The sequence below is a fragment of the Onychostoma macrolepis genome, chromosome 06 (assembly GCF_012432095.1).
Source record: "Onychostoma macrolepis isolate SWU-2019 chromosome 06, ASM1243209v1, whole genome shotgun sequence".
Lineage (NCBI taxonomy): Eukaryota > Metazoa > Chordata > Actinopteri > Cypriniformes > Cyprinidae > Onychostoma > Onychostoma macrolepis.
Window position 1 is genome coordinate 26,981,226 of NC_081160.1, and position 52,522 is coordinate 27,033,747.

Consider the following 52,522-nt stretch of genomic DNA (forward strand, 5'->3'; position numbering starts at 1 on the left):
CAGTAAAATACTCCAAATATAACAAGGACAGCATGTTCAGACTTTACTTATAAGTGAGTCTTCGTGGTGTCATCTGTTTGCATTTATATGGCACTTCTGTATAGTATTTCTCTCGTTTTTTCCTCTTTATGAATGGATGTGTTCAGAAAAAACATCTCTTGAGAATTTCAGGAGCTTAGGATCATGGATTAATAATCGGATCATTGTGCTTTGTGAATTCATATGCAGAATAATGGATTTGTAATGATAAAATACAATAACGGTCAATACACAAGTGCACTGTTCAAAGAACCTGAATATTTTATTTACACCAAACCATTTTTGTTGATAAAGCATATCTGAAGAAGCAAAGCGTCTTTTACACTTTAGCATTTCCAGACAAGCAAAAAGAAAAAAATGGATGCAAGAAATCAGCACTTTACACTTTTTTAACCGTACTTCAGTGTAATTGAATTTGTGAAAGTGTGAAAGAGCAGCGTACGTACACAAAAGCCAAGAATAAATAAATTAATAAATTAAATACAATACACAATAAACAATAAAACCCCCCAAACCTGAACTAAGCTGAAGTAAAATCATTGCCAAACAGGATTAGGTAAGCATGGCGTATTAAGCATCAGCCACCCAAGCGGCACAACACAGAGTTTTTTTCTTTATGTTTTCAGGTTTTTGTGCTATTAAACACAGTAAGACGATATGTAGTTTTTCGCATGCATTTGATTCTAACATTTTTGTCTCATAAGGCCACACTGTGGAGCTTTTTCATGATTCAATGCTGTAGCTCTACAAAGGGCCTAAAATCCAAAAAACAACAACAATTTGACATCCTCCCCACGTCAAGGTTTTATTCTGAAAAACAAAGAAAGAAAAGAAAATATGGTTAAGGTGTTAGATTAAATTTATTTGCAGTGTAATGTATGAAAATGTTTTAAACATTTTGAATTTACTTTGAGTAACTTTTATGACTTTTTGACATAAAAATGTTTGAAACCAAGTTATTCGAAGGATGTCTGAAGCTGCATTTTGAAATATATTTAGAAACATTATACATCATGTAGCTAGTTAGTGGTGCATTGGTAGAAAGTCTTGTAAAAATAGATTCAGAAGCATTAAGATGTTTTCATTCAGTCCCATTATTAGCTGATGCATTAACAAACAATTAACAGTACATTTGTTACAATAATCAGTAAGTTCAGGTCCATTAAATAATATTAAGATCCAACGTTTGACTTCAATAATGTATTTATAAATGTTGAAATTAAAATGAAATGAGTTATTTTTTATTGTTAGTTCACGTTAATTAATGTAGTTTTGAAATATTCTTAGATATCTGTTTGTGTTTACCAAGTTATTCTTAGAATTTCTGAAGATATTTTTAGGAATATATTTAGAAACATTATATTGCACATAGCTAGTTAGTGGTGCATTGGTAGGATGCCTTGTAAAATTGGATTGAGAAGCATTTAGATGTTTCCATTTTTGTCATTTAATAACTTTTCTGAGTGGCATTTGCTGGGATTCCCAACAGTGTTGCGGATCATGGAAGATCATCCCGTACATGGATAAATCAATAGGCACTGGAAGTTATTAAACATTACTGAATATAGTAATAAAAAATAAAAAAAATACTGGCACTTTGGTAAGGCAGAGTTTCATAAAAGATACGGGTTTTAACACTAAAAAAGGTCGGAGGATTTATTTATGGTTTTACATAGTACTTAAGCAGATGATGATGCTTTTGGGAAGCTTGCCTAGAGTTAAAGTACGACTTTTAAAATTGTACTTAGAGCTTTGGGAAACCCCACCGTCATCAGGTGCTTAATGGTGCAACTTTCATCCAGTGAGGTGAGTTCTTCATGTAGACCCTTACCTCTCACTGTGAGATTGGTGGTGCACTCTGCTCTTCCCAGCGGGCTCTCAGCTATGACTTTATACTCTCCCATGTCTTTGGCTCCAACCCTGAGAATGAGCATGGAGCACACTCCACAGGTGTTAGTGATGTAGTAGTTGGTGTCAGTGTTGAGGCTGACGTTGTTGCGGTACCAGGTGACGTGGGGTGTGGGGTTGCCCCTCACGGCACAGCTCATGTAGCACTCGTAGCCTTGCGGGGCTGTGTGGATTTTCAGGGGGACCATAAACCTCGGAGGATTCTCCAAGTTGCAGGTCTTTGACTCTGGGATGTTCAGTGTGAATTTTTCTGCAAGAATTGAAAGAGTTTGGTTAAAAAACAATTCATTAAGGCTGTGTACTTGACGTGTCAGTGGGTCCCTGAAGGGTCACCGTGTAGTAGTGCATGAGCAAGCAGACACCCCCTAGTGGCAGGACGTGCATGAGATCAGAGTATGCATATTCTCTAAATCAGTGGGTTGTGATCCAAAATTGGATTACAGGTCTGGTTATGATAGCAAGGGAAAAACAATGTTAAATGCAAATAATATGCAACTAACCATATGTTACCATATGTCTAACATATTATCATGAAACTATGGTAACACTTCATTTTAGTTAATGCATTTTTATTTTTGGTATATAATTATAATAAAATGCAGCTGTTCATTGTTAGTTTGTGTTAGTTTAGGTCCATTAAACAATATTAACAGATACTTTTGATTTAATTAATGTATTAATAAATGTTGAAATTAGCATTAAGATGATTTAGATTTTTTTATTATTGTTAGTTGACTTTAACATTGGTACCTAATTGTGAAGTGTTACAAATATTAGTGGTATAATAATTGGCCCAGTATTTTAGGCTTAGCACATTGCAGTTCATGGTAATAGTAATATATTTTGTTTGATTTTCAGGGCTTTTTTTGTTACATTTATATATAAACATAATACAAAATACATAACAGTTTTGGTTTTGGGTCACCAGTTGATGCACACATCTGGGTATTGAAGCAAAGCCCAGTTGAAAACCACTGTTTTAATTCATGCCCTGAATAGCTAATTCAATTTTCTAAATAGCTAACTCCACCCATCACTGCTCAGATTTTTTTTTTTTTCCTCTAGTACAAATAGGATTCTACTTAGACTTCGTGTGAATAACATCTGTCACAATTTGCACAATCTGTCACACAACGCTATATATCACTATTTATACTTAATGCAAACAGTGTCCACCGTTATACCATGTAGTATAAATAGCATCCACCATTCTTACACCACCACACCCCAGTATTACAAACCTTTCTTGCATGTGATAAGCCATTTTGGTGACTCTGAAGGGGCAGACAGGCCAATGTCATTTTTGGAGTACACACGGAACTGGTACTCTCTCCCTGGCATGATGTTACAGGCTGTGAAACGGTTGTTGAAGATACGGTCTGCTACAGTGTGCCAGGTCCTCTTGCTGGAGTCTCTCTTGGTCACCATGTAATGCAGGCGATCATCGCGTTTCTCGTCTGGGGATGGTTCCCAGGAAACTGTCACCGTGCCCGGAACGTTCTCATCCAGCTCAATGTAGCCTGGGGGCTTTGGCTCGTCTACACCAAAACAATCAGTCGTAGTTCATCAGAACTGGCAGATCAAGCCTATTACACGTACATTCCTCTACATAGCAAGCTTGGTTGGGTATATCCATCTATAAATCTACACTACCATTCAAAAACATTTTTTGAAAGAAAGTAGTACTTTTAATCAGCAAGGATGCATCCACTTAATCAAAACTGACAGTAAAGATTTTTAGTGTTTCAAAATTTTCCTATTATTTTAAACTTTCTATTCATCAAAGAATCATAATAAAAATGCATCACAGTGTCTGCAAAAATATTAAGCGGCACAACTGTTTTTAGCATTGATGATAATAACAGTTTTTTTTTCCCCCCGTGACAAATCTGCATATTAGAGTGATTTCTGAAGGAACATGTGATGCTGAAGACTGCTTTGCCATCACTAGAATAAATTACATTATTAATTATATTAAAATAGGAATATGTTAACAGAAGCTTAGTATACATTTCTCGTTGTGTTTTTTCAAAACACAAAATTTCTGAAAATACTTTCTACTGTCCCAGCTTAACACGTAGAGCCTATAAGTTATTCATAAGATGATTTCACGAAACAGTACAAGCACTTTGGCTCTGTGGTAATACTAACAAAGCATTGCATTCTTATGCCAACATAGCAACATGGCTTAACCAATAGTTGGGGGCATGGCTATCCATTTTTCAAACAGTGACACACTGGGACTATTTAGGAAAACATATTTGAATAAATTTTTTCAATTTTATTTGGTGATGCCATTTAAGATGGCACACTGGTTCCCTCATTTTACCTGTAACTCTAATCTCAATACTGAAGGTCTCTTGTCCCACAATGTTCTTGACTATGATGGTATAGATTCCTGTATCGGAGCGATCTGCAGATGGGATCAGGATCTGAGAACCTCCCTCAGCATTGCTTATAGTGGCACGTTTGGACACATGGACACCATCTTTAAGCCAGATGACATCAGGACAAGGGGAAGCCTGTAAAAAGGTAATATAGGACAAGTATCGGACATGTGGCCAATACAAAATATAGTTTAAATGAGGGGAGTAGGAATGATCTGAATAGTGAATGGGAAGGGAGCATGATATAGCCTGGCTCATGGATATTAATTAGGGGACATAATATTCAGCAAGTAGCCCCAAATTCTTAATATTATTATACATTTTATTTATAGGTACCTTACGCAACACTGTGCATCAGTAAAACAACCAATCATCAAACAATAGGGCAACACAGCCTACCTACAACTAAACATTACATAAAAGCCTGCCTAAACAGACAAGTTTTAATTCTAAATTTAAAAACCACAAGACTTTGACTATTACGAATATCCACCGGTAGTGAATTCCATAGGTACGGAGCAGCATAACCAAAAGCTTGTGAACCCACAGAAGTTGTCCGAGTGCTGGAAGTACAAGAGTGAGCGCAGAGGCAGATTGTAAGATACATGTAGAAGTATTTATACGCAGGAGATCGGATAAGTATGAGGGAGCCAAATATTAAGTGCCTTGTAAGTTAAAAGCAAGATTTTAAAATTTATGCGATATTTAACAGGGAGCTAATGCAGATTTTGTAGCACAGGACAGATGTGCTTGGATATAGAAGTTTTGGAAATAACTCGTGCAGCTGCATTATGTACTAGCTGAAGTTTGTGTAAAGATTTAGACGGGAGTCCATAAAACAAGGATTTACAGTAATCAATTTGTGATGTTACCTAAAGCGTGTACAAGGACAGCAGTACTCTTTGTTGAGAGTACAGGATGCAGACGATTAATATTTTGTAGATGGAAAAATGGAGAATGAGTAACGTCGTTAATACGAGCTTCAAATGATTAAGTACTGTCCACGATGACACCCATACTTTTAACCTGTTTATGTTTTGCTGATGCAAGTCAGCACTATATTTTTGATAAAGGAATCGAGGAGTGGGGACAGGATTCTGGATGACAGCAGTTATATTTCATCCCTTCACACCGCAGGCGGAATATAATGATTGTCTCCCAAAAAGTGACAAACTTTATGTGATAAAAGTTCTAAACCCCTGGTTTGGTCTCTAAAAGTACTGTATGGTTTTAGTATTGCCCATTACCTCAAAGTTGATGTTGAATCGTGCAGAATTTCCAGCTCTGACCACCATGAAGCTCTTGATCTTAGAATCTGTGAATCTCGGTCTCACTAAGAAAAACAACACATTGAGTTAATGATGTGGCATATCTAGTACAGTTTTCGAAAATGAGAGGCAGACCGTAGATAAGCTGATTCACCTGGAGGAGGCATAGCCAAGATGTAGTTGTCCAGCTCCTGTGGCTCACCCTCTCCACCTTCATTGACGGAGATCACTCTAACCCAATACATGGCCATTGATTTCAGTCCCTTTACAGTGTAGGAGGTCATGATGATGGCATTTGTGTTGCATCGATCCCATTCTGTGTTCTCAGCAGGCCTGACATCAACAAAGTATCCCTTGGCCTCATCCTGAACACCAGGATCTTCTTTTGGTTTAGTCCAAGACAAGGACAAGGTAGTGTAGGTGGAGTCTGTCACTTTAAAGTCAATGACTTTACCAGGGGGTTCTGATAGGAAATTGAGACGAAAGCATTCGCATAAGAATTGTGCATTGAAAGAGAAATAGGGAGAAGTGCAAGAGGAGTTCAAATTAGCTTGTTGTTTTGAAGCCCAGAAAATTCTGACCTAAATCTGCTATTTTTGCATATCTTTGAGGGGAGGACACGGTTCGTTTCTCGAAATGTACAGCCTTGAGAATACTTATGCTGAATTCCTCTTCTCTTTTTGAAGGTAATGAGCAACCTGAGAAATTACTCACTTTTGGGATCTCTCGCAAACACAAATTCTGAGGGGATGCTTGGTTCACCAGCTCCAGATATGTTGATGGCGGACACACGGAACTCGTACTCCATTCCTTCAACTACATCTTTTACAGCATATTTCTTTGCTGTGGATGGTAATTGAGAGGTAAACATTACTAGCAGGCAGTACTTTAAAGTAACTCATGTAAAAATATGAGATACACACCCTGGATTGGCTGATCTGATGGATTGACTTGGCCCCACAAGTTACTGCCCTTCTTGCGTTTCTCTAAGTTATAACCCAAAATACCGGTTCCTCCAGTATTGGTCGGAGGAGTCCATGTCAGGTTAATGCAGTTTTTAAAGGCACTGGCTACTTTAGGAACAGATGGCTGACCAGGATATGCTGGAAAGTAAGACAATCCAGAAGTTTATATTAAGACGAGTTTGTATAGCGACTGACTAGCACAAGGCTACTCTTGAGAGATTTTTTTGTTTAGTAAGTCACCTTTAGTGCCAGCTTGCACATCCTCAGTCTCCATCAGTTCACTGATGCCCTCATCAGTCTCGGCTCTGATACGGTAACAGTATCTTCTGCCATGGTCAACATCAGTGTCTCTGTAGTGGGCTTCACCTGGGATCTGGCCAATCTTTTTCCATGTGTTGCGTCCAATTTGGTTACGCTCAAGTATGTAATGTTTAATAGGGCAACCACCGTTGTCTTTTGGTGGTCTCCACTTGATCTCAATGCAGTTGGCAGATGCTTCAACGATCTCCAGTGGTCCAAGTGGTTGGGTAGGTTTATCTAAATAAAAAAAATTAAAAATTGTCAGGCAAAATGGAGAGTAATTTTGTTACCAAACTGTACTGCCTTCATATTAAAAATACAACCTGTTTAATTAGTTCACTTTTTGTACTCACCAAGTACAACTAGATTAGAAATGGTTTCAACTGTGCCAAACTCATTTTTGACTTTGATTTTTATTTCCCCGGTGTCTTTACGCTGTAATTTGGTGAGAACCAGGCGGCTTTCAGTCTCTGAAATCTCAATCTTGCAGTGAGAGTCTGGCATGAGCTCTTCACCATCTTTGTACCACTGGACTTTGAATGGCTCACGGCCAATAAATGGAATTTTGAAGGTGGCTTTATGATTGCGTTTGATCACAATCGGTTTTGCAAATTCTTCAATTTCCTTGGCACTGAATCTTGGTGGATCTTATCACACACACAAACAGAATAAATAAATAAAAAAAGTATAAACATGAAATTTGGAACATTTGCATATGTATTGGCACAAATGAGCAGATATTAAAAAACAAACCTTCAACAGCAATCACACATTCGGTTTTACGCCCATCAGCCTCAAACCGATATTTTCCAGCAAATTCTTCTGTTACTTTAGCAATTTTCAGTTTATGAACCGCTCCCTCTTTACTAATAGTCAAACCCTCAGTGGAGGCAGTAATCTACAGAGAAATTTGAAGAACAGTTTACACATATACCATATATACCATTTAGCATATTATTGTGGCTTCTTTATACCTCATCGCCATCTTTGGACCAGACACCTTTACAGTCAGCACTGCTAAGTTTGCAGACCAGTTCAGCTGCTTCTCCCACAATAGCTTTGCAGTCTTCCAGCCCAGCAGAAAAGTGAACACCAGGATCTGCAGGTGATTTGTGGACAAAATTAGTAATTAATAATTCAAGCACGGTTATCATTTTGCTGCATGATGTTTGAGTTGTAGTCCACACACATTAATTGAGGCCTACTGTAGCAATTCTACACTTGTACACTTAGTAAGTATGGACATACATATTTTATAGCATGTGTTAAAATGCATTAACTTTCATTTAAATGTAAATGAAAGTCAACAGAAATGTGTGAGAAAAAATATCAGGTGTATGATATCTTGCCATTGTCTTCAGTGCTGACTTCCTACAATCCGAATCTTCTTAGAATATTCTTAAAAGACCAGTTATGAAGCATCTCTGAATGCCCGGTACACATTTAACCTGACTTATTTTAGAAATGCATTGTACAGAAATTATTTCCGTTCTAATAGTACATAGTTATCACTCTTGGTTGAGGTTGTTCAGTTGAGATAATTCTCTGAATTAGTAGTTACTCTAAATAAGCTTCACCACTAATGGGTAAATGATGGAAACCTTCTTGTTTTGGTGGTATTACCAAATAACGTTGCTGTTCTATTAGATTAATATGAATATTTCCCCCCTTTTCCCATTTCGTGCTGTCTCTGGATACCATCCAAATGCAATTTGGTTCTTGTGCAGAATTTGCTTTAAAATCTCCAGGTAAATGCTGATTGAGTCACTTTCTTGCAACCCCAAGTGTTTTGACAATTGAAGATCTTGCTGGAATGACTTCTGCAGGAATTTTCACGTCTTCCAAGGCATATAAAATCTTTCATTTGTCTTCTCGTAATTAAAGTTTGTGAAGTCCTATTTGGCTGCATTTATTAAGATCTTATCATGTCCTGCTTCCTCTGATTAGTGAGCGAGGTGATTGGCCTTTAGCAAGACAAGCAAGCTTGGTGAAGACAATACAAGCGCATACTGATCTACACAAACAGCAGACACACAATGCATAAGAAATATCTGGCACATTAAAGACTGGGTGGATACTATTTTTTTAAATACATTTATTATTGTATCTTACAATAAAACAAACTCTTTTCCACAAAGAATTGGTCCTCACTCCAATTACTTACTGAGTTTTTTCTTTATTTTATTTAAAGGAATAGTTTACTCAGAGATGTCCCTCCAAACCTGTATATTGTTGTTGTTTGGTAAATACTGAAATTGAATTTATAAAGGTTTTTACATAGATCTTCCATGACAAAAGCAGCATAAGTAAACCATATGATTTAAAAAAATAAAAAAATAAAAATTATATATATATATATATATATATATATATATATACAAACAAACAAACAAATAAATAACTAAAATCTACAATATACTATAAAATAATTAACAAAAATATAAAAACAAAAAATAAAATAAAATGAAATTATTATTATTATTATCCATAGAAAAAATAACAACATACAGGTTTGGAATGGGATGAGGATAAATACATATAAAGACAGAATTTTTAATTTTGACTGAATTATTACTTTAATAAACAAAGTTATCCAACGCCCACTAGCATCGTGTGAAATAAATTTTTCTGCCTACTCAAATCAACCTAATTAAAGAGGTTATTAAAGTTACTGATTACAACCCGCCTTGCTCAATATATCCCTCACTTATTTTTAACTTGCTCATCAAATATGCCTTCACAATGTTTCAACAAGCACATTATGTCCAATAACTGCTGATAGGAATATGCATACGCTTACAAAGCCTGTTCTATAGCTGTTGGACCCAAGGGTATAATCTTTAAATAAGCGCTTAGGACAATGAAACTGACAAAGTTTCTCAGTGGAAAGTTATCCAGCAAGTCCTAAAGTATGTTGTGAGATGTTTGGTCCTGCGCAAATAAGCTCCAAAACATGTCCAGAATGGTTCAAATAAAACTAAATTAAGTAATAAAAAAAAAAAGATAACAATTAAATGCCACTCAAGTCCAATTAAAGAAGTTTTCTGATTAACAATGTACTTAATCGGAATAGGATATGTTTGGATAACTTTGTTTATTGTTCAGATGATGTGACTGAATTAGACCCAGAACTCCTACAAGGGACTGTACAGTTATTCCTGAGTATTCTGAATGACTTTGACATTTGCATTGGAGCAATGTCAGTGTTCAGTGCAACTTCAAATATCTCTTACCAACAACTGTCTCTGGAACCTGTGGGCCTTGTTTTTTACGGCCTGAACGCTTGCCAGCTTTATCTGACTCGTCCTTTTCATCTTCAGCTCCTTTTTCTTCCTCTGTAGCTTCAGTGCTGCCCTCTGATGGGCCTCCTGGACCTGGTGGCTTCCCGGGGCCTGGTGGGTCCCCAGAACCTGAAGCGCTGCCAGAACCTGAAGCGCTACCGGACCCAGACAGGTTCCCGGAACCTGAAGGGTTGTCAGAACCTGACGGGTTTCCTGAACCTGATGCGTTACCGGAACCTGATGGATTACCCGAACCTGATGGTTTGTCAGACCCTGCTGGTTTTTCTTTATCAGATGGGTTACCTCCACCTTCATTCATGCCGTTTGGTCAGTGGGTGAAGCATTTTGAAGATTGACATTAATATGATAAAGGGGTTAGAAAGAAGATGTAGAATAAAAAGAAAAACACAAAACAAACAAGAACATTTAAGAAAACGGTGACAAAAATGCAAACAATGAACATTTTCCGAGGTCATGCCTCTAAACATGCTGAATCTGCAGTTTTGTTGCTTTTGTGCCATGCTGGGTAATTCCACCCAAAATAAAATCTCATTGGTCGAAAAATCCTGCTCCACAAAGCTCTGTATTAAACATCAAATATTCTGATTCGCGTACATTGTTATTTTGTGCTCTATTTTAGTTTTTTATTTATTTACAAGACAATGGAAAATGCATATAATATGTTAAGCACAACGATAATGTTTCTGGTGGGTTTTTTTTCTTCTTTTCTTCCTATTATAAATGATTTTTTATGGCTATGTGTATTATAAAAAATAAATAAAATTAAAATAAAATTATCCAGAGCAAAAATTGTATGCTATAGTACGATTAATGATTTTTTATTTTTTAAAGAAAGTTGCAGCATGACTGCACTAGCACAACCATTCAGAACATACTGTTAATATAAAACTTTGTAGAACACAATATAGCCAATGAGATTTCACAGTGGGAGGGGCTACCCAGCATAGCACTACAAACATAGAAACCAAATAATCATATAATAATCATATAACCAAATAATTTTTTGAAACGTTACACACTGACACTGAAAAACTCTTGAGAAACAAACAGCACACAAAACAGGTACTTGAACAACAAATAAATGACACAAACAAACAATTAAGACAGACAGAAGTGCACATTTAGCTGAAAAAATGTATGGATTTTATGGAACATTCAACGATAGAGAAAATAAAAAAAGATTGATTATTTGATGTATTTTTTTTTTTTTTTTCAGTTTGATGACCTCATATTATTGGAAATTACATTAGTTGTGATAATACTTTTCAGCACTCCTATGTTTCCCCCCATGTTAAAAGTATTATTATTTAAATATATATATTATATATATATATATAATATTCACTCTTAATCACTGAAAATTAATAATCATGCTTAAACAATCAGTTTATAAAGAAAAAGAAAAAAAATTGGTTGTAAATGTTACTTGAAATCTCTTTCTCATGATCAATATTTTATCAATCATTCAAGTAAAAGCTATTTGTGTTACAGTTGACAAACACTTTTTAGTTTAGTAAACTATTTAGTTTCTGTAATCACAGCACATGATTTTAATATAGATGAGCCGGATTTAGTGTATTCATCCCACACTCTTACCAGTCACTGAGTCTGGTATCAGTGGGCCTTGTCTTACACGAGTACGGCCCTCGGCTTCCCCTTCCATGCACACATCTGGAACTGTGCTGGGTGTGTTTGAGTTTCCTATCATGATTTTTGATGTAAACGGTGAATTAATCAGCACAGGATGTGCAATGCTTTGATTGTGTTGTGAGTGTTTCCCACTTGAGCTACAGTAAAACACCTCTAGGATGTAGGGGTGTTGTGATGATTGCATATGTATGTGCAGAGTAACATCAGCTTATAAGTAAACAGAAAGTTGTGTGAGGATGTTGTGAATAATTTCGGAAGAATCATATGATCACAGTAATGGCTGCTGAAAATTCAGTTTTGCCATCACAGGAATAAGTTAAATAAATAGAAAACATTTATTTGAAATTATAAACATATTTTGTAATATTACTGTTTTTAATTTTACTGTATTTTTTATCAAATAAATGCAGCCTTAGTCAGCATAAGATAATTATTTTTGAACAGCATTGTACATAAACAATACTGTATGTATGTATATGTGCTGTATGAAAGTTTGGCCTGCTTTGCCAGACTGTATATTTTCTGTAAGAACCAATCATTGCTGAAATGGTACACTACATATTTTTAAAATGAGAAATAAAAGCAAGAAGGAATTTGTGTAGTGTAGATATATTTAATGTCTTGTATAATTCCTTACCTACGACAGTCTCTGGTACAAGAGGTCCTGCTCTTTGACGCTTCTTGTCTCCTCCCTCTCCTCCCTCACCACCGCTTCCTCCAGAACCATCAGCTCCTCCAGCCCCACCAGCAGCTCCAGCTCCTCCAGCCCCGCCGGCTCCTCCAGCTCCACCAGCACCTCCGGCTCCATCAGCCCCTCCAGCTCCTCCAGCTCCATCAGCTCCTCCAGCTCCACCAGCACCTCCGGCTCCATCAGCCCCTCCGGCTCCTCCAGCTCCTCCGGCTACACCGGCTACTCCAGCTCCTCCAGCTCCACCAGCACCTCCGGCTCCATCAGCCCCTCCAGCTCTTCTAGCTCCACCGGCTCCACCAGCACCTCCGGCTCCTCCAGCTCCCCCAGCTTGTCCAGTACCTGTAGCTCCTGCAGCCCATACAGCTCCTACCACCGCTGCAGCAGCACCTCCATCTCCACCTGCAGCTCCAGCCTTCCCAAGACTTGCTGCTGCAGCAGCTGCCTGTGCAGCCATCGCAGCAGCTGCCGCAGCAGCTGCCGCAGCCCCTGCTGCAGCAGCTTGCTCAGCACTCAGACCTTCACTTAAGGCCTTGAGTTCAGCCTGCTTTCTGGCCTCCTCCTCAGCACTGGCTTTGGCTTTAGCTGCTGCAGCCCGAGCAGCTGCTTCTGCTGCAGCTTTAGCTTCAGCCTCAGATTTACCTTTGGCTTTAGCTGCGGCAAGAGCATCCTGTGCAGCTTTAGCCGCAGCTGTGGCTGCGGCAGCTGCTGCCGCTTGTGCTGCCGCTTTTGCTGCTTCTGCTTCAGCTGCAGCTCTGGCTTTAGCTTCAGCTTCTGCTGCCTCTCTTTCAGCCTGGATTTTCTTAGCAGCCTCCAAAGCTTCTGCTATCTCCTTCTTGTTCCTCTCTGCCTGCTCAGCCGCAATCTTCAGCAAGTCTTCACCACTACCACCTGCCTGAGTGGTTTTCCGGGCTTTCTTCTTTCCCTTTGTTGCAGGATCTTTGTCAGCTGGTGTGGAAACAATAATACAAACAGATTCATATTGAATTTAAGCAAGTTAATAAAATTACAGGATGTAGTACAAATACATATAATAAAAATAAGGCATTACAGAAATAAAACAATATACTGACTTTAAAGACATATTTTGTAATGTCTTTATTTGTGGGCTTTTTTAAAAAATAGATTGTATTTAGGGAGTCTTTTATTTGTGGACAGTATATTGCTATAATTTGTTATTAATCTGAATACAAATCAAGAAATTATAATTAATTTGACTTTTTAAATTAATTGACAGCCTTATTTTCTAATAAAAGGGCTGCGATTATTTGTAATTGATTATTTAATAAGTGTATCATGCAATTAAATTATTTTTAGCCACTGAATTTAGTACAACTAATTGTAATAAAAATAATGCAATGTGGAAATAAAAACAGTGCATTGACTTAAAGGAATAGTTCACTGACAAATGAAAATTATTCATCATTTGCTCCTCTCTCAAGTTGTTCCAAACCTGTATGAGTTTCTGTCTTCTGTTAAACATAAAATAATATATTTTGAAGAATGTGGGTAACAAGCAACCTGGACCAGTATTCTTAAAGATTCTAAGAATCCTCTCAGAGAGCTCCTAATTTAGCTTAAACATTTCTAACTAGGAGTCTTAGCTTAAAAGTGATTCAGGACCAGTCTGAGGTCTTCAGCCCTGTTCCTGGGGACCCACTATCCTGAAGAGTTTCGCTACAACCCTAATCAAACACACCTGAAGCGGCCAATCAAGCTCCTCAAGACTGCTTGAAAATTGCAGGCAGGTGTGCTGAAGCAGGTTGGAAATAAACTTTCCAGGAGAGTGGGTCCCCACGAGCAGAGTTGAAGACCTCTGCTCTATTGTCTTGGAAATATCCCCTACACCAATCCAAAAATTAGGCTTTATTAATCAAAACTGTGGACCTGCAAATCATACTTTGTGTGAAAAGGAATAAAATTTGTCAGAGTTTTACTGCCTCTAGTGTTCATTTCAACTGGAAACTGCAGTGATTCGTACTTATAGGTACATTTTTTCAGTTTTGCAGAAATTTACTTGGAGGCACGTATTTCCTATGAGACCAGGTAGGTAACAAAACAGTTGCTGTTCCCCACTGACTTTCATAGTATGGAAAAAAACCTGTTTAATTACCAACATTTTTCAAAATATCTTCTTTTGTGTTCAGGAGAAAATGGAAATGCATACAGGTATTGTATATGTTATGTGCAAATCTATGTTCAGTGAATTTAATTAATCAGCACGATGCATTTAATTTGATTACTTTTTTTTCATTGATAGGACCTATTTCTACTAAGTGAAAAAAGTTGTACTTACCTTCTACAATCAGCCAAGCACTGCTAGACTTAATGCCAGCTATAGCTGCATAGATTCCAGCATCCAAAGGCATACAATCAATAATTTTCAGACGGTGGACCAGTTTATCTTCAGAACAAGTAATCTCATATTTTTCGTTGTTAGAGAGAGGTGTATTTTTTAGGGTCCAAGAAATCTTACTAACGGGCTGAGTTAAAACACACTCAAACAAGGCATCCTCTCTCTCTTGGGCTGTCACCTCCTTAATCTTCAGGGCAAAGTCCACAGGGGGAACTGTTTTAAATATGGATAAACACACCTCAGTCAATCCATGGCATTATACATTCTGTAAAAGCACTACTGAAAAGACCAGCAAAGCTGGTTTTAAATTCGGGTGTCTCCACTAGGCTTCTTAACCAGCTTAAACAGCACAATTTGCTTGATTTTCAATGGAAATACATTGGTTAAAAACAGACTTAGCAAATAAATATTATTATAATGTTAGTGTTGCTACAACTGTGTATACATGTTTAGAAGCAAAAGACAATTTATATTAGCAGACCAGAAACATCACATGCTGACTTTGATGTAACTGTCCAGTGTGCAACCTAACAGATGCTTCCAGTGTAGACAGCTTTATTGATTATTATGGGATCAATTTAGTTTTGGGGCATAACGGTGCATAGCTTACATCCAGTGTAGATGTGTTTTTATGTTTTAACCAGCCAGAGAAACACCAAGGCAGCTTAGACAAGCGTGGGAAATCGTGCTGGTCTTTTCAGCAGGAGGCTAACTGACAAATAGACAAATGTGCGGCAAAAAAACGTACTCTTGAAATCCGTTGAAAAGATATTGACACCCTCAACATCCACTTGATAGATTCCAGCATCTTCTGGATTGAGGCTTTTAACAGTGAAGATGTACTTCTTGCCAATTTGTTTTAGACCATGTTTCATTTCACCTTCAATGTCTTTGCTGAATGGAATCATGATGCCATCCTGAACAAAAGGTAAAGAGTAACTGTGATGAATGTTCATGATGCATATAGAAAAATAAGACAAAGAAAAATATCTCCAAATTATGCTGGCTGAATAGGTAGCATTAGTGCAGTATCTTTTGTGTAGCCTTAAACAGGCTTTTCATTTGAAAAATATGCAATGTCACAGTCAAGTACAGTAATGATAAAATCAACCTTCATACCCATATGCAAATGCATGTTAACATATCGTCTTTGTTTTTCATTATAGTAAATTATTTGGGTATTATGGCCTAATATGTAATTATCCAGCCAAGTAATTGAAAACAAAGTCATAATAATTTAATAGTACGCCACCTACTGGACTGAAGTGTGAAGTGCTGGATGGAGTGCAATTATGTCCGCCACGATTTTACTGTTAAAATTTGCTTAAATATCGGGGGTTCTTTTTCAGATATTATAGTATACAATATGAACCAAGGTTATTATAGTTAACTAAAGCAAAAATCTTTAAAAAACTAAAATAAACACAAACTGAAATAAAATAAAATAGAAAAAACTTTAAACCTTTACAAATGACAACTAAATTGCTAAAGCTATAACTAAAATGAAAATGAAAATTACAAAAATAAAAACTATAAAAGTACTTCAACGATACTGAAATAATACTGACATGAACCATTTGTGGCTGTTTGTTGATTATCACAGATGATGAGAGCTCAGTGAGAGGCATTGCTTTGTAACTAGCATTGATCTACTGTACCAGTTCCACCTTTTTTTTCACTGGTATTTCACATCCTCTGATTCACGGTTCTCACCTTATACAGAAAAATGCGGCTGTTGGGGTCTTTGAGCTCCATTTCCAGCTCAAAGGTTGCAGCATCCTCAGATTTCACCTCAATGGGCTTGAGATTACTGATATGTTGGATGAACTAAATCAGTGAAACAAACAGAACATAATAATTGGTCTCCAGATTTGTGCATCCAGTCATGAAAATGTGAGAAACCTTCTGTCATTTCAGCAGCTCTTTACCTGTGCCTGCTCCGCTTCTCTTTCCTTCTTCATCTCGTTCAGTTTCTTCAGCATGCCACGGAAATCAGTGATGCCATACTCGATGCAAATGCACTCATAGTCTTTCTTCTCAGCACTCAGCAGCAATTCCCATACAGAGTCGTCAATGTCACCATCCTTTTTCTCCTCAACTTTTTTGCCAGCACTTTAAGAAGATTGTAATGACAAATATGAACTTCAGGCCAAATCCTAGCACTTAACTGGGTTAACGTGACTGATGTTTTAATATGAGATGGGCTAATTAACTATGGCAAGAATCAGACATATAAATAGAGCCTAAAGAGAAACTGCACTGCTGATGACATGGCATTAATGTGTAATGTAATGGAAACAAATGTCTCACCCTCTCCTGAGCATCTTTCTAAACTCTGTTGGGTCACCTGCTGGAGCTTCAAAATGCAATCAACAAACAGAAGAAAGTGAATGCTTACGTGCGCCATATTCAATGTCAAAGTATTCAAAGTATCCAATTAAATCTTTTACCTTTATGATCAACTGCCATGCTAAGCTGAAGAAAATTAGCTACCAAAAGGTTACAATTATCTTACCTGCTTCAGCCTTTTGCAATTCCCTGTCCTTTTTGAATCCAACTGAAAAGGAAAAGAAAAAGAAAACATTGTGTTTGCTGCTATTTTCATGTATGAGTCCTGCTTTCTGTGTGGATAGAATAAGAACTTAGAAATGAAAGTAACAAACAAGTAGGGCTTTTACGATGTGTGTGCCCTACCTTCAATTACATTTAGGACAACAGTGCAAACAGCTTTTCCATATTCGTTTGAGGCATAGCATTTGTAAGTGTCGGCTTGATCACTGCTCACTTTAGGCATCTGCAAAAGTAAATGAAAAAGAGGTTGTGTTGATGAATCGTGGGCAATAATTGAATGACAAAGATAATGAAATGAACATTTAAAGGTGAAGTGTTAAATGTCTGAGCTGCTAAAGAGAACAGTAAGGACTGTTTCCAAACAGGTTTCTTGACCACTCCCCCCACCCTCTGCCATTTGGCCAGCAAACAGGATGTCCCGCCCCAAAATTGTGCTGGTTGTGAAGATGATGCTATGTTGGGCTGCTCAAACAACTGACGCAAGCAATGCTTTGGTGGCACAGGGCAAAAGAATTTACACTTTCCGCGGGAATCATCTTACTTACAGTCTCTTCACATTAAGCTGGGATATGGGAAGGTATTTTAAAAAGAAACCATTACACACTTCACCTTAAATGTTAAGTAGAGGATTTAAAGTGAAGCTAAAAGCCTGTGCTTACCTCCAAAGTGTGTTCACCAGTTGTTGAGTCATATTTGTTCTGAAACCTTTGGGGATCATTAATTTCTCCTTTTGCTCTACGCCACGATACTGTGGGTGTTGGGTTTCCAGTCACTTTGGCTTTAAGAATGGCTAGTTTTCCTGCATTATGAAAATTAAAGTTGTTATAGACTTGAGAAATACATTTTTATTAAGTAGAACTTTCCAAAAAGGAATTATTGTGCCTTGAAATCGTTGTTCTTGTTGTTTAATTTACAGTAATCTTACATTTGTTTTCAATTCTCTGAACATTTACCAGAGAATGTGTGCCAGTGCACTACTACTTAAAAGTCTGGACACACTTAACTGAATTTATGCATGTCGATTATGAAAAATGGTTGATGGTACAGTATATGCTTAAATGCTTTAAATTGTATAGATTTATTCTACAAAACTAATATAAACTGTATAAATTGAGCCAATTTGTGAATTTCTTTACAAAACGAACATGCTAATAAAAATTCAACAAGTGCCCAGCATACTGTATATCTACAGTATATAATATTGAATTTAAAATGCATCCCAGGATGCACCTTGTGAAGTTGTTTGAGTGAATATCCAGAGTGTGCAGAGCTTTTGTTTTTTGCTATTGTTAAGAAAAGGGAAAATAGTAATAATACTGAATAAGTAGGTGCGTCCAGTCTTTAGACTTGTAGAGAATGTATTTTAGGTAACAAAACATATTTATAATTAGGTTCCATTTTTAACATTAGTTAACTGCATCAGTGAAATTGATCAATTAAATTACTTCTAAAGCATTTATTTAATGTAACATTTACTAATATATTGTTAAAAACAAAAGTTTTATCCGGTAGCATTATTTAAAGGACCTAGGTTATCATGAACCAACAATGCACAGTTTAACATTAACAACTATTACTATTACTGCTCATTGTTAGTTTATGTTACTTAATGTATTAACTAATGGGACCTTATTGTAAAATCATACCATATTTTATTTAATGCTTATTAGAAATGTACAGGTGCTGGTCATATAATTAGAATATCATCAAAAAGTTGATTTATTTCACTAATTCCATTCAAAAAGTGAAACTTGTATATTATATTCATTCATTACACAGACTGATATATTTCAAATGTTTATTTCTTTTAATTTTGATGATTAGAGCTTACAGCTCATGAAAGTCAAAAATCAGTATCTCAAAATATTAGAATATTACTTAAGACCAATACAAAGAAAGGATTTTTAGAAATCTTGGCCAACTGAAAAGTATGAAAATGAAAAGTATGAGCATGTACAGCACTCAATACTTAGCTGGGGCTCCTTTTGCCTGAATTACTGCAGCAATGCGGCGTGGCATGGAGTCGATCAGTCTGTGGCACTGCTCAGGTGTTATGAGAGCCCAGGTTGCTCTGATAGTGGCCTTCATTGCTGGGTCTGGTGTCTCTCATCTTCCTCTTGACAATACCTCATAGATTCTCTATGGGGTTCAGGTCAGGCGAGTTTGCTGGCCAATCAAGCACAGTAATACTATGGTCATTGAACCAGCTTTTGGTACCTTTGGCAGTGTGGGCAGGTGCCAAGTCCTGCTGGAAAATGAAATCAGCATTGTCAACAGAAGGAAGCATGAAGTGCTCTAAAATTTCCTGGTAGATGGCTGCGTTGACTGTGGACTTCAGAAAACACAGTGGACCAACACCAGCAGATGACATGGCAGCCCAAATCATCACTGACTGTGGAAACTTCACACTGGACTTCAAGCAACGTGGATTCTGTGCCTCTCCACTCTTCCTTCAGATTCTGGGACCTTGATTTCCAAATGAAATGTAAAATTTACTTTCATCTGAAAAGAGGACTTTGGACCACTGAGCAACAGTCCAGTTCTTTTTCTCCACAGCCCAGGTAAGACGCTTCTGACGTTGTCTCTGGTTCAGAAGTGGCTTGGTTGCCCTTTTCCTGAAGATGTCTGAGCGTGGTGACTCTTGATGCACTGACTCCAGCTTCAGTTCTCTCCTTGAGAAGCTCTCCCAAGTGTTTGAATCGGCTTTGCTTGACTGTATTCTCAAGCTTGCGGTCATCCCTGTTGCTTGTGCACCTTTTCCAACCCAAATTCTTCCTTCCAGTCAACTTTGCATTTAATATGCTTTGATACAGCACTCTGTAAACAGCCACACCTTTCAGTAATGACTAGGGGTGTAACGATATTCAAACCGAACCGAAAAAACGCGATACCACAGCCACGGTTCGAACCGTGATACTCGCATGTCGAACCGAACGCGCCCCGCCCCCTGTTGGCCCGGCCCAACTTTCACTTCATTTTGTCACAAAACTATTTTTTTCTTCCTTGACATTTGATTAAATAGTAATTGAGTACACTTTTAACAACTAATAAGAGCTGTAGTTTTAATAAATATTATTTTAATATTATTTACTAAATAAAGTGCATGTCACCACGTGATATGGGTGATCGATCACGCACGGGAGTTTACATACGCTATGCACTTCAGGATGGCAACTCCGCGGCATATTGAGATTGAAGACCCACCGGTCACATTTACGTCTCCTGTGTGGGCAAATTTTGGTTTTCCAGTGCAACAACTACAACAATGGAAATCGTGTCATAGACAAAACGCGCGTCGTCTGTCGTAAGTGTTTCACAAAAGTTGCTCATACGACGGGAAACACTTCTAACATGCAAGCGCATCTCCGGAGACATCATCCCGACATTGATATCAGCAGCACACGTAAGAGACCTCAAAAACAGGAAACTCTTCCTACTGCCTTTAGAATTAAACTACAGGCGGACTCAGACCGTGCTCAAGCAATTACCAAGGCGATTGCTGTTTTCATGGCGCTGGATATGCGCCCATTTTCAGTTGTTGAGAACGACGGATTCGCGCATTTGCTACGTGTGTTAGAGCCCAGATATCAACTACCGAGCCGACCGCATTTTAGCCAGAATGTTTTGCCTCAACTTTACAACAAAGTGAGAGCCAAACTGGTGGAGGACCTGAGCAATGCAAAATTCATTGCTTTAACTACAGATGGGTGGACCTCCCGTGCAACTCAGTCCTTCATCACGATCACGGCGCACTATATTACCGACAACTGGGTAATTGCAAATCCGTTCTCCAGACACGCGGTCTATGAAAGCCATACAAGTGATCATCTGTCGGAAATACTACAGGAGCTGTAGCTGAGTGGAAAATTGACAGAGAAAACGCGACTGTTCCGTCACAACAGACAACGCCAAAAATATAGTGAATGCAGTTAAAGCAGCGGATTTTCACCAAACATTCGATGTTTTGCACACACTGTTAACCTGGCTTCACAACGGGGATGGGCGTTAACCAGATGTCACGGCTTTTAGGCAGAGTGAGAAAAGTTGTCACTTTTTCCATCGAAGCACTACTGCTGCAGCAGTGCTCAAGGACAAACAAGAGATGCTCCAACTGCCTACACACAAGCTGATCCAGGATGTCCCCACCAGGTGGAACTCAAGCTATGACATGCTTGAGCGCTACCTTGAACAGCAGGCTGCTGTTTTCTCAGCACTTACAGACAAGAATATTAAGAGGAACATTAAGGACATTGTTACTCTGTCTGATGAAGATGTAAAAGTAGCTGAGAACATTGTTCAGGTTCTCGAACCACTGAAAACGGTAACAGCTCTGTTGAGCACTGAACAGCTGCCAACCGTTTCAATGATAATGCCACTGAAACACACCATCCTGGAATCTATGAACGTGAGTTGCACAGATACAGCAGTTGTGAAAGATGTCAAATCTGCCATTGTGTCCGACTTCACCAACAGATACCCAGACTCTGACTCAACACTTGTGCAGTTTCTTCATATGAGTACTGCACTTGACCCACGTTTTAAATCTCTGCCGTTTCTTGAAGAGACCACATGCAGCATCGTCTTCAACAGCCTGATAGAGAAGATTCTGGAATGCCATCCCTCACAGGTATTTTTTTTAATTGTTTTAATTCCAAAATGAGTTAATTTAATAATTTGATTAAGTTAAATTAATTAATACATTTTAAAAAATACATTTTATAAATGTCATTGTTTTGTAAATACCACAGACCTGCAACATATCTTACTAGTAGTGAATATGTCCTGTGAAAAGCACTTTACATATATAATTTTTGAAACTCTAAAATCTAAACAGAAACTTAGATCATCAGAAATGATGAGCATCACTATGTTTTTGGTAGTTTTATTTGTCAGATATGAATTGCAATTAGCAATAGTAACTTAACTATTTTGTGGCTTTGTCCTTGTTAGGCCCAAGCCTCAGAGGAGCAGTCAGAAGTGGCATCCAGCAGTGATTGTGATCCTCCAGCCAAAAGAGCACCAATCGCGGAACTGTTTGTAAAGTTATTTCCAGTGGAGACGAGCACACCTGCATCCAAGTCTCTGTCTCAAATGGTGAAAGAGGAGGTGCAGCGTTACAAGGAAGTGCCGACTCTTCAAGTGGAGTCAAATCCACTTGCATGGTGGAAGGACAAAGAGAGCCAGTTTCCCCATTTAGCCAGGATGGCTAAATGCTTCCTTGGAGTCCCTGCAACATCAGTCCCCAGTGAGCGGGTGTTCTCTACAGCAGGGGACATTGTTACAGCACAGAGAGCAAGCCTCTCACCTGAGAATGTGGACATGATGGTATTTTTGAAGAAAAACTTTAATTTAACATTTTAGATGTTTTATACATTTTATTTTATTAGACCAGTTTATTTCTGACTAGTGGAGGCATTTATTTAATTATAGTTGACTCAGGTGTGCAGTTTATTTCTGACTAGTCAGCGGAGGCATTTATTTAATTTTAGTTAACTCAGGTGTGCTAACTGCTCTAAAGAAAACGTGAAGCCAATGTATAAAGTTAAGTTAATAAATATAAAGTTAATAAGTTAAATTATTGTTGTTGTTGTTTTTATTAAGTTAAAGTGAATCTAGTGTTATTATTGCTGGTGCCCTGCCATGAACCCTGCCCCCACAGCAAACAGAACCGAACCGAACCGTGGCTCCAAAACCGTGATATGAACCGAACCGTGGCATTGGTGTATCGTTACACCCCTAGTAATGACCTTCTGTGACTTACCCTCTTTGTGGAGGGTGTCAATGTTCGTCTTCTGGATCATTGCCAAGTCAGCAGTCTTCCCCATTATTGTAGTTTCAAAGAACAAGAGATACCCAGAATTTATACTGTAGGGATGGTCATTTATTCAAACTCAAATGTAAATATTCTAATATTTTGAGATACTGATTTTTGACTTTCATGAGCTGTAAGCTCTAATCATCAAAATTAAAAGAAATAAACATTTGAAATATATCAGTCTGTGTGTAATGAATGAATATAATATACAAGTTTCACTTTTTGAATGGAATTAGTGAAATAAATCAACTTTTTGATGATATTCTAATTATATGACCAGCAACTGTATAACATGGCTGACATTGTTCTGTTTTTCAAGAGACACTCTTAGTTGTATTGCAGAAGATACTTTGGCAAAGTCAAATGGTTAAGATACAGGCAGAATAAAGGGCAAAAACCTATAGCCTGCAAGGCAACATAAATGAAGGCATACATTACCCATTTGTGGTCTTGCTCGGTGCATTTCAAACTAGCGTGAAATGGGATATATGCTATTTGATTTCTTTTCCTTGGTGCATATATAGCTGTGGTCACATGTTAAAGCTGGGGGACGAGCAGCGAACTTGATAAATCACTCATCTACTGCGTATGTTAAGACGGTGTAGCTGCACAGCTTAGACATTTAGGGCAGCAAATCTGTGTGGTAATCCTCTGTACGTGCTCCTAGCTTGTTAATTTCACATCCAGGATCATTTAGCTCTCAACTGTCGCCTCTAATCATATTTGCTTTCACTTTTGTAGATTCTTCTCTTTTAATGTGCTTACCTTCTTGAATGGTTAAAGCGATGGGTTTACGTGTGAAGTCTGGAGTTGTCATCCCCTCAGGAAGTTCCTCAATGTACTGTGTAATCATAACACCGGGAACCTTAGATCTCCGTTTGATGCCTGAGAGAATCCACATTCAGGGCACAATGTCAGAACATCAGGGGAAACAACACAGCAGGTGCACTGTGACGTAACATATGCTGAATAATCATCTGCACAACAGTAGTCCATGTATTGAAAAACATTTTACAATCTCTGTACATAATATATTTTTAAGTGGGGATTTAAGACATATAATGATATTTGCACCAATGATAATTTCCTTCTTGATTTACTTAAAATATGCAGATTCGTGTTTCAACACATTCAAACACATTCCTAAATTGTGACCCTGGACCACAAAACCAGTTGTAAGGTTCAATTTTTGGAAATTGAGATATATACATCACACGAAATCTGAATAAATAAGCTTTCCATTGATGTATACTTTGTTAGGATAGGACAATATTTGGCCGAGATACAACTATTTGAAAATCTGGAATCTGAGGGTGCAAAAAAATTCAAAATATTGAGAAAATTGCCTTTAAAGTTGTCCAAATGAATTCATAGCAATGCATATTACTAATCAAAAATGGGCGTTTTGATATATTTACAGTAGTAAATTTACAAAATATCTTAATGGAATATGATCTTTACTTAATATACTAATGATTTCTGGCATAAAAGAAAAATCTATCATTTTGACCCATACAGTGTATTTTTGGCTATTGCTACAAATATACCCCAGCGACTTAAGACTGGTTTTGTGGTCCAGGGTCACAATTTATAAATAGAGGATTAAACCAGGGCTAGTTGTCACAATGTTCACTCTGGTGAATATTTCTCAAAGTAAGTTTATTTTTGAAAAACAGTTTCTATATTGTCATATGTCTTAAATTTACACCATTATTTCTCCAAAAGATATAGTTCACTGAACACACTTGAGTTTTTTTTTTTTTGTCTTGTTAAGCCATTTTGTCACACTTCTTAGGCTCATACAGCAAAATATAAACAGTATATTAATTGTGAGGGGGAAAAAATGAAGAAAAATGAAACAAAAATATGAAACATCACACACAAAAATATAAAACAGTTTGTTTTGGTCAGTAAATATTCTAATTAATTGTACTAAATCCTAGCATTTATGTGACAACTTGCCCCAACCAAAAAATGTTCTTGTATTGAGAACCTCTGGTTAAACCACTGATCTATACAAATTAATAATATAATATAATATTATATTATATATTGTTAACCCACCTATTGGTTATTCTAAAATAAGGGACAAGATTTTCTTAACATCATGTTTCAATACATCAACACTGGAAAGAAAATTGCTCAAGTCTTTTCATTGTGTCTTTAAATGACAGCAATCTGAACATTCATTTTATAGATAGCACAATGATGTGCATTCTTATTTTTATTTGACTGGATATTGTGATATACTGGATAATATGATATACTTGATATGTTATGATATATAATTTGATACATATGATATGTTATACATGTTATGATATGTTATGATATATCATTTTATATGTTATGTTATGATATGATATGATATGATATGATATATGAAGATATCATCATGCATGCAGATGTTCAGGTTGCTGTCATTCGATTACCTTACCTTGTCTCTTGAGAGGTAGAATTTCCAGTCCTGGTACAGTATAGACACAACATTACAGTACAACAGCAACGAAGGAAGGGGGAACAAAGAAGGAGAACACAAAATTGTGAATCCTGGCATTTTTTTTTTTTTTTCTTTGTCAGGTTTGAACGAAAGACAAAATGACTCACAAATACAACCAAAACACAAGACGGGGAAAAGACGAGGAGGTTAAACCAATAAAACATAATTATTCAAACCACTAAGTGGTTGAATGTGAGATTACAATAGACAAGACTAGAGAAAAAGCAGACAAACTGGGAAGGAAATAAAAGTGTGAGGCCTGTTTCACACAGCATAAATTATCAGCAGGTGATTATTCTGGTTACAGTATTCACATTGCTGCCTAGAGGAAGTATAGCTGCATGTTTTTGCACAATGCATTTTCAACTGTACGCGTGCTGAACCCAGAAGGTTATATGGTGAAAAACTGAAAATAGGCCTATACTTTAAGCCAGTTTAAAAACACAGTACTTTCAAATATGCGATTTTTGAGGTAATATAAATAGAGAATATAAAAGAGTGAACTTTCTCACACCTCGCGAAAAGATGCAAGCCGGGCTTGATGTAAATTTCACAGTTAGCATAGACTACTGTTTAGCAAATCTGACAGAATGAAGGTGATGGTGCTATTAAATTGTACCATAGAGACATCTGCTCACGGCACTACTGTCATGTCTCGTGTCACACCTTAGGCTCGCGCTTTATACAAAAGCAAATGGCGTCGCTGTTACCGATTGAAGTTGCTGGGTTTTTTTTACTCTTCCTAAATTTGTGTGAAACAGGCCAAACCGGACAGAAATGTTGTCACTGAGGACAATTTTTATATGTGCTCTAATTTGTATATTATCACCCATGATGAATGTAAAAAAAGGAGGGGCTCATAATTAACATAAGAAAAAAAGAATAAATGAATAAAAAGGTCTAATTAAATAAGGTAAAACAAACCCCCTCCTCAAAGGAAATGAAATAAATAAAGCAAGTGAGAAAAAAATAAAAATGGAAATAATCAAAGAAAATAAATGTAAAATGGGTGGATTCTTATAAAAAGGTTTAATGATGAAATGTAAGAGCTGTTGTGCATACAGGTTCGATTCCAGCCTGGTCCAGTTCTCCCTCTCCTCTTTTCTGGCTCTATTTACTGTCCTTTCTCTTCACAGGCACTTCACATTCTGGTTGGTTGATGGTTGTCCCTTGCATCCATGGTTACACGATTCAAAAAAACCCTCGCTGAATGACAGCAAATGCTCACGGGGGTGTTTAGTGAGCTTCCACATGAAGGGCGCACTAGGCACTGATGAAGGCTCTAATTGCATAAGCCACATTCACAGCCTCCACTTCATTTGCATCTTGTGCACAGTGGCCAGTTTCCAAACCCACAACCTACAACTTTAACCAGCTGTTTGATCATTTGTGTGTTTAAATAAATTTGTGTGGCTAGGTTAGACTCAACACTTGCTTTTATCTAGCTCTTCTAACCCCTCAGGGACAGATATATTATTCACTTTACCATGGAGAGGAGGTCATTAGATTTTATCTGGAAAATCCGGCATTACATTTTAACGTAGCTGCTTACTGTGGTAGAACTTTTCTAAATGAGACCCAAGTCCTATCAAGTGTGTCAAATTCCATTGCTATACTCTCATCATTATGAATTCACAGAAAACTGATTAACTAAATGACATCTTCTGGGAATAGTGACCATAAAGAAAGAGAAAGTACAAATTACAAAACAAAAAAAGGATGGTTTTTTTTTCACCATGTGTTTCTCTAGCTGGTCTTCATGGAGAACATGGCTGGATTTGTTGTTTCAGTAATTCAGTAATAGAGCAGTTGGACAAGGTTCGGTGCCGGTGTCAGCCTGCCATATGGGAGAGAGAACAATTATATTGTTCTTACCGCCTTGCCCGGCAGCAGTTGGATCTAAAACCTTGGCTTTTTTCATCATCTTGATGCAGTCCAATGGCTCAAGAATTCAGAAGCTTCTCTGGCTGTGAGAAAAGCAATATGAAAGGTCAATTCAATTTCAATCTTATTAAACATTTGGATAGATTAAAAATGTTTGCACGATACAAGATGCAATTAGAAGATGTATGAAAAAGCTAACTTTATAAATCAGTCTGTCTAGGATATTCGCCCCATGTGCTTCTGCAACACTTATCCTCATTAAGCAGACACCTAAAATTGGTAAAACTGAGCATTTGCACATTTAAATAACCTATTAAATCCAAACAGTTTAGGGAAAAGAGCAATTCAGGTGAAATAGGCACAAAGATGAAGCAAAGTGGGACGACGGTTATCCCATCTGCTGGGATGTGATGCAGTGTGACAGTGCAGTGCATTATGTTCCATTAGAGAGGCTTTGGGCCTAGTCAGCAAAACCTCCACGGCTCTAGTCATTCATCTCTTCAAATCCACTCACATATAAGGTTCAGATCCAGTCAGTGTGTCCTCACTAGTAAACTAGCACTAGCATAGCACTAATATGGGATTTTGACATGTTTGGATTTAACTGTCATATTGGCTTTGAGGAGTACAGCTGAAAATATTTTAGCGAGCATGTGTTCAAGATTCTTAGCTTTGCTCCAAAACCTAGTGTGCTGTCTACTACCTACATAGGGGGTGTCACATGGAATGCATCCATTTGTGCTATTTTAAATGTCTGTCTGTGTGAACAAACGGTAGACGGACTTCTTTGATTCCTGTGCACTGCTTTTTAAGACACTGTGACAAGTTAGCTAGCTCTTTTTGAAATCAAGAGCATGTCCTGTATGAACTTACCCCTAAGGCAGCATCCTAATTGAAATGAAAGCTCATAAGTGACTTGAATTGAAATGCTCTTCAATTGATTTCAAGAAAATCTAGAGTTAGCATGTTGCTAAACCCACAATTGTAGTAGTTAAACAATAAAAATTCATAGCACACATACAGTGGGGCAAAAAAGTATTTGGTCAGCCACCAATTGTGCAAGTTCTCCCACTTAAAAAGATGAGAGAGGCCTGTAATTTTCATCATAGGTATACCTCAACTCTGAGAGACAAAATGAGAAGAAAAAAATCCAGAAAATCACATTGTAGGATTTTTAAAGAATTAATTGGTAAATTCCTCGGTAAAATAAGTATTTGGTCACCTACAAACAAGCAAGATTTCTGGCTCTCACAGACCTGTAACTTCTTCTTTAAGAGGCTCCTCTGTCCTCCACTCGTTACCTGTATTAATGGCATCTGTTTGAACTCGTTATCGGTATAAAAGACACCTGTCCACAACCTCAAACAGTCCAACTCCAAACTCCACCATGGCCAAGACCAAAGAGCTGTCAAAGGACACCAGAAACAAAATTGTAGACCTGCACCAGGCTGGGAAGACTGAATCTGCAATAGGTAAGCAGCTTGGTGTGAAGAAATCAACTGTGGGAGCAATTATTAGAAAATGGAAGACATACAAGACCACTGATAATCTCCCTCGATCTGGGGCTCCACGCAAGATCTCACCCCGTGGGGTCAAAATGATCACAAGAACTGTGAGCAAAAATCCCAGAACCACACGGGGGGACCTAGTGAATGACCTGCAGAGAGCTGGGACCAAAGTAACAAAGGCCTCAAATCCTGCAGTGCCAGACGTGTCCCCCTGCTTAAGCCAGTACATGTCCGGGCCCGTCTGAAGTTTGCTAGAGAGCATTTGGATGATCCAGAAGAGGATTGGGAGAATGTCATATGGTCAGATGAAACCAAAATAGAACTTTTTGGTAAAAACTCAACTTGTCGTGTTTGGAGGAGAAAGAATGCTGAGTTGCATCCAAAGAACACCATACCTACTGTGAAGCATGGGGGTGGAAACCTCATGCTTTGGGGCTGTTTTTCTGCAAAGGGACCAGGACGACTGATCCGTGTAAACAAAAGAATGAGGAATGAGCCAAAATACCAGCAACAGTGTGTGAAAACCTTGTGAAGACTTACAGAAAACGTTTGACCTCTGTCATTGCCAACAAAGGGTCTATAACAAAGTATTGAGATGAAATTTTGTTATTGACCAAATACTTATTTTCCACCATAATTTGCAAATAAATTCTTTAAAAATCCTACAATGTGATTTTCTGGATTTTTTTTTCTTCTCATTTTGTCTCTCATAGTTGAGGTATACCTATGATGAAAATTACAGGCCTCTCTCTTCTTTTTAAGTGGGAGAACTTGCACAATTGGTGGCTGACTAAATACTTTTTTGCCCCACTGTAAATATTGGGTAAAAATAGGGTGAAGTCAGCTAAAATGGGCCACGTTTTGGTAAATTACTTATAATGCCATCAAATAAGCTATACATGAGATTCTTATAAATTAGCATGGGTCTCTTAAATATATTTATATTTTTTAAATGTGAAAAAGTATAAAAGTTTTAAGTTAGAGTATCAGCAGGTACCTTCTTGAGCCACGGCACAACATTCAGGTAAATTGGAACAACACAGGTAATTTCGTCTTAAATCATTTTATTTTTAACCGTACATTTATCTGTAAATTGGTGTCTTGTGTGTGCATGTGTGTGTGTGTATGCTTGTATTCACCCTCAATTTCTGTGTAAAAGTGTGTGTGTATGAAGCCTATTTTACTGATATCTTCCTTTCTTTGCCTTTCTCTTCTCTCTTCTTGTCTCTGTTTCTTTTCTTTGCTTGTCCTCCTGCCATACTGTCTGCAATGCAATTTTTTTTTTTTTAAAAGACTGTTAAGATTTTGTATGGATACATATCTACAGTAGGCCTATAAACCTATTTTCACCCTCAATTTCTGTATAAAAGTGTGCGTGTGTATGCAGCCCATTTTAGCTGAAAATGGTGGCCCATTTGAACTTAACCAGCCATTTCTACCTAAAATGACCTTTTTCACAAAAATCAAAGTTTCTTTTATAAATTTAACTTTTTTATTTGAAAGAGCATGTCAAAACATTGTTCATAAACCTTTGCTTTGTTGGTAAGCTTACTTAATTGCATAATTGCTTTAGTACCCTTATAAGTGATTAATGACATTTTCTATGTCAGGCTTGATTACCTTACAATTTCTCTGACAAGCTTCATGTAACACTCTGCCCTACCTGCTTTAAAAAACTCAGACCGATAAAATTTATTGTTACATGTCAACAAGTGTTGAAGCAACAATGCAAGATCAGTATTGCCATAAGATCAGTTATTGTGATTTTCTGTAAAAATTTAAAGAGATATGATGCTACAACCTTATTTGGCCCATTTTACCTGATAGCCCATTGTAGCTGACTTCACCCTGATCATTGTTTTAAATAAATTGTTCGATTTTCCTAACATTTTTCAGTATTGCATTAAAAATGACAATTGACAGTTTTACTCCGCACCCATTTCTGCCAAGGAAGACAAATAAAAAAAGCTAATTGTGACTTTGAATTCATAATTCAGACTTTTTTCCTGAGTTGTCTCAAATTTCAAATTTCATTCTTTTTTTTAATATAAACTTATAACTGCGAAATATAAATGCATAAAAACGATAGAAATGGCAGTTCTGCATTTAACGTAACTGTGAGAAAAAAGTCAGAACTGTGAAAACCATTATTATTATTTTTATTATTTTGTGGCTGAAACAGGCTTAGATTCTCTTCTTATTTAAGGATAGATGCAATAATTTTGGCCAAACGAGGGGAAAAGCTGTCTAAGTAGGCAGTTGACTAGGTTTTGTACAAAGCTTGTTTATTTGGAATGATCTAGTAGTCTAGGGCCCTCGATGACTCTTATCCCTCTCTTGCGGTTGACTCCTGCTAATGGTAGTCTCAATCTCATCTCAGATCCTGAGCTAAGCAGGTTGTTTTATGCAGTGTCTATCTTTTTCAATAAATAACTCTATGAAATTGCATTCTATGCTACATCAGTCATCTGACCGAGTGCCACATTCCATACACAATAGCATGCTGATTGGCCTCTTAGAGACACTGCACAGAGCATAATGAGTTATAAATGCAAGCATTTTGTGGATCACAAGCTGCTGAAATCTGACATTTGAGTGTCATCCTTCAACATGCATGTGATTCATTGCACTCATCATTATGCATGGTTTGGCTTGCCATTTCAGTTGGCGTAAAACCTGACAGTTATAATTTCAGTTGGTTGCATCATAGAGAATAACACTATGCCATTATATTACTGTTCGGATAGTACTAAAAATTTAGCTAATAATGATAAGCTTCAAATTGAACAAGTAAATGCATGTACCATACAATGAAGTCCTGGTGACACCAAAGTTAAATAAGTTAGTTAACGCATTAAGCACCATGAACTAAAAATGAACAGCATTTATTAGATCAATGTTCATTTCCACATTAATACATTTATACCATTACAACAAGCAGCTTAAATTAGCATTAGATCAAAATTTATAAAATATATTGTTAACAATGATACAATTAACAGTGAACAATAATATTAATATTAACCTAGATCAATAAATGCTGTAAAAATTTGCTTATTGTTAGTTTATGCATGAACTAATGTTACAAACAGAACATTTTACCAAAATCGTGATATCTATACTACTATACCAGTAGTCTCAACTGTTGTTCGTAACTCAAAAATGGGTTTCAGGTCTACTGAATCTGAAAGGTTTGGGGACTGCAGGGGAAAAATGTGAAATGCTAAATGTAAATAATAACCTAAGTAACAAACTTTTAGGATCCTATATGATAGCAAAATAAACTATAGCCATACCAGTTTTTAATATGGAAGGGAATATGCTTCCTATATGTTTTGTTTTCCAACAGCTGTGCATTATTTTAGCCCAAATTTATCTGTCACTTGTTAGAAGCTGCCAAATTGGGTGAATGGCAACACATGATGTGTAACATCACTTCCTCCTCAAAAACCATGAACAATATGATGTAAGGTAGAACAAAATGGACCAAGACTAGATTAGATACAGATCAAGAGAAAACATGGTTTGTGCCAACCACAATTTGTTTTTGCTGAGAGCACGAAACCATCAAAATTCAAGAGGCATTTACAAAACAAAATGGTCAATTTCTCTTCGTTTTGTTTGATGGACGGTTTCGTTACCGCATTGGGTCACCACATCTCCAGTTTAAAATGTGGCTGCCAAACGAAACTATTTGAGAAACACTATTACACATTCTCTGATTACAGCACAAGATATTCAGAATGACAAATTATTTGAACACCCATGCCAGTTTTTAGCATGTCCTAAGCAGGCCTTGGCTTCTGTTCATTTTGGAAAACGAGCTATCTAACCCTCCTGAGAAAAATATCCCAAGACTGAAGCTTGCCAAGCTGGGGGTCTTCAGTTTACACGCAACCTGAGCTTCACACCACTCAGCGCAATCACATGCTTATATGGGGACAAGAAAGCTCTCCATCTCACTGCCATCTTGGGCATTCTACGCTTAAAAGTAGGTACATTCCCATCTTACTTAACAAATTAGTGATCTATTGTGCAAAATTTGCCTGTGTTAGCTTAGCTTCCAGGGTTTTCCACCTGTATCTCAGATCAGAAGAACTGCTGCATAAAAGGAGACATTTTCATCGTGCTGAGAAACCGGAGCCATGCTTCATAACATAATTACATGCCAGCGGCAGGCCGGGCTGTATAGCAGTAATAACAGTGCATGAGTAAACTAGCACTTCACACGACTATATGAAAAGCAAGTCTAATGACATGCTCAAGTTTTAAACTATACCGCTAACCTTTTTTCCCTCTCTCAGAATTGCCCTGCTGACATGTTTAGTAGGACACAGTCATTTGTCAAATGATAGGCTATCATGCCAGCCTAGCACAGCCTTGGTTGGCGCTAGTTATTTACATTTCTCAAAACTGGCGAAGTTCAGAAAGAGAGATGCTTAGGGAGTAATAGCATGTATATCATTAGCATACAATGCATTAGGTGACATTTATGTGAACCCAATGGGTAAGTTCTACCTTCGGCTATACCAAAGGGCCTTTTCAATATGAAATAGTCTGAACTATCTAAAATTACATTCTCTTTCAAAAACTGACTCATTCTAGATGATTTAGCCAACATGCTTTAAGATACATTTTTTTAATAAAAAATAAGTCTCATTTCCAGAGCCGTGATTGTTTTAGTAATCGCCTAATTACGTTGGTGCATAACTAAGTTTCTCAATCCGCTCACTAGCCAAGCACACACTAAATGCAATATCGATGCAAGCATTAAGTCCACTTTTCCTCTTAGGGAAGGCTGGCAATGAGCCCCTTAGGTCTTAGATTGAAGCAACACATGTTTTAGGTGAGGAAATGACTGCGTTATAAATCAGCCTGCTTGTCAGTACTTTATTTAGAGTATGGAAGATGCGATTCCACAGGGTTTTTGAGTGAGCAAAATCACCCTCAGTAATAGGCAAAGCCAATTTTGCTCAGTCTATCGCCCTCCTATTTCTCTGATTGGCGATAAAATCTCTTCCTCTGTCCTGTCAGCCTTGCCCAGTTAAAATGACTCCAGTGGATAGACTCTCCAGGGATCTCAAATGTCCCCATGCATCTCTTAACCCTCTCAGTGTGCAGGATAAAAATCTGTGGCTCCCAGAAGACATTTAAAGATAAATTAACACAAGGCCACTGTTAGTGACAAGCTCTACTGGTGAATAATAATTGCTGAGACAATTAGTTGTTTATTTCCTTTTTCTATAGTTCAAGAACAGCTTTAAACCTTTAGATTCGCTTTAGCTCTTCACCACATTGTAAAGCATCAATGCCAACACGAGGAGTTATCGTGAATTCACTTTAGTCACACTGAATATTTTAAAGCAACTCCCATATACATTAAGATTTAATTGTTCCATAAGGTCCTGTTGGTTTTTTCATACGCACCTTCATTATCATCACCCAAGAAAAGTGTTTGCAATTCTTAAAAATAGAAATGTGTGTGTGTTACTACCTGAACATGTGTGCTTCTGCCATTTTTTTCCTATGTTTCATTACAATAGTGTTTTGTGTGACTTGTTTAAATGAAAAACTCCAGAGCAAAAAAAACGATCAGTTTAACCATTATTTTATGGAAGAACCGATGTGTTAAATGACACATCTGTCACACACAAAAAGTATGGAGATAGATCCACCCACCGATTCAAAATCCTTCACGTACATTGGCTTCATTTTATGTGATACCCGTATCTATAGTTAGAACATCCCTGCAACTGTTCTGATTTGACTTCATGCCACCTGACTAGCAGCTCTCACAGATTCCAGACCTTGAAATCCAAATCGGGAAGACTGACTCAAATGATTTTGATGTGTGGCCACCAAACTAGCTGTAAGGAACTGCATTTAAAACATCCATAATATGACTAATAATGTTATCAGATAGTATATAGTAAGTCTATAAACAGGAAGTAAAACTATAAAGCAACACAAGTTCATTTTGGATTTTAGAGTCTCTGGTGTCAGAACTCAAAGTAATGTGCGGTTGTCAGTGCTGGATTGTAAAAACTCCACAGCCGCTATATTAAGTCAAAGTACATGCATAGTTCATTGCACCCAACAGAGTGTGAAACTTGCCACTTAGTCTGTGTCCCGTAGAAAACATACAAGTGTCTGTTCAAGGTACACAGAGTGACGAGAGAAACTTTGGCACAATACAAATATATGAAGCTCGTATTGTTTTCTTGTTCTTTGTGCATGTCTTACAGTTCTGATAGAACGATAACAAAAAATCCTCCCTACCTGTTCACAGTTCTCTGTGCTCCGCTCTTGCTTCTTTCAAAGTGCTCTGGCCTCTTCTGATATTTGAGTGCTGCCTCCAAGTTGTCCAAGGTAATAAATCCTTTGAGCTGTGTGTGTATGTGTGTGTGCACTGTTCTCATGTAGTCATTCTTGGCTTCCGCCAAAAGAAAGTTTTCCTGTTTGAAGGGAGGGTCTATGGGAACACCTCATTCCTGTTGACATCTTATTATGACCAAATGACTTTTGACATGATATGTTCTTAATCATAACTTAGAGGTACACTTAGTTACACTTACACAAAAAAAAAAAAAAAAAAACTGAATTAATTGATGAATTGGCTTTATTTGCCACAATCAGCACAACTGAATTGTTCTGAAATTACAAAAACTACGAAGATAACTTTTATTACTATCTCAGCAGTACTGTAAATGTTTGATGTTTCTGTTCTTTAATTCCCTTAAAACAAAGCAATTAAAGAAATAATTTGCTATAAGACTGACTTGATTTTATGTCACTGATAAAATGAAGCATTTTATGTACCTTTAGCTGTACAGAGAACATGGGACCTAAAATAAAAAAGCCAGAGTGTTCTGACAGGAATTTACCATTACAAGCACCACTGATCCACTAGGTGTTTTGTCAGATCAATCACAGATTTTACATCACATTTTGCAAAGTCATATTTCTACTGTCGGCATTCTAACATCATCAGTGATCTTGCAGTAAATCGAGCAGTAAAACCCATTATAAGAAAGAGAAGACACATTTACTGTTGCTGAAAAATTTACCTTTTTCATGTTTTTAATGCATTTATAGCACTGTAAATAAATAAATAAAAAATCCTGGTATTTTTACAGACAAAAACATTTTTTTTTTTTAACTAATACATAAAAGGTTTACGTGTCATATGCACAAATACTAAAAGGCCATAATAGTAACAAATATGAAACCACAACAACGCAATTAACATTAAGTAAACAGGTTATCTGAAACCCTAATATATAAGTGATAGCAAAAACTGTTAAGAAACACAATTATGTAAACAAAATACCATCAAATGCGAAGTGTCATCCAGGGAATTCTGGGAATATCAGTTTACGGTTCTCGCTGTGAATTACAATATTTGTGCATTTTTACTTCTAAAAATGGTACAACGGTAAACTTGAAAGATTTGACAGAAGAACTCGCAGCTCAATTGGGTTCCTCTTGTGTCAGAAAGTGATAAGACTTTCAGTTTTATGGACGTCGCCATCTTTGAATTTACTTTGGTCACTGTTGCTATGGTTACTGTTAAGGAATATGGGCTTGACTCCCGTTGCACGTTCATACAGACATTATTCTAAACACAACTGTAAGCTGAAGTGTGAACAAGACATTTCGAGACTCACACCTGTAAAGAAAATGCGGTTGTCAATCCCAAAAACTGACAGTGTGATCGTAGCCATTTGTTTTCTAAAACCCTAATATATAAGTGATAGCAAAAACACAATTATGTAAACAAAATGCCATCAAATGTGAAGTGTCATCCAGGGAATTCTGGGAATATCAGTTTACTGTTCTCATTGTGAATTACAATATTTGTGCATTTTTACTTCTAAAATGGTAAACTTGCATGAAATGCAGAGTTGTATCTATTACAAGTTTCCCCCGTAATAAGGTTTTTACTGTAGCATTTTTCAAGTGTTTTATAGTTAATATAACAATCTTTTTTTACAGTGAGTCTATAGAACAGAATGAGAACTTATGCAGCTATAAAAAGTTTCTTATTTATTTGTTTATTTATTCATTTTCCTTTTTTTAGTTTAAATGGACAAAATATCACAGATTTTCAATGTGTTTTTTTTACTTTTGGCCTTTATGTATCCATGTGACATAACATTATGAAAAAGCCTTGAGAAAATATCCAATCATAAAATACATGACATTATTATTTTACATAATTAAATTCATTCAGTAAACAATTCCCTGGGCAATTAGGTTTATGCGTTTATCATTTAGATTACAATCATGGAGTACAGCAAAGATTGCATTTAGGTGTTAGGAAAGCAACACTCCTCTCACTTCAGCCAGATAAAATAGGCATTTGTGTTAAGAACATAAACATAATCTCTTCCATAATTATCAGCATGTGTTTATGGCCACATTTTAGATGTAAAAAGTGTAGTGTGCATTAGCTTATCCATGTAAGTTTGTTGATACTCGTGTTTCACTGCAATCTCCTTGACATTCTGTGCATTCAGTTCCTGTGTACTTGGAATTGAACCCAACACATAAACCATCGAATTGCATCTGAAATGACTCTGGTGTTCGGAGCAGCAGAATATAATTTCTCCTGACCACATGAAGGTTGACCTGGAGCGCTCATGGTAAGATGTGAGAAAAGATGGCTAATCCTCTTGGAGTCATGAACCACAAAGGTCACTGGACCACGAGTTTTTATTACCCTCTCATTAAACTGCACCATGGCCTTGCTGCTCAGTCTGCAAATGGAAGCAGGACGAATGGGTGACATTGTGCAATGAGCAAAGTTATGTAAGGAAGGCCTGAAGTCACGAAGCCTGTTCTCTGTTGATGAGTGATTGCTTGTTATTACCTGAAACCACTCGTGCTATGAGCAACAAAGCGTACATATTGTGTACACAATAGCTGAACAGTAACTGCATTCAGTTATATGACATAAAAATATTAAATTAATTTCCTTTAAGTTATATTCCTCATCTGCAAAAATGTGCATGGGATAGAACCACTATTTAATAAGTATATAGCACATTTAAATGACATTGACAAAAATTCACAGTACAGCAGGTCGAAATCATACAGATGGCCTGAAAATGAACTCATCTTAAAGATCAGAGGATATTTGCACCTTCTGTGAAGCTTTGCACTTGTTTTACAAGTTTCCATTTATATATGACAATCTCTAACAAGTGAACGCAGCTGGTGGCCCTGGTAGTAAGTGAACAATGTTCAGAGAAGTACGCCATTGCCAAACACACTGAATGCCAGTTGCACGACTGTAATGTCGTTCTGAATTGTTTTCTGTGCTGTTGTCAGTTCTGAAGTTCAAAAGGTCTTGAAGTAGTCAAATGAATGCTGCAAAGAGTCCAGTATTATTTTTAAATAATATATACATCGTTTGGAAGATCAAACAGAATATGCAGACTTTTGCATTAAATGATTCATGCTCATTAGCATTGAGAATACATATCCTGAGAAGTATTTTTGTTACGCATTAAACACTGTATTGTTTTAATATTTTAAGGAAATAAAACTGATGAGCTTTCCTGCATTAATTAATTAATAAAACCATGACCTCAACATAATATGCAACTTGTAATTGTCTCATGCCGGCATTATTCTCTATCTTAAGCTGCCTAGCTTGTTAATTAATTACAACATCTGTAGGAAGTGAAAAAGTCAATTATTTTTTCCAGGGTGTTAATTTGTGGTGCAAATGCAAATGAGGAAGTGGAAAAAGTCTGATTTCAAGGTGTTAGCCAATGGTAGATATGCAAATGAAGCGATTAGCCAAATCTGCATGAAACGGCAAAGATGGAGTCATTACAATCCTGCACCTAAGAAAGTTATTTCAGTGCAGACAAATATTTGCGAACTAGGAATATGGTGGTTAAAATCTGTTTCTGAAGATGCAATCAAGCAAGCTATGAGTCAAGACTTACTGTTTTTGAGCAGTCTAACATGCGGTGGTGGCTGAAGTATATATTTAAATCTTATGCCACGCTCATCATATCTGAAGGATTAATTTGTCTGCATGTCTAGACCTAATAGATATAATAATTTTAGTTACATAAACATAAATGTCTTGTAATCCTTTCAAAGTAAATATTACAAAGATAAGAGTATGTTTTTGCAAGAGACAATAGTCAGATAGTATACTAAAACCAGAAAAGAAGCTGCTGATTTGCCTTAATAAGAATAGCAGAAACTGTTTTTCTCAATTGCGAGTCCAACAAGTGGATTTTATATTCCTCCTCCATCACAAACTCTCATTCATCATTGCATTTTTCCCAATGTGACAACTTGTCAGCACTGTCACTTCAGTAATTTCCCATATTTGTTTATTTTTGATCATCCACACCCCCTTTTGTTCTATTACTGTATATAACCCTGTTTATGTGCACCATCATCCAGACTGTAACAGCCAAATGGCATGGTTTTTTTTTCTTGCTAGCTGTAATCATATTGAACTGACTTTGTTTAAAAATGTTTGAAACTTCAGTTATGACGACTCAATTATACTTCAAAAATTATGCGACACTCATGAGGCTTTCTGTTTTGTTTTATTTTTGCTCCAGTGGCCCAGAAAATCAAAACTTCGCAGCAAACAACTATACATACACCTTTATTTCACAGCTAATGTTAGCATGGCTCACACCTCACAGGAAGTAATTGGTTTTCCAGTTAGTCCTCATCTAGAGTGGCGACTCTCGATGAGTTGTAAGCAACGCTCTTAGGGTGACATCACTCTTGAACCCTTCAAGTGGCAAAAGGTCACCCACTGAATCCCCAACACGGGACTCCAGATTTATAGCACCTTCAGGACAGCCATTCTAACACAGCATGTACAGAACCCAACTCCAGACAGAATGTAAATCAGCAGTTATTTTTAGGGAAGACCTCATTAAATGACTGGCTGTGGAGAGGTTACTGGAAGGTGGGAAAAGTTTTGTGTCAAGGTAATCCGGATCTATTGACACCCCATGATGTTGTTGTTGAGGGAACATTTATATAGCTAACTGCAGCCCATTTACGGAAATTATTGACAGATTAATAAAATTCCTACTTTATAATTTTAAAAAAATACATTCAAGAGTTTTTTTTTATATATGTATTAAAAACACTTCAAACAACCGTAACATTTTAAAAATATATAATTTATTAATTATTACTTATTTAATTTAAATTACATACTACTGTTTATCCTAATATGCTTAGATGATATTTTACCTCACACTCATTTTGATGTTACTCTAGTTCCAGGTTGATGTTGGCAGTTCAGCAAGGACCAGCAAGGGTCAAATTGGGCCACAATGATCCAGAACAGCATTCTGGCACCTTTGATGCAAAAAAAGACATTTTTGGCTGTTTGTTTATAAATCTAATCCATCCATGTATGCTCCAGGCCAGTTTTTGCCTGATCCAGTATGCACATTCTGTCTTCATTTAGCAAGTGTACTGACTTGAACAACATTTTGCTTGGTCTATTTAGAGCTGTATATGCAGACGGGTATTTACAAAATACTTTCAACATTGGTATAAGCAATTATGCTTTTTTTTTTTTTTTTTTAACATTACCTCACCTCAAAATTGCTTATTTAAGCACAGTTGATGAGTTTCCAGAACCATCACCATCTCCATCTCCGAGAAGACTGGATATCTTTTTGGGGGGGGACCAAGGAAACCTTTCTATGAACAACATTAATGAGATTGTGAGATTACTGAAAATATTACATAAAACTTTTGTTCTAAACTCCGTTGGTAAGAAACAGTATGTTAACTTTGTGTTGTAGCACATGCTAATGCAGTTTTTTTTTAGGATAATTCACAGTGTTTGGGGAGAAAATAGCATATGTGCGTAATGAAATGTCAACAGCTTATCTGTGAATTTCAGCTCGCGAGCATACATTTTTAGAGCGGTACCAAAGTTAATCAGTTGGAATTGCTGCATCTTGCAGTTATAAATATGTCATGTCGCGCATGCAAATATTGATTTCCGAATAAGATGTGATTCATCATGATAATCTGTAAATACCAGTGCTGTCTGTTTCTGTATAAATGATGATCTTACTGCATAACCAACTGATGATTTTGATCACAAGCACGGTACCGTATATACAAGCTTAGCTGCAGTACATATTTTCAGCACCAATTAATTTCCAAACTGAAATCTTATTCTGGTCTTTCAGACTGGATTAATTGCTTACTCATTTGTTCAAACAGGCTGCAATTGTGTTGAGCAAGAAGCTGTATTGCAGAGAAAATTGTTTTTACGTTTTGCGCTCAGGCCTGTCTTAACTTCTCAGTGGCATGTTTATGTTGGAAATCTAGTTCAAGAGTCTATTAACCAGCTCTCCCATGGCTAAATGATAACCAGCGAGAGGGTATAAGAAGGCTTCCAGCAGGTCAAAGCCTGATTCATCTGAAGTCACTGTGTGTGAAGAAATAAATGGTTTCCAAAATCAATCATAAGGCTACAACTGTTTTGCATTCTTCGACATTCACACAATTTGAAAACACCAGGTGCACTTGCAGTAAACTTAGAAAACCGCCATAAATATTCAAAACCAGAGCAGTAAATTTAACTATAGACATTCCTCTTCATTTACTAGTTTGTTTCTTTTTTTTTGTTCTTTTATATTTTTTGTTTTGTCCATGTCAGTCGCTGTGGGTTTATGATCGCAGTACCCTGCTTCAGATTTGTTTGTTTGTTATGGACTTGTCGATTAGTAGTGGAAATAAGTGTTTTTTCACTCATTCTGCGCTGCCTCTGCGTATACAGTGTTCTCCGGCTGGATGTGTCTGCTGTAAGCAAAGACGCCGACGAAGACGGGGGAGGTGTGCAGGTGCTCACGTGAAGCGGAGATTTTTGTGGAGATATCCTGCTGTGGTGCAGCGTGTAAGAGAAGATGGACTGGATTTTGCTGTGGAGTCTTGGGGTTGGCGCCATTCATTTTTGCTGCCAGTTTACCCGGATGGATGTTCGTCGGCTTTGCCCTTTTACTTGGATGCAAAGTCTTCGTCGTGTCTCAGAGGTGTTGAATTGAGTAACTTACTTTATCCTAAGATGGTAAAGTCTGGCCAAGCCACAGTTGTCGCTTCTACGGTCTTACAAACTTTAAAGATGTCGCTGGTTAATGCACGTCCTATTTATCACAGAGACTTGGGTAAATGTAGATGAGTGGAGTCCATGTGATGAAATTTGTCCAACTGACTATAATTTAATTAATACTCCAAGATCAGTGGGTCGTGGTGGGGGTCTAGCTACAGTGTGCAAACAGCAGTTTAAATGTCACCGTTTATCGACTATGAACTATTCAAGCTTTGAAATTCAGTTGTTAAAACTAGAGTTTTTTAAGCCTGTTTTGGGTGTGGTTATTTATCGACCTCCAAAGTACAGCCAGGCTTTTATCCAGGAATTTTCAGATTTTTTATCTTCTATTTTATTATTGTCTGATTATATCTTAATTGTTTGGGATTTTAACATTCATATTTGTTGTCCTGGTAAGCCTTTGGTTAAGGAGTTTTCAGATCTGATGGATTCATTTAATTTTACTCAACATGTCTCAGGCCCTACGCATGAGAAAGGACATACTTTGGACCTTGTTTTTTCCCTAGGGTTGTCAATTTGTGATGTTAATGTCAATGATGTTTGTATTTCGGATCATATGTTACTTTCAGTGTAAATGTGCTAAATGAAATAAGGGCGGGTCATTCCTCTACTGTTTTTTCCCGTATAATTACTCCATCAACACCACAGGTTTTTGGTGAGATTTTTAGTACCTTTTCTGATGTATCCTGGCTGGAGTCTGCGCCACTTACGGCTGATCCAGATGAATTGTCTATTGTTTTTAATTCTGTATGTTCTGAAGTCTTGGATTCTGTTGCTCCTTACAAGGTTAAGCATCATAAGGTAAATAATCAGCCTTGGTTAAATGAACATACTCGTGTTCTCAGACAGCAGTGTAGGAAGGCAGAACGGGCTTGGAAGAAAAATAAACTTCTGGTTTCTCACCAGATTTTACGAGATTCACTTTATGGGTACCAGAAAGCTGTAAAGGATGCTAAAGCTGCCTATTTTTCAAATATTATATCACAGCACTCAAACTCGCCAAAAATTTTGTTTCAATCTATTAATAGGTTTTTTCATCCAAATCCTGTTACAATATCTCCATCTATAGAGTGTTGTGAGAAGTTTTTAAGTGTTTTCTCTGGAAAAACTAAAAATATTAGGTCCAGGTTTCATGGTTTGGATGGAAAGGTAGTAGATGACTCTAGTAATGTTAACATTTTTGATGAATTTGATCTGGTTTCATCTACCGATATTAGTTATATCATTGCTCAATTGAAACGCCCAGCAACCAGTTGGGATGTTTTGCCTTCAGGTTTGCTTGGTGCGACAGCTGATTTTATTGGGCCAAGTATTACATCTATTGTGAACTGTAGTCTCTCTACTGGTATTTTTCCATCGTGTCTTAAGCAAGCGGTCATTCAGCCCCTTCTTAAAAAGTCTGCTTTGGACCCTTTGGAATTCACAAATTATCGGCCAATTTCAAAGCTGCCCTGCTTTTCTAAGGTATTGGAGAAAGTGGTTTTATCTCAGCTGAGTTCTCAGCTGGCTAATAATGATGTGTTAGATGCTTTTCAGTCTGGTTTTAGGGCAGGACACAGTACTGAATCAGCTTTATTGCGAGTGTCCAATGATTTGTTACTCATTGCAGACTCGGGTAGTCGAGGAGCTTTAATCATGCTCGACCTTAGTGCAGCTTTTGATCTAATAGATCACAAAATTCTTATTAATCGTTTAGAACATGTAGTGGGGCTGAGAGGGACTGTTTTAAAATGGTTTTCTTATTTGACGGGACGATCTTTTTCAGTGAAGGTTGGGGAATTTTCTTCCTCTTCAGCCTCTCTTGAGTGTGGAGTACCTCAGGGCTCCATTTTGGGGCCTATTCTGTTTTCACTTTTTCTGTTGCCTTTAGGCCTTATTTTTAAAAAACACAGTATGTCTTATTATCTTTATGCTGATGATATTCAGATTTACTTGCCTATTAGATCTGGAGAATCAAGTTCTCAATCGTCTATGTTAGTATGTCTCGAGGAAGTGAAGTGCTGGTTAGAGCAAAATTGCCTACAGCTAAATGCGAGTAAATCTGAAGTAATCATGTTTGGTCCAAGTAGGGTTGACAGTTACATTAACGATGTGTTGGGTACATGGACAGCAAATGTGCGGTCCCAAATAAGAAATTTGGGTGTGATTTTTGACTCAGCTCTAACGTTTGATCACCAAATTAAATGTGTGGTGAAAAGTTGTTTTTTTTCAGTTGAGGACTATTGCAAAAATGAAGTCCTTTTTGACTGTTCTTGACCTTGAGATTGTAATTCATGCATTCATCTCTTCCCGTTTGGATTACTGTAATGCTCTTTATTTGGGAGTAAGCCAATCTCTTATTTCAAAATTGCAGTTGGTCCAGAATGCAGCTGCGAGGCTCCTTACTAGCACAAAGAAAAGGGAGCATATTACTCCAGTTTTGGAAAAGTTGCATTGGCTTCCGGTTAAATATCGGATTCAGTATAAGGTGTTGCTGTATGTTTTTAAAGCTGTCCATGATATGGCCCCAGAATATATTAAAGACCCGATTCATATGAACTCTTGTAGACCTCAAAGATCATTCAATTGCTTACTGCTCTTAATTCCGAAAACTCGTCTGAAAACTAAAGGGGATCGTGCATTTTCGGTTGCTGGCCCAAGACTATGGAATACTGTTCCACCTGACATCAGATCTGCACCCTCAGTTGATGTTTTTAAATCCCGTGTGAAAACATATTTGTTTTCTTTGGCTTTTAATTGTTGATTTTTAATTGTTAATTGTTATTGTTGATATCTATTGTAGTTTTGCTGTGTTGCTGTACAGTCCTTTGGTCTACTTTGTAGTAGAAAGGGCTTTATAAATAAAGTAGACTTGAGACTTGAGACTTGAGCAGTAAATTTAACTATAGCCCTGCCTTAAGACACAATACTGACTAATTACACAGAATTTGTTTCTACAATATTAATATTTCCTTAACTAATAATAAAAATGTCCTTAAATACTAATAAAGGAACTTTTTAGTGCCTGGCTACTCCCATGTGAATCATATAGACTTCATATGCTCTCAGACTACCTACAGTTATGTATATATATATATATATATATATATATATATATATATATGCATATTTTGCAATACACGTACAATATATTGAAATAATATATTGTTTATATATACAGAATGGCGAAATCAACAGTTTAATAAACTTTAAATAAATGGTTTTATAATTGGCCATTGTTTTTATTTCAATTTTGTCATTGCTACCTAGCTAGCCATTGCTAATATTTGAAAATTAATATATGCATATTTTGCAATTTATATATATATATATATATATATATATATATAAACATGAAGCATAACAAATACCTTCAAAATCAATAGTTTTACATTTATTTATTATTATTTTTTTTCCCCTGTATTCGAGGTTTTTTATTTATTTATTTATTTTTTGCTTTAAATCAAAGTTTATAATGGCTCAGGTTTATATTTAGTTCAAGGCTTCTAACATTTTAACAAAGACTTTTTAAAATCCCCGTACTTCCATTACTAGCTGAAAATGTGGGCGGTAGCACTCATACATTGCTGAAGAAGCAGCAGCATGAGACGACAACTTCTTTTGTTGGAAGTTGAGTTAATTTCGTGGGCTTCTCTTTTAATTTTGGTATTGTTGTTCTATGGTTAAATTAATCTATTTTGAACCTTTATGATCGCCAATGATGGTTTATAACCTTTTATGTCCAACCAAAGTCTATTACATTCATTCCCAACAGATGCAAAACTATCATATAATGCCTGTTTCACAGTGCATAAACTGTTAGGGGAAGGCCATTGTTTTTTTTTTTTGGCCAATTTATGAGTACATTTAACTGTTAACATCCTGCAAAGCTCCTCTGAGTGACTGACAGTAACCAAGGTGGGTGGAGCAATTATATTGACTCAACTGTATAATCCAGATAAATATTACCCTGATCTTCACTTTGAAAGCTGACACCAGAACAATCCCAACCTTGAACGCAGCCCAAAAAGCCTGAGATATTACTAACAGCAATGACATATCACGAGTTCCACATAAAGTACTGTATCCATGGATTAGGTGCTAGATATATTAAGCCTCCGGTGCAGCAGTTGTCGATCAAATCCACATGGAAGCTCTATCAGAGGAGTCTTCCACAGAGGGAGGGGAGCACGAGTGGGTAGCCTGCATGGTATTTTCTGTATGTCATGTGATCAGTGATGGCAGGTCGAGCCGGGTGGGGGTGGGGCGCTGAAAACCGAGATGTCTCTATTTACAGCTGCAGTCGATATGCTTCATTTTTCAGCCCTAGCCAACAGCTAATTGGCGAGCTATTTGCCTTGTGCTTAATGTGATTTTTCGTACATTCTCGTGTTACCCATTAGGCAACACGATTTCCCCGTCTCCTCCTGATATTCAGTGTCCATGTGTTTTCTAATTTCTCTTCTCTCTCTTTCCCTCTCTATAGGAGGCTAAACCAATTGCCGTCCCATAAGGATCCCGCCTGTGGACCGTGAATTCTTTAGGTCTTTAGCTAGAATCTCGCAAACATGGTGTCTTCTCTGTTGACTTGACCCTACCGCCACTGGTGCGCTCGTGATGTATCCAATTAATGGCACTAGATCCTGTGTTACGATGTGAATAAATACTTTTAAAAGGTGAAAGATCACCAGGACCTGACTTGGCTGCATGTCAGCGGGGTATTAACACAGTCTTGTGATAAAGCAGACTGGGTTTATTATAGGCCTGGAATGTTTCAAGCCTGGAAAGTCAAAGTCTGCAGGGCTGGAAACCAGTGGACAACCTCAAGGGGCTTAAGATTCAGCTTTGATATATATATATAATATACTCACTACAACAAGACGACAAATAGACTTTATGATGAATGTACTGTAAATACTGTAGTGTAACATGCTAAATTTACTGTGTGACAAAAAATTGCATAACACAGTGTGATACATAAGCTGTTATGAAACACATATGTATTTTCTGAGTCATCAATGCTTTTTTTCAATTTTGTTTTTACATACCAACACACATAATATATAAAATAAATAAAAATTTAAACATTTAAATTACATATATTTATTATTGCAAAATGTTAGATAAGATTTTTGTGTTAAAAAATATTTTATATACTTCAAAAATATGTAAAATGTATATTTACCATTTTGAAAATTATAAAAGTATTTAAAATATAATAAAAACCAATATATAATATTTCAGAAAATGATTATAATTAAAAAATAAAGAAAATAAAGAAATATATATATATATATATATTTTTTATATTTTTTTTTTTTTTTTATATGGTTCAAAAACAAAAAAAATATATATCTATCAAATATATTTAGGCTTTTCTCAATTAGAATTTAGTCTTGCTGCTTTGGGAACCAAACCAACTGGTTTATTGAAAAGAACTGGCCCAAAATAACGATTTGTTCACACAATGATCTGGTGGTGTTTAACAGCTCGCTGGAGTGGAAAATTATCAATGAATAATGACTCTTCCATTTGTGTGGTGTATTTTTTATGGACTTCTAAGGCTTTTTTGTCTCATTTTTGAAGCTTAACAGATGGGGTCATTATGAATGGCCAATGTGTGAAAAAGAGCTGAAATTACGACAAAACAATTTTTTGGAACCTAAAATTTTATAGGCCTAATTACACTCAATTTTGAGAGCTATACATACTGTACTAATATGAATTTGTCAGTATCTCCAATCACGAATGCCTTTTTGCTTTCTAGCCCTTACGATGTTTATTGATGTCTTACAGAAAAAGCTGTAATTAGAATCTATATGATCTTTTGGAATTCAGTTTTTTTCACATCTTTTGACATTTTGCAAGTTGTACCCAACTGTAAGGCATCAATGATCTGTGAAAACAAATGTTTTTAATTACACTACTAATTTGGCCGCTTGCTGGCTTGTATCTTGCATTGTGCACATTACTCGAACATCCTATTTCCATCTTTCAGCTTGTGTAAATTAACACTGTCACAACACCAGCATGGAGTAATTTGCAGTGTACTGCTCCCTAATCGAGATGTGATTACCGCTTATATCCCCTGAGACCAGTGACAAGTGCACTGGTCAAAATTACCCACTCTCAATCTGCTGACAAGTAAAAAGTGAGATACTTCGGTGACAAGCTAGAGACTGGCTGTTAATCAAAGCAACTGTGGTTCGCTCTTAATCAATCAAACAGCTGTGCAGCTCGTTTACCCAGAGGCTCCGAGTGGAGAGCGCATTGGCCTCCCAGGGTTTTGACGCAGCAGTGCATTCTGGAGTCCCCACAGGGTAAAACATATGATACTGACAGTGCTTATTGCTTCGTCTAGCTTACTGCATTGGCATTTGATTCAAAATATAATTACATTAGACACATCATATGTGCTGCGAAGTGTAAAAAATGGCTATTTGATTTTACTCATTTTAATAAGCGGTTGCACATATTGTAGCATACATACATACACACAGCCATACACCATATTGTTCAAAAGTTTACAGTCTGTAATGATTTTGCAAGAAGTCCCTTACACTTAAAAAGACTGCATTTATTAAATCAAATATACAGAAAAAACAAAACAAAACAAGGAAAAATATTATTACATTTAAAACAACTGTTTTCTGGTTTATTTTTTGCTTATCTGGTAAAAATATATAATTGAAAAATTTAATATTTGACAAATATTATGTTTAATATAATAATATTATATTATTATATTTAATATAATAATAATATGTGACAAATGTTATTAGAATTTAACATTTTTATATTAATATATATAATAAAAGGTCATTTTATTCTTTGATGAAACGCTGAATTGTCAGCAGTCATTATTCCAGTCTATGCTGATTTGCTGCTCAATAAGCATTTCTTCTTATCAATGTTGAAAACATTTGTGCTGCTTAATATTTTTGTGGAAAGAACTGCATTTATTTGAAATAGAATCTTTTGTAACATTATCAATGCATTTTCTGTCACATCTATTTAATGCATTAATTTGATTTAAAAAAAAAGAATAAATAAAATTAAATAATAAAATTAAAAATTAAATTAAATCTTACTGACCCCAAACTTACTCACTGAACTTCAGCAATGAAAAGTTTCTCTTGACTTCAAAAAATAAAATAAAAAAATAATAAAGATAAAAATAAAGAAATAAAGCTAGAAAGATCTGTAAACACAACTAAAACCCCTATTAATTACCAACAAGTACAGTATTTACAGTACAAACCTTGTAAGCCCCTCATAAGCACTTATTTCTTGGCCGAAGCTTACATAATTAAAATCCTGTGGCCCAGTTTCACAGACAGGGCTTAGACTAAGACAGGATTAGGCCATAGTTCAATTAGGACATTTAAGTAATTTTTATAAACATGCTTAGAAAAAAAAAAAAAAACATTGCTGGGGTGCACCTTGAGACAAAACAAAGGCACTGATATATTTTAAAATCAGTCAGTGCAAGTTTATTTCAGTTGAAACAGCTAAGATTTACATTTTAGTCTAGGACTAGGCTTAAGCCTTGTCTGTGATACCGGGGGGGTATATCTCATCTCCACCTCCATGAGCACAAGGCCTCTGATCAAACTTCTCAAAAAGCAAAATTTTATAAGGCCCAAATGTTTTTTTTTTTCAACTATCTGATGAGACCATCATTTAGATTCATAGGAATTAGCAAGTGGATACTTCAGAGCACATTTATTGTGTTGAGTGACTGCAGGGAATTCCCACCGGAGCAACACTGCAAGTTAGGGTTAAATGACTTCCTCAAGAGCACAATAATAATAAAGCAGAACGTGACATGACTAACACTTGAGACCACATCCACAGTTCAGCAGCTCTGGGATTTGCTCAGCTGCTAAGCCTGTAGTTTATTATGCAGAACTGGGGGAAGATTCTGAGTGAATTTATGCTTTGGGAGGAAGGGACAATCCAGCAAATACACTTGACCTAATTTTGTATTTTATGATCCTGTTGGATTCTTTTATTCATTGTTCATTCTTGTTTAAGTGCCTGGTCTTCAAAGTTCAGCAAATGTGTTGGAGCCAATGTCCTAAAATTATATTTTTAATATATTGATTTGAATAATCATCTTTTTTTTCTTTATGGATTGCAATATATGTTATTTAGCCAACTATCCAAGTTTCTCCTAATGGTGACAGTGGCTGTCAAGCTCTAATAAGGGCAAAACTTACCATAAAGGTAACACATATGACTCTATACTGTAATAATACACATAATGTAAGGAATAGATTGCATTTAAGTTGTATTTTACTCAAACCTGGTTCATTTAAATTTCATTCCGTTTAAATCTGGTCTCGTTTACAGTATGAGTACATTGGTATAATCTGGACACAAACATCTAATTAGAGAAGAAAGGACTGTCTAACAGGCATGTAAACCGACCAACATGGCAAACTTGGCTAAATGCGGTGATAACATCAACCTGATACTTGGTAAACACGACTTTGTTTCCAGACAGATGGGTGACACTCAGACACTGCATAAAGTCAGCCATACAAATTGGAACTAATTGACATTTTTTAGAGTTCAACCTGCAAAGGCGGCTGACATGATCTTTTCTTTTTTGACATTTTAATCATAAGACACAGTAAACTATATAAAGGGAACAAATAAAGCATACTTTCTTCTGGAGAATTCTCTAAGGACCTGCCGCACCAGCTGCCATTTTGATAGATTGAGGCTCGGTGCAAATTGCTTGGCCCGACTATAACTTGACACCTCTGTAACCGTAAACAAAGCCGCTTTTCATCACAGGCTTTTCCCAACACCGAACACATGTACGCCTGCAAATACACATTTGCAAAACCTAATCCGTTATCCTTAAGTGTTTGTGAATCCCTCTTTCAGGCAGGAGGTAGAGTTAGCGCTGCAAAATTAGTCTGAGTCAGGGAATTTAAATAGCTTTAGTGTCTATTTTGCGTGATGACAAGCTACAGGGTTGTTCTTACAGTATTTATGCAGCTTGCCAGAATGTGATATATGAGACCACAGTACACACGGTAAACACACACCCACAGAGTGCCACTATGAGGTGCTGTTCCACAGAAATCAACCTGATTTCAACTGTTTGTTGAAATTTCTTTGTTTAGCTCCAACATGTCCAAATGGATTTGAAATGGAATCTGAGTAGCAATGTGCATAAAGTCAGACTACATTTGTAAAAAGATAAGCCAATGATGAGCCAACTCAAATGTTACTTCAGTGCACTCAATTTAAATGAAAAATTCATATTTATATGAAAAAAAAGAATATACTTTTAACAAAGTACATTTGTTTGTACATAACACAATCTGTGCTATAATGGTGTAAACTATCAGCAAATAAAACATGATTACGTAGGCCTAGCATCTGCAAGGATCAAATGTAAAGACTGCAAATATTAATTATATGCAAAACATGTGCATACAGTGGGGTCCAAAAGTCTGAGACCACATTCAAAGTCTATAGCCATGGAAATTTTGAAAGACCGCGGTGTGAATGAACAAATAATAGGCTACTTCAGTAAATATTTAAGATACTGCCTCCTGAAAATGCTGAGTTAAAAGAGCTTGTGTAGAATAATTAATGCAGTATTAATAAATTATTACATACCTCTGTGGAATAATTGATTCTGATTAGTCAGTCACAACATTCTCTGGTTATATAAGCCAAACTATATATTTGACTGTTGTCCCTGGCAACCACTTTCCTACATTGTTTCATGTTTCATAGCATGCTATGATCGCTTTCTTCTTACATATAAAATTAATTTATACTCGCATCAATATTTCATGTTTTCATTTTATTTATTTATTCAGTAGCTGTGTAATGATCAGGATAATGTACAGTTCAGGATGACGATAATATTCATATTTCGCTATTAAAGCAGTACTATAAATATTACAATTATATACATACATATACACACACACACACATTATATTAAATAATAATAATAATAATACATATAAAATATACATTTAATAAATAAATTGTAGTAATATTAGTATAATTTAAATAAATAATGCTTATGAAAGTTACTAAGGAAGAATCTTCTTCGGCTAACAAGCTACAATATTCATACACACACACACACACACACACACACACACACACACACACACACGTATTGATCTCGGAGAACATGACCTCCTTTGCACATCATCCTGATCCACCCTTCACTGTATGCTCCTTCCATCAGTTTCTAAGCACTGTCAGAGAGATGGAGTAGCATTCCAATCAA

The 52,522-nt window shown here is 36.6% G+C and overlaps 1 protein-coding gene across 2 annotated transcripts; it reads right to left on the minus strand.

The window, feature by feature from the left end:
* Window positions 1–277: 277 nt before the first annotated feature.
* On the minus strand, window positions 278–35,550 carry LOC131542760 (immunoglobulin-like and fibronectin type III domain-containing protein 1). 2 transcript variants are annotated; one of them, XM_058779738.1, is made up of 25 exons: window positions 35,421–35,550; window positions 27,625–27,716; window positions 24,015–24,134; window positions 18,094–18,233; window positions 17,558–17,657; window positions 17,379–17,420; window positions 17,174–17,219; window positions 16,792–16,975; window positions 16,577–16,690; window positions 15,612–15,780; window positions 14,804–15,076; window positions 12,457–13,455; window positions 10,101–10,457; window positions 7,842–7,966; window positions 7,621–7,765; window positions 7,221–7,514; window positions 6,808–7,104; window positions 6,526–6,705; window positions 6,317–6,445; window positions 5,757–6,065; window positions 5,582–5,667; window positions 4,277–4,469; window positions 3,189–3,485; window positions 1,871–2,197; window positions 278–849 (listed from the first exon to the last, which is right to left on the minus strand). In XM_058779738.1, exons 2-25 carry the CDS (start codon window positions 27,671–27,673, stop codon window positions 845–847), a joined length of 4,980 nt encoding a protein of 1,659 aa, XP_058635721.1. In that variant the 5' UTR covers window positions 27,674–27,716; window positions 35,421–35,550; the 3' UTR covers window positions 278–844. The 2 variants fall into 2 exon arrangements, with proteins under 2 accessions (XP_058635721.1, XP_058635722.1); XM_058779739.1 differs by lacking the exon at window positions 10,101–10,457 and having other exon boundaries at window positions 35,421–35,542.
* Window positions 35,551–52,522: the final 16,972 nt, after the last annotated feature.

Excerpts from the sequence above, each read along its gene's own strand:
- LOC131542760 (XM_058779738.1), bottom strand. The coding sequence starts at position 27,673 with ATGATGAAAAAAGCCAAGGTTTTAGATCCAACTGCTGCCGGGCAAGGC. Across the intron at positions 15,077-15,611 it reads CTTTTCAACGGATTTCAAGA|TTCCCCCTGTGGACTTTGCC; the intron begins GTACGTTTTTTT and ends TATTTAAAACAG. Across the intron at positions 6,446-6,525 it reads ATCAGATCAGCCAATCCAGG|CAAAGAAATATGCTGTAAAA; the intron begins GTGTGTATCTCA and ends TACCATCCACAG.